The sequence below is a fragment of the Oryza glaberrima genome, chromosome 4 (genome assembly GCF_000147395.1).
Source record: "Oryza glaberrima chromosome 4, OglaRS2, whole genome shotgun sequence".
In the NCBI taxonomy this organism is placed as follows: domain Eukaryota; kingdom Viridiplantae; phylum Streptophyta; class Magnoliopsida; order Poales; family Poaceae; genus Oryza; species Oryza glaberrima.
Window position 1 is genome coordinate 13,376,305 of NC_068329.1, and position 72,089 is coordinate 13,448,393.

Below are 72,089 nucleotides of genomic sequence, written 5' to 3' on the forward strand. Positions count from 1 at the left end.
TCCCCATCAAAACAATTACAATAAAAACATGGCATGCTTAAACCATCCTTAAAAATAAGAAACTACACCCATACTGGTGCGGCTAGGGGTCCCACTTTGGTGGATCCCAGGCGCACCTTCATCTGCTTACGAAATAAGTATGTAACTCAAGGTCTGTCTCGAACTCGGCCATACTCTGTGTCTCGGGCTCATCGTAGTTCTGATAGATCATACTTTCTATAAGGAGTGGAGGGTGGAGACATCTATACTTAGTAACACTTCTTAGGGCTCCATTTTTGTCATTTTTTTGATATTTTTTCTCCTCTCTTGGAGCTACACATTGCTCTCTTTCGTACACAACTCCTCGGATAGGAATCGCTAGCCGGTTTCGCCGGTTGGACACACTCCCCTCGTGAAATTTTACAAAATAGTCCTCCGATTTACATGTAATTTGCATATGTCCTCGCACCGCCTAACATGCTAGTGTGTTTCTTACCAAAATCCCCTCATATTTTGGCCAAATAAAATGCGGAGAAGTGAAAATTCCTCTTCTAGAGGTAGTGCTGTAATCATAAAAACTATGAGGGTTTTTCTGAAAAACAACCACATATATATTCTTGTCCCAAACCTAGCAGTTTATGAAGTCGCGCGTTTGCGCGACTCTACCATCATGTGCTTTGAACATACATAGAGCATTGAAAGGTATAAGCATTTTCACTTACGTATACTTGAATTCGAAATGATGTTCATCTACATCCCTTATTTACTGCCAACGAAAAGGATATTGCTCCAAGTGAAGCTAAGGCTGACATGCCATCGTCAAGTAAAGATCAATGACTAAATCAGCCTGTACTACTTTAGGAAAAAGAAAAACAAACAATTGTTCTCTTAGTTATGAAGCTCTTCAAGCTGCCTGATCAGAAATTGTAGATTTTGATCATCCTGTCGTGGTGCTATATTATGTTCATACTATTCATTCTTGGATTATCTCTAGCAACCTGCAAAGCTTCATCAGCTTCTGTTTTGCCTGATCAAACTTAAACATTAATTGTGACATATATTAAAGTACCTAAACCTCACTAAACCTATGTTATAGCTCCGAAAACAGGCCTTCTCGGCCTTTTTCTCAATACACATACCTCCGTACACGTGACACTGGTGTAAACACCGCTAACTCTCTCTAACAACAGGACTAACCCTTTTAACAACCCGAGCAACGTGCTTTCCTTTACTCCGATAAGTACACCCTTCCCAAGGAAGTACTTATCTCACTTCCACGAAAACATTCAACATTATATTTCCTTTTCTCCGAGGAATCCTACCTTCCCCAAAGGTAGAATCCCTCTCACTTTTAAACACTAGAGTTTTGGGTACTAAAAAAACGAGTGGTTTCCGGGCTCGCCTCTTCGAGGGGCCTCCGCTCGTGGACAACCTCGCTCCGGGTCTTACCCACCCTCGAGTTCAATCTCGGGTGGGCTCCTAGGCATACCCTATTCACCAGATCCGAATCCATAAATGCATAACTGATGGCAGCTTTGATAACTGTCATTGGCATACCGCATACGTATACGTCCAGTCAAGGTTCGGGATCGAGGGAAAGACACATGTGCATAAAATGATAAAACGTGATATTTCACTGTGTTCAGTAACTCGTTCCCTCACTACAAAGAAACCTTTCATCTAGTTGACTTGAACCCCATTCAACTCAACTCGATTTCAGGTTTTGAATAAATCCCTGATGGACGGAAGGGAGCGGGAGTCAGCTCCCTTCCTTTGAAAGACTGGCATGAATAATATAGTACGTAATTGCTATTAAGACTATATGGTACACGTACAACCATCAAGCAAGACCAGTCTTTCAGTAGCAGTAGGTACCACCCATATCTATTTTATTTTGTTAATTGTAAATTTGATTTCTGCTTTCCATCAAATATGTGAAATTGGTACCAGGTAATGAGGAAACACGTTAACCATAACTACATGAAATTGGGTTGGTAATTTAGTATTGTTAAACTATAATATACAAACTATCAAGTGCTAGTGAAAATAGCACAGCACTAAAGATATTGCATAGATTATGTGGAAACTTTTAGAACAGTCTAGCAAATTTTAAATAGTACCAAGTTTGATCAGTTTGAAGGCTGCGAAGGGTAGATCGACAACCACTCTACGACAAATCGATGAGCCGTATAGCGGGATGGCGAGGACGACACATAGACTTAGCGGGGAGATCAACCCTAGTCAAATTAGTGCTTACCTCGCAACCAGTCTTCCTCCTAACGGGCCTGAAGGCATCCAAGTAGTCCCTAGAAGCTTTGGACAAACAGAGGAGAAGGTTCCTCTGGGCGGGAGGTGAAGCTTTGATGGGGGGAAGTGCAAAATCAACTTGTCAAGAACTTGCTTCCCTACTGCCTCAGGAGGTTTGGGCATCTTAAACTTGGATAAATTCACGAGAGCCTTAAGGCTGCGATGGCTATGGCATGAGTGGAGATCACCGGAAAAAGCATGGGTCGGCTCAGGAACGCCATGTAATGACATCGACAAGCTACTTTTTGTGGCCGCAACATCTATAACAGTCGGGGATGGAGCAAGAGTTAGCTTCTGGGAATCGGCCTGGCTACAGGGGAGAAGACTAAAGGATGTAGCCCCTCTAGTCTAAGCGGCCTCCAACAAAAAGACCAGCACGCTTCAGCAGGCCTCCCCCTCAGATCAATGGTTACATGATCTAGACCTGCCGGGGTTACACCGGTTGGACGACGGAGTTAATTGACCAGCTCATTGAAGTCTGAAGCGCAGTGCAGATTTTGCACCTCGTTGAGCACGGAGAGGACAAAATAACTTAGAAGCTCACCAGTCATGGATACGGCGACTTTGGCTTATAAAGCACAGCTTCTAGGCACAACAGCTACAAACTTCAACAATCTTATTCGGAAGCCGTGGGCGCCACGTAAGTGGAAAAACTTTGCCTGGTTGATCATACAAAACAGAGTCTGGACATCTGACAGACTAGCCACTAGAGATTGGCCAAATGGATCCATCTACCCCCTATGTCGGCATTGCCAAGAGACCGCCATCCACCTCGTCGCGGAGTGTAGGTACACCCTGAGAATCTGGGGGGCGCTAGCAGAGCAGGCCTCGGCGGTATATGCGGTGTGTGAATTAAGAATAGTGGGCGGTATATGCGGTGTGTGAATTAAGAATAGTGGGCATACCAAAGATAAACATGTCTAGAGTATCTTCTCCTGATCTTCTCGTTTGGTGCAGCTGAAGCTTTGCTATAAGTTGTATTTTGTTCTTGCATTCTAGTAGACCTTTTGGCTTTCAGATCCATTTGGCAATTGGCACTGAAAATGCTTAAATTATCAGTGAGTGCATAATTATGTTATTAGTTGCTACAAAATGTTCTATGCTATGATTAGAGAACAAATTAAATTAATTTAGATATTGCAAAATAAAGGTTGAACTGTTTGCACACAATCAAACTTTATAGGCCGGATTAGTAGTATCAATGATTTGTGCAGTCAGTAGAAGTCAAAGAGCCTTGTTAATCATCCGAGTGTTGAAGCAGGCAATTATTATTATTTCAACCATGAGCAATTTGATTAGATTATTAGCATATTCAGTATACATGTATAAAACTACATGTAACAGAGGTACAACGGGCAAGCAAATATGTTACTTGTTAACATTAATCTAATTGTGCAGTCTAAGATAACCAATCCAACAAATGCCAGTATATTAGGCTTAATCTGTTAAAATGTTCAGACAAATAATACCAACCATAATTTATAGCCATGATAAGAACAAAAAGAAAGGAAGTTAATTTTACATTGAAGTTAATTTACATTGTAATATGTTTGAGAAACAAAATTGCAAATCTCTCCTGAAACAAAGTTAATATTCTAGGAAAGGTTGAGCAGCATTAGTGCTTTATAAGTTCCTGGATGTTCTTTACAGCAGTATCAACGATTAACTCATCACAAAATTATAAGATACTAAAGATTCTGAAAAACTATGATATGAAAAATTGGAAATTCGAACTGTTGAAACTGCCATGAACAATCAATTTTACTAAAGGTGCTGTATATTTTATCATTGTCATGTAGTGAAATTTGGTACTTCTAGCAGATCTTAAACCGGCTGAAAATCAGATGTCAATAACGTGTAGTCTGGATAAAACTGGATGCAATTATGCAGTTCAGTCTATTCAACCTACAATTGAAATTGATTGAAAGTAACCACTTACCTTTCTCTATGAACACAAATCATATGCACTAACAAATATTAGCAAATGCACTATTTCCTCAATACGCTGCAGAACAACCATTTGGATAAGAATCCATTACCTGTAGGTAAAAAAAGGTTTTTCCCTGTGTGCCATTAAGAAAGATGGTGCCTGCCTCTGTGCCATTAAAAAGTTTGAGCCTTCCTTTATGCCATCGTCGAACTTTATCACGCCCTCCACACCATTCCACCCATTTTTAGTCGTAACGACAACGCAGCAAAATGATTTAGTTGCCCTTAGGCTTGAGAGGGCACACAGGGAAAAACTTGCTCTGTCACTCTCTCTCTCCCCTTTCTTCGTTTCTCTCCCTCGCGCCGAGCAACGGTGCGAGGGGGGTGCAGCCGGTGCAGTGGCGAGGCTAGGTACGGCGGCGCGGCCAGCGACCGGGCCGAGGCGACTGCAGCGTGAGCCGTGGCGATGGCGGCGTGGTGTCCCGGCTGGGCGGTGGTCAGCCCTGCATGGCGGCGCCCTGAAGGTGGCCTTGCAACATCGGGGAAGGAGGCTGGGACAGCGAGGAGGATGGGGTAAGGCCGGTGACCAGGCCGAGGCGACAGCGGCGCGGCACCCCAGCTGGGCGGCGGCCGGGCGCCGGTCGGCCCTGCGCGGCGGCGGCCTCTTGATATCTCTCATGGGGCCACATGGCCAGATCGTCGGAGGCGCCGTGCCGGGCCCGCTCGTCGCCTCCACCACAGTCGTCGTTGTGGCCACTGCATTCACCAGCCGCAAGTTAACAGTGCCTCCCTGTGGAAGACGACGACGCACCGGCGTCCGTCTTTGGCAGTGGCGCCGATGGTGACGAACACCGTGGCCTGAAGGTGGCCTTGCAGTGTCGGGGAAGGAGGTCGGGGCGGCAAGGAGGATGGGGGAAGGCCGGCGCAGCGGTGATCAAGGCCGTCGGAGTGGAGGAGCCAGAGCAGCGCCGGGCAAAGGAGGAGGTCGGGCGCCGGTTTCTGCTCGGCTCGGCGGAGATGGCGGCGATGAGGGAAATGGAGGCCGGCGTGGTGGTGCGGGCGTCCAGCATCCGGGAGTGAGGCGGACGTTGATGCCAGCGATTGAAAGGGCAAGAGCGATATTTTTTCGGCCCGGGCCCACATGTGTAGAGCTGCTAAACTGTTAAATCCAAACAGAATAGCGACAGAATGTGTGGACGACGCGATAAAGTTCGTGATGGCATAAAGCGACAGAATGTGTGGAGGACGTGATAAAGTTCGTGATGGCACAGAGGTAGGCTCGAACTTTTTAGTGGTAGGAAGGCAGGCACCATCTTTCTTAATGGCACACAAGGTAAAACCTCAGGTAAAAAGAATGCAGACCAGAGGAGGTGGATAGGTAGTCTGGTAGACTGACAAAGATGGAATGTCGTTCAGCAGGGGAATGGGTAGTGTGGTTGGAGAGGACGCGGAAGCGAAGGTGGAGGCCCGGTAGAGATGGGAGGTCTCGCTCGCACTGTCTCGGAGGGCGGCGCGTGGCGTCTCCTCTTGTGGTGGCAGGGATGGGAGGAAGGGACGCTAAGGCCTCGATGGGTGATGGGGAGGATGCAGCGCCGACGCTCGCATGGGAGTAGGCGGAGGCCATGGGCTGCCGTCATCTTGCCCGGATATTGGCATCCCTCGAGCTCCTCCGGCAAGGGACGCGGTGTGGCTTCGACGACGGGGACACGCCGGTGGCTTGGATGGTGTGGCGGAGGGGATGAGGAACCGGCCATGGAGGCGGTGATCGATAGGGAGAGAGGCGGCGGCTGCGATGGCGAGGGGATGCGAAGCGGCGGCGGTGGTGTAGCGTGCAGGGGAGAAGGGGCGCACAACAACGATGGAGGGGTGAGGGGCGAAAATGGAAAATGATCCATTCCAGGGGTGTGGAAGGATCTGGCTGCGATACAAGTTTAGCCAAGTACCTGACGGTTCTCGTTTGCTGATGAAAGTATCGGATGGTTTATATTTTCTTGATGATGTGGATGTGTAATCTTGCAGGAAAGTTTTCAGCTTTCACTTATTTAGAGATCCGGCCGCCTCCCACCTCCTCTCCGCTTGTGCGCCGCCGCTGCCCCCTCGCGCGACGCCATCGTCCCCCTGCGCCTCCCCTCCGCGCACCCGTTGGAGCTGCCACCGGTATCCCCTCCCTCCTTCTTCTTCCTCCCCTTGTGGTGCGCCAACGGCAGGGAGGACGATGACGTTGGGGCAGGTGGCAGCGCCGGTCTGCCCCTCCCCCTTCTTCTCTTTCCCCTTGCGGCGGCGTCGGAGCCGGCGCCCGTGTCCTCCCTCTCCCCTTATTCTCTCTCTCCCCACGACGGCATCTGGGTGGGTTGCGGTGTGGGAGCCGACTCCGTTGCTCCCCTCCCCTCTCGGCGGCATCGTGGCCGGAGCACGTAAGTCAGCAGCGGGAGTCGAAGGCGCAGGTAGGATGGCTGCGGTAGCGGCGGGCTGGGACGAGGTGGCAGTGAGGGGTTGCTGGGGTCAGCCTCAACGGCGCTCATGAAAGTGCATAAACAAATCGAATGAAACTTCAGCTTGGTGTAAATGTGAAGATGATCACATGTACTATTCCAATTGGGAAAAAAAAATCCAGATTCTCTATTTGTTTTATATTTTTTTATCACAACTTCAAATAAAAATATATAATTCTTTTCTGGTTGTTATGGTGGTTAGAGGGTACTTCATGTTCAGTTATTATATGGCCGACCAATAACTATAATCCTAATCTGTAATATGAACGTACAGGATGTATATTTACAAGCTACATCACACTGATCAAGTGATCAGTGACAGAAGCATTATTTTTTGAGATCTTTGAGTTCTGGAACCACGTTGGTTGACCATTATTTGGTTCAAACGAAAGCAAATCGCAACTCAAAGCCTGTTTATCTATAGCAGCAATACTAGAAAGGCCGAACACTCCAGGTTGCTTTTCTGGAGCTGCTGTGGGCATTCTGCTGGATCGCGCTCCTCTCACGTAAAGTCAGAGGGACGTGGGTCACTGACGTATGGGCCCACCTCCCTCTGACTTTACGCCAAAGGAGACTCATCCTCTATCAACAGATGGGGTTGCCGGAGGGATGTTAGCAAAAAAAAAAAAAAACCCAGTTACAGGTTGTTGCTGCCTATGAGGCCCATTATTGTTAGCGACTTCAGAGAAGGCTGTGAAACTTGGAGTAATGCAATCCTAGTATGCAGAGTTCTGTGGGCATTAATTATCAGATTCAAAAAAACATATCAGCTAAGCTTGATTTGTCTGATTTAAGAGATGCCGAATCTATCTGAGGCCCTGTCCAAGTGTGAAGATTCGACCAGGGGGTTTGTGGTGCACGGCATAAGAAAAGATCCAAGCAAGATCAGGTCTGCAGAGCCCAAGCTACCCGCCAAGCAAAGGACACAGGAATTATACAAGTTCAGACCACTCGGAGGTGTAATACCCTACTCCTGTGATTGTTTTGTTGTCTTCACTAGATCAGCTAAGTACAATGAAGGACTTTTCCGGCTACAAAGTGAAGTATATTGATCTAAAGATTCCAATCCTTCATCCGTAGCTTGCCCCTTTTCTTTTATTGTTCAAGGAAGGGCTCACATTATTACAAATCTACTTTTTATCTTGTCTTATCAGCCGTCGCCAGCTTGTTCCCTAATATAGTCTTTAAGAAACCCTATTGAGATATGAACATGTATTACCCCGGGTAACCGGGCTTCTGTCCAAGACAGCTGGGTCGCGTCAGCTAGCCCACCACGTGGCGAGTGGTGGGCGTGTCTTGTGTACGTCCTTTCTGCTCCAGTCTGGCGGGGGCTTCCTATAAGCCAATTTCATTTATGGCGAAGAGGACCGCTTCACAATAACCTGCGGAGCGCGCCCACCTCCTTAGCCAGTCCTGAGGTCATGCCATCGCGGTTTTTGTGATGATAGTTCATCTATTCGGCAAGCTTCTCGAATACCGCTAGCTGCTCTCGCTCGAGCCTACCTCCGCCACCAACAATAGCAGGGCCAAGCCCATCGTCGCCTGCCCAAGGTAGCCGTACCCGCAGCCGCTGCTCTCTGCCCGCTGCCGGCCAGTGAGAGGGAGGAGAGGAGAGAAGGTGTGAGAGAGAGGTGAGGAGTATAAGGAGGAGAGGTGAGAGAGATAAGAGGATAAGGATGATACTTGAAAACTTTTGAAGTTTGGGAAGGAAAAAGATGAGGTAAGTTAGACTTCTAGATAGATCCTTAATAAACCCGCATGCGGCTCCTTAAGAGGTCTACCTACGAAAATAGGCTCATTTTTCGCATGCGGCTACTCAAGAGATCTGCCTGCGAAAATTGATTTTTTGCATGCGGACCTCATAAGAAAGTATGCTAAAATACCGATCGATTTTTGCAGACGTGACCAATTATGGTGGCCTCGTCTACAAATATCATTTTTTATAGTGCGACATGGGCAAGCAAAGTAAACTAACATACATACACCCCAAAGTGTTGTCTACAAGAAAGTTCTGCAAGATCACGCTTATATTCGCGCATTAGACTTTTCGATACAACCGTAGTCCCTTTAAATATGTACTTATCATAGCTAATAACTTGTTAACTAACTGAAGATAAGACATAGCGTAATGACTCAAAGCTGCCGTGGTGCCATTATCAGCGTTAATATTGATACTTGCGCACAAAAAAGGGGGTCTGGAACACAATCAATGAACCAAATAAATCCACTCTACATTAACTGCTCCCTTGTTCACTGCAATACCGGTCGATCAATAGAGATAACCAAAACAATTCTCCAACATTCCTCAGGGCCCAGGGGATTCATATGGTGCCATTGTTTCTGAACAGTTCAATTACTAAACAACATATTTATTAATTTAACCAAATTCCGTGTACACAGGAAATTGGTATCACAGTTCTATTGGGATGTACTCCTGCTTCTCATGTGCCAACTAGCAGGCTAAAAGTTGATTAGTATTGTCTAAATAGGAACTGGCTTAACAAAGAGACTCTCAACTGTCTCCTGAAGATGTGCGGAGAATGTGTATGCGTCCTTTCTCTTCCCGTAAAAGAATGTCGCACAAATAGATAAGTTCAACACTTGTTGCACTGCTGGGAGGAGGTCACGTTGTTCACAGAGAGCCTGGTTGATCGTCCTCCATTCATCTTCTATCATCGAGTCGATCTTGGTGAAGGCGTCCTCACTTGTGACCTTGTTCTCGTTCATGTAGCACTCCACGGTGCTCGCCACATCCCCCCTGTTCTTTCTTCTGCGCTGCTTGTCATGTTTGGAACATAAGTTGGTTACCTTTCTCATAGTACAATACACATTCTATTTTCTTGAAATGTTTGTTTTCAGTATGTTTTAGAGAGTAACTAAGTAGTGCTCGTGTTAATGTTGAATTCATGAATTTTACAAAATTCAATTCAATTCTTGCATTTTACTGAAAAGTTCTTGCATTCCATGGGTACATATCCTATGCACACATGCTTCTCTTGTACACACTGTGCGCACCAACTAACAAATTTCACCAACAAATCTAAAAAAAGAAAGTACAAGTACTTCAAATATTAAATAATATTACACTTACGTGTAAAGTCTTAACATAAAATTCATTATATTTTAGCCGTACCAAAAATGATAAAATTTATGATAGTTTTGAGAGTATAAATATGTCATATTTTTATCTCTTTTGTTGCTCCCCATATATAACGGAATTGAAAATGAGACTTTACACATTGTTGTAATACTACTAAAAGTACATATACAATTTTTCTAGAATTTTCTAGGATACATTTAGTTGGTGTGCATGGTGTGTACACAAGAAGGTTTGTCTGGATAGGATACATTCCTGCATTCCATAGTACAAACCAGACCAAACTAATAATTATGTACTCCTCTTATACTTTTGTAATGTAAATGTGATAAATCAGTACTTAATACTCCTTCCATTTCAATTTCTTTGTCATTATAACTTTACCTTATGTCAAATATTTATATCTTTGACCATCAATTTCTAGAAATTTGTATAATTTAACAACATGCGAGTTATATACTATGAATGTATTGCTCATGGTGAATCTAAACACATAAATTTTATTATGCCAAACTACACAAATTTCATGGACTTGATGGTTAAAGATTGAAATGTCTTGTTTAGCACAAAACTAGATCAGCAAAAAAAAATTAAAAGGAAGGAGAAGTATTTGTATATGATGGACTTGGAAATCAATTATGAAATCTACGAATAAACAATGTGATGCAAATAATATTGTTAAAATGATACATTTACTAATTAACGACCAATCCAAGTAATTAACTTGTACCTTAAATGCCGCGATGTCATTCATGAAACGTGTTATCTTTGCGCACGCTGTTTTGGCACTAGTTTCATTTGCTGCCGACTCAAATGCTTCCTTCGTTAGTGCATCACCTCGGTCGACTGTAGTAGATACACATAGTAATGGCACGGTCGAGGTTACACTAGACTAAGCCACTTGCTCTTCAAAGCTTGGCTTGTAATACTGATATGACCATTCCGCTTCTTGAAGATAATAAGCAGATAACTTTTGGAACTACATACATGTTAAGGAAATTAACCACTAAACTAGTACAAAAAAACATGTGGTCTTCAGCAAAAAAAAAATGTTGTCTACATTTTTATGTTCTCACTGCAACATGTGTTGTTGTAATAGTTCCTATGTTCTTCTGACCAATCAACTGTAATTAGTGCGACAAAAATACTCTATAAATTGACCCATATAATTAACCAACATAAACTGAAGAATTTGAAGGCTGCGCTAAACAAAAGTTCAATATACAGAGTGACAAATGGAGTATATAACACTGACGGAGTAAACGTTACAAAACGTACTGCTTTTTTTGTGTGATCAATTCGATTTTGTCCATCGTCCTCCACATGAATCTCAAACTCCTTGAAGGTTTTTAACAGTGCACGGTAGAACTTCTTCATGTATTCTGGTAGGAATGGGGTAGCGCTCTCATCCCATCTGCAAATAAGGGAAATTTGTAATATGGATTAAAATTAGTTGCATATATCCATTATGGAAACACTCCCAAATTTGTAGAGGTTCCGTAGAAATTACTTCACATAGAGGAGGTGATATCACACAATCATGTCAGCCTTTCAGCTCAGAATCGATTCAGTTTTTTACAAATGAAATTCATAAAATACAACGGTAAATAAGAAAAAACTCATCATACTTCAATCTATTTTGTTTTGCCGCTTTTCACTCATCTATTTGTAAATTTTAATCCATCAAATGGATTGATCTAGATACTAAATCGTGACATGTTTTATACATCACCTCTTCTATTATAGGAACTTGTAGAACTTTGAAACATAGTTTACGTAGCGGTTCTCTTAATGTCACTAAATTGGTCAGTTTTACAAGATATTTCCCTTAGTTTCACATATTAAACAAACCTTTGGATGGCTTCATTCAGCTTCCTGCATTCCTGGATGGTGGCATAGGAATCATAAGTGTCATCCATAAGGATAATGAATACAATTATCTTGGTAAAGATCATTCGTGCAAGTGCTGAGCCTTCCTCATAGAACACAACATAGGACCAAACGTAGGACTCCACCACGTGATCCCTAATGTAACTTAAACCCATGTATCCATAAAGATCTTTCCACCACCTGAAATTTAAGTGATTTAGGATTTTAGGTGCATGTTAGTAGTCTGTTTAAGATAAGTTAGGAGCATGGACAATTGCGGCATGATTAATACGGAGAATATATACTTGTCAAACATATATTTCTCCTAAAATATAAAGGTATTTGACTTATATAGTGTATGTGTGTTTGTGCTGTCTCGATTGCAGTAGAAAGTAGTTTATAGCACCTCATGAGATTCTTAAAAACGAAACATTTTATAAATGACTATATGCTTGCCGCATTTTTTTCACTTTTTTTGTCAGGAAATGGTAGAGACATTTTATAGTGCCATTAAACAGTTCTACTGCATTGCAAACAATAGTGAAATGAAAAAAATAATGACAATAATCTTGTATGTAGCCTTGCTGTCGTCATGTTTGTTTTTTTATAAGTTACAGAACATGCAGAAAAAACAAGAACACAACATTATCCTGAAACAGTAAACATCTCACACTGATCCACCTAGCTCACATCTTGGATTCATGAGTTAATTTTAGTTTCTTTCCACTATGAAGATCCTAAAGATGCCTCTAGAGAGGTAAATGACATGAAAAATGTCTTTCCACATCTAGCTAAATTAGAGTGCTCCAAAAATGTCTTTACAAGATAATTTTGCACTTACATATCTCGAAACAATCCCTACTGTGTCTCTATTACACTTCGGATTTTAGAGAGAGGTTGAGAATATGCGTCGGCACAAGTTTTTATAGTATTGTTTGGACATCATAGATATAAATATCATTTGAAATATACTATATGATGATTAATTTATACCATCACATTTTAATTACTTAGTTGATACACACACACATAGAGAGAGAAACAGAGAGAGGAAACATGCTTACTCAGAAATAGCTTTAAGCTCCCTTAAGTGGACATGCTGCAGAAGGTTAAAATCCAGCTTTGCAAGTTCTAGAAGAATGGGAATGTGCCCTTCTTCTTGTCTATACTCCGACATATGGTACAAACTTTCCATTCTTCTAAACGTCCTTGGTAATGGTACATCAAAGGCACGATTGATTTGATCAATTAGATGGGGATTGAGATCAGTTCCACTACTCAATGATGCAAGATGTTGCGTTGCAAAAGTGATGGCTTCTTCAAGTTCTGGTTCATCATGTGTGAGAAGATGGGCTGCGTTGTATAAACTTAATAAGCCCCTTGGGTCATCAGTTATTCCACTAACGAACCTCCCATCATCGCCTTTGAATTTATTGAACACATCTGTAAAATATATTGCTTAATTTATAACTAATATAAGAGAGGATCTGACTATCCATTATATGAAAATTTTGTCGCAAAAGCACTTTTCATATAAAAAAATCCATTTTATATTCCTTCCATTTAACTAATTTAAGTGACTATTGAGCACGAACTTACCAAAATCATCAAAAGTGGCAACTATTTGCACATGTCGGAGCCACATGACTGCCATATACATGGTAGACGAAACCACCCTAATTTAGATTGTCGGTGTTAAACTGAATATTTTTTTTTCCAGGTTGAGTAACTTCCAGCTTCATTTCAATATACATTTCTATCTGTTTGTGTTCTGATGTTTTGTTTTGGATCAATAAAAAAATGTTGTAACTGTGCCCCAAAAAGATAAATGCAATTCTAATGAACTCCTACAAAATGATAAAAACATGTTCTGGCTATGTCCGATACAGGTAAAATGCAAGTATGATAAACTCCTAGTTCAAAGTTTGTAATAGAGATTGATACCTAGAGATACACGAAAGCCATGCTGCCTAAGCAAGCGAAACCGCAGAGCAACATCATGGAGGCTAGAGCTAATGAATTCACTTGCATTGATTTCACTTAGTGAGTATTCTATCTCTTCTTTGAAGAGATGATCTGTTCCGAGATGTTGGACTGCATCTACTAACTGCATCCTTCGCTCTGTGCTATCACTGGTCTCAAACAATCTGCGGACATCGTCCTTCAGCTTTTCAGCCCTCTCCACCATCCATTCCTCTGATCTCTGCTTATTTGCATGCATCAATTTGAATAATTACAAAACCAATATACCAGAAGGAAATATAATGGAAATTAAGAACACTAGTTTCTGCGTAATGGTTTCCTCTTTGTAAAAAAATTGTGGTTCTAGTGGAGTTGTGGTAAATAATCACAAAACTCTTGTTAGATGACCAATAGCCTGTTGAAACAAGATAAAATTAACTACAATAAAAAAAATCAAATATGACACACGATAGATCAATCTGAAACTTATAATAATAAAGAACAATTCCTTGCCTATCCAAATTAACCTCTTTTAACCTTGCATGTAAATGCATGGAAATTTCGGAGCGCCCTTCACCCGCTAAGCAACTATCTAGCAAGAAGTTTTTGGATTTTGTCAATTCTTTGTGAAATTGGTTAAATTTTTATTCAAATCCAGTCATAATTTTTTAAAATATTAAATAATTTTGAGAAAAAAAAATTAAAAATCCTGAAATTCAACCGAAATGTTGGCCTTACCGAAAGTGTAAATCCTAATTAATATACCTAGTTCTTTTTAAGATAACAACAAAATCTTTAAGATATAGCCACTACCCAGTTTTGTCATAAGATATTTAAACATATAAACATAGAAAGATATATACACATGCCTGCAGAGGTTTCGGCTCATAATTGATAAAGAAATCCCTCCACATAGACGGCTCAAAACCAGACGCCTCCTTGCCAGCAGCAGCGATTATTTCATCGTCTCCGGATGGTGTGACGAGTGCACTGACGATGCTTGCATATCCTCGCAGCACCGTTCTACTTCGCCGAAACGAGGCACATTTCGGACGGGCACGCAAAACATGCTGCACGGCGACCGGCCACCGGCCGCCCAGACGGATTGCAGCCGCCGCGGTTTCTACCGGACCATGGGAGAGGAAAGAGAGGCAATACGACGACATGGTTGATCAATTTCCCAGTAATTTAAGAACGTTTTGCTACAAGATCGATCGGAGGGATCAGCGAGAGAGGATTGGTATGGATGCGTGCGAAATGTTTGCTCTGCTGCGCCATGGGTATATATGCATCGGATGTACGAAACCAACCTGAGTAGATGCACTGGTGGAGAAACCATCTTTCGTCGGTCGGCCGAATTCCACAATAGTCCCGGATGCAATAAAAAACGGGGCTAAAGATGATCTTTAGTCCCGGTTCAAATGCTGTCAGGGCCTGTCAGGCCCCCCGGGATCTTAGTCCCGGTTGGTAACACCAACCAGGACTAAAGATCGTAACTTTAGTCTCGGTTGGTAATACCAACCGGGACTAAAGATCTCGGGGATCTTTAGCCCCAGTTGGTAACACCAACCGGGACTAAAGTCCCACCCCTATATATATGTCTTCTTCCTCCTCCAACTGCCCGAGCAAGCTTCAAAATTTATTCAAAAAAGAGGGGAGGTCATGCCAAAATTTCTAGTGAATTTATTTTGGTGATTACATACAAATCGGAGGTGCCTAAAAGGTTTGCAACTTCATCCTCCAATGTTTTTTTTGTCATATTACATTTGCAGCTATATTTTGCACACTTTTTTGTCTCCAAAATTTAGTTGTAAGTTGATGAGAGAGAAAATTTGTGTGGGGAAGAAAGAATATATAGAAATTTAGTTGATTTGTTAAAGAAGGTTTTATAAAATAGTTGAGAAGGAAAACTATAGTGAAAGTTAATCTTGAATACTAGAAAACAAACTAAAATGAAAATTAAAAGAAGTAAAACACATTAAAATTAGTTTAAAACTTTAGAAATAGTAAATAAGAATTATTTGGTGTAATATTTTATGATTTTTGTATGAATAAAGATATGTCATTATTGTATGACTGTTGAAACAGTTTGTAATTATCTTATAATTATTGTATGACTGTCATTATTGTAAGAATAATTATTTGTGTACGATTTTTTTCGATTCATGTAGATGGATCGGCAATGGATGTACACTGACCGGCGGTCCAAAGAGTTTATTGACGGCGTGCACTATTTTTTGAGAGTAGCCGAAGCTAACAGGCAAAGGGGTTTTATTTGTTGTCCATGCAATAAGTGTAAGAATCAGAAGAAGTATTCTGCATCCAGGACTATTCATTTCCACTTGTTTGAGTCGGGGTTCATGCCAAGCTATAATTTTTGGACATCCCATGGAGAGCAAGGTGTTGAAATGGAAGAAGATGAAGTGGAAGACGACAATATTCCGGACTTTGCTCAGTACGTTGGATTTAAAGGAAATCAAACGGGCGAGGAGGAAAGGGATGCTGATGGTAACGACGTTGCGGATGATCATGGTCAGATGTTGCAGGACGCCAAGGAGGACTGCGAAAGTGAAAAGGAGGCCCATAAATTGGACAAGATGTTAGAGGACCACAGAACTTCGTTGTACCCAGGTTGCGAGCAGGGGCACAAAAAGTTGGATACCACTTTGGAGTTCTTGCAATGGAAGGCAAAAAATGGGGTTAGTGACAAGGCATTTGGCAATTTATTGAAACTCGTCAAGAACATTCTTCCGGAGGGAAACAAATTGCCCGAGACAACATACGAGGCTAAGAAGATAGTCTGCCCGCTAGGACTAGAAGTTCAGAAGATTCACGCATGTCCGAATGATTGTATCCTATATCGCGGTGAGGAGTATGAGAACCTAGAAGCATGCCCTGTTTGCAAAGCACTACGATATAAGATTAGACGAGACGATCCAGGAGAAGTTGACGGGCAGCTAACAAAGAAGAGAATTACTGCTCAGGTGATGTGGTATTTCCCTATAATACCACAGCTAAGGCATTTGTTCAGGAACAAGGGGAATGCTAGAATGATGCGATGGCACGTTGAAGAGCGTCAACAGGACGGGATGCTGAGACAACCCGCCAATGGTTCGCAGTGGCGAAACATCGACAGAAAATTTAAAGAATTTGGAAAGGGCGCACGAAACATACGGTTTGGTTTGAGTACGGATGGCATGAATCCTTTTGGAGAGATGAGCAGCGGCCATAGCACTTGGCCCGTTACGATGTGTATCTACAACCTCCCCCCCTGGCTATGCATGAAGAGGAAGTACATAATGATGCCGATTATTATTCAAGGCCCCAAGCAACCTGGTAACGACATCGATGTGTACCTAAGACCACTGGTCAAAGATCTTAAACTGTTGTGGAAGAAGGAAGGTGTCCCCGTGTGGGACGAGGACAAATAGGAGGAGTTTAACCTACGAGCGCTGCTGTTCGTAACCATCAACGATTGGTCTGCACTTAGCAACCTATCCGGACAGTCCAACAAGGGGTATAAGGCTTGCACTCACTGTATGGATGAAACAGAAAGCACGTATCTTAAGCACTGTAGGAAGGTTGTATACATGGGTCATCGTCAATTCCTTGCAGCAAACCACCCGGTACGGAAGAAAGGCAAGCACTTCGAACATAAAGCTGACCACCATACGAAGCCTAAACATCGCAGCGGGAAAACGGTGTTTGCTATGGTTAAAGATCTTAAAGTAGTGTTCGGAAAGGGGCCTGGAAGCCAGCCTATAGAGAGCGAAGATGGTCACGCGGCGATGTGGAAAAAGAACTCTATATTCTGGGAGTTACCCTATTGGGAATTCTTGGACGTACGCCACGCAATCGACGTGATGCACCTCATTAAGAACCTTTGCGTAAACCTTCTTGGCTTCCTAGGTGTATATGGAAAGTCGAAAGATACATTGGAAGCACGGAATGATCTGAAGCATATGGAACAACGCGGCGACCTTCACCCGGAACCAAAGGAGAAAGGAAGCCATTACTTGAGTCCAGCCAGCTACACTCTTAGCAAGGCAGAGAAGGAAAGTACGTTTGAATGCTTGGAGAGCATAAAGGTACCGTCTGGATACTCCAAGAATATCAAGCGAATAATAGGCACGAAGGAGAAGAAATTAACAAACCTAAAGTCTCATGACTATCACGTGTTGATGACACAACTGCTACCAGTTGTAATAAGGGGTATCCTTCCAGACAATGTCCGGGCAACAATAACAAAGCCATGTGCATTCATGAACGCAATTTCACAGAAGGTCATCGATCCGGATAGATTAGAAGCCCTTCAGAATGATGTGGTGCAATGTCTCGTCAGTTTTGAGTTGATATTTCCACCTTCATTTTTCAATATAATGACGCATCTGCTTTGTCACCTTGTGAAAGAGATCAGTATTCTCGGGCCTGTGTACCTACACAACATGTTTCCTTTCGAGAGGTACATGGGCGTTCTGAAGAAGTATGTTCATAACTGTACTCGTCCAGAGGCAAGCATCGCCAAGGGTTATGGAACAGAGGAGGTCATCGAATTTTGCGTAGAATTTATCGAAGATCTTCGCCCAATCGGGGTACCTAAATCACACCATGAAGGGAGACTACGGGGAAAGGGAACTCTCGGAAGGAAAGCAATAATGACGGTAGACAACAATTTATTCCATAAAGCCCATTTGACGGTTCTGCAACAATCTTCATTGGTAGCTCCTTACATCGAGGAGCACTTGGCTCTAGTTCGCGCCAGGAACATCGGTAAGTCCGATGCATGGATTACACGGCATCACTTTGATACTTTCCCCGCGTGGCTACGACAACATCTCATGGGTAACGAGTCGATCAACCAACAACTTGCCTTCCTGGCGAGGGGACCGTCTGGGTCGATCGCGACATTGCAGGGATATGAGATCAATGGGTACACATTCTACACGAGAGCCCAAGACATGAAGAGCACGAACCAAAACAACGCTGTTCGTGTTGATGCAATGGGACACGATGGAACAACTGGCACGTATTACGGTGCCATCGAGGACATATGGGAACTTGACTATGGTCCTCTCAAGGTCCCTCTGTTCCGGTGCCAATGGGTTAGGTTGACTGGTGGAGGCGTAATGATTGATGACAGTGGGATGACAACGGTTGACCTTCACAAGGTTGGATACTCGGACGAACCTTTTGTCCTTGTCAATGATGTAACGCAAGTCTTTTTCGTGAAGGACATGTCTAGCAAAGGAAAGAAGGGCAGAGGGCCTGACGAGCCTAAGCGTCATGTGGTTCTCCCAGGCAAAAGAAAAATCGTCGGAGTTGAGGACAAGATTGATGAGGATTACGATCAGTTGGATGGGCAACCCCCTTTCACGGTGACGATTGATCCTAGCATCCTCCTATCAAATGAAGACACCCCTTACTCACGTAGCGATCACAAGGAGGGAACAATAGTGAGGAGAAAGTACGTGCGGTCAACCGTCACCGCCGATGTATTGCCGTAATTATTGTGTACACGATGTAAACTATTTTGGATGTATTGATTATCCATATAAATCAATTGATGTATGGCATATGTTAATTACGCACGATTATTAGAGGTTTTAACAAGTTTAAATCATGTATATGCTAGTTATATGCGATACTTACAATTTTTAAAAGTTTTAAATCATGCAGGTGACGGTGAGATCAGCCGCGCCATGAGATCAGCCGCCATTCGCCGCCGGCGCCAGCGAGAAGCTTGCTGGAGTGCTGCTGCCTCTGCTTCCCCAGCAGCTGTGCCACTGACCAGCGGGCCCCACATGATTAGGCCCTGAGGACTGTGTTAGTAGATGGTTTAAAAGTTCTAAGGTTCAATTAGTAAGAATGCCCTCTATGACATGTAGGACCAAAGACCTATTAGTGAAAACTGTAAAACTCGAGGACTCTTAATGAATTTGCCAATACACACGTGTGAGGACTGTGGACCCAATTATTTAAAATCTGGAAAATTTATAAAACAAATACACAAACTAATATGTTATCCACAGAAAAGCATGCAAATTTGCAAATTCTATATAAAATCAAGGCAAAATCAAATATAGCTCATTTTGAGGTGATTCCGGTTTCTATAAATTCACAAAGTTATGAGCTTTGTTTCAGAAACATAAAATTTGACACTAACTGTACAAAGATAAATCATACATAAAACATACACAAATATATAAAATACAATTAAAGTTCATCTCAACTCATTTTGAAACAAACTCAAATTCTACAAATTCATCATCATGCACTCTCTGGTTATGTGAAATAAAAGTAATTACTTACTTTGCATTAAATGCCTTTAAAACTACTGTAATTAAAATGATGAGATTTAGAAAAGCTAGACTTTAAAAATTTATCTAAAATTCATTTTAACTCATTTTTGGGTAAACTCAAGTTCTTTAAAATCACCAAAACATATACTTTCGAATTATAAAATAAAAATATATGCTTACTGTATAGCAATACCTTCTAAATATTTATATAAGGATTAAATAACTTAAGGTATACTTCAAATTGTAAAATTTATAGAAAATTTATCTTTAGTCCAACTAGAGTGAACTAAGTTTCTATAAAACTAGCAAATACCAGCAAATAACACACTTCAACATAGTAAAATAAAATTTGGCACCTTTTGTAGGGAACATAGCTAAATTTAAACACATAGTGTTGTTAAAGAAATACATAGATATGTATAAGTATATATGCACTTTAGCTCTAAATAAACCTAAATAAAACTTGTTAGACCAGTGAGGCCATAGTTCCATTCTCATTCACCAAGATTTAGAACACTTCGCTCATATAACAATATCTAGGTTAGAATGTTAAAACAATAACATAGAACACTTCTAGTTTGCAAAGTATGAAGTAAAGTAATAAAAGCTCTAAACTTGTAGACTTAAAGTGGAATAAATAGCAAATATATTCAGATTACTCAACTAAATAAAGGGGTAACATGTTCTGAACATACCACTCTAGAGTTATGCACATATAGAACACTATATACCTAAAACACATTATAACTTATTATTATAACTTATTAAGTACATAGAAAATTCATTATAACTTCAAAAATTGTGAAATCAAATGTGTTAATCTTATAAAACATATCTCTTCACCTCTTTGAAATCAAAGTTAAAAAAATCAAGTTATAGAGACATTTTAAAACACTACCTAAGTAAATACTATCTTATACCGAGTATACTTCTAAAATAAATAACTTTCAAATAAAAAGAGATAAAATAGAAATTATTTCACCTAAATTAATTTTAGATCAGTACCTACTCACAGTGTATAAATCATGCATTTTAGAGCATTTTGGATTTTTTGCCTATTTCAGTATTTAATTGCAAGCGTGTACTTTATTTAGATAATTGCATAAACGGTGAAGGAGTGGATTATGTGCTAACATTTCTCAAGATCAAGGCAAGTTTGTCCTCCCATCTTTTGATCACATTGAATCCCATGATTTGACGAATGAAAATATTTATTGTTAAAGTTGCATATGAATTTAGACTATATCGGTATTTCAAAACTTGGTTATGGTAGTTATGTCCTATTTGCTGTATATCCCTCCTTGAATAATTGTGATCCTTGCTGTTTGTAACCCTAGAACTGGTTAGAGTGCATTCCTTGTGCTCAAATGGGTTTATATATGATGTATATGCAACTACTTGCTTAGCCATGCGTAGAAATATGCAAATGCTCATTCCATCTATAATCAAAATGTGATTTTGATACATGAACCATTGCTGGAATAAAATGAATGTGATGTGTATTTGTGAACTAAAATGTGTAAAATGTGATTTTAGACCTGGGCGGCAAGTGGTATGCATATGGTGTTACTTGCATACCGATAGGGGGAGTGTTTGCCCAAGTCCGTAAGGACCGAACTTGTGTCACCAACTTAACTTACATCCACATGTGCTAGTATGGGATGGCCTTAGCTAATTAAACTATTTAGAATTAGCCTTGCATTCTGGTAGACTGGTGTGTATGAGTTTGGATAACTCAGAGGAACTTCCTATTTACCCTGACGTGGTAGTTTAGGTGATTAAGTCTGTCCAATACAACGGTATTGTGCCACGTGGTGAGTTCCCGTCGTGTCTGCCACCACGGTGTTAAGTTTAAGACGTGGGCCCACCACTTAATGGTTCTAGACATATTCCAAGTATGCCTAGAATGGAGGAACACGTATTGTGCTGGTGCAAGGCTAGGCTCTAAGTAGCGTAAAGGCTTCGTTCTGACCTCTAGTCCGCGCTCATAATGTAGAGTGTGGGGTGCTAGGCCGGCACTGAACCAACTAGAGTGTAGCCTCCGGGCTTCTGTGGGTAAAGCTGTACAAACTCTGCACTTCGGAATGTTTGTCCTAAGGCATCCTCATCTGGAGGTAGGAAAAGTAGGTTAACAATGTCTGTTGCCATGATAATAAGAAGTTATTCGTCATGCAGAGTTCTAAAAACTAATCGATTAGCCGTGCTTACGGTCTTGAGCACTTTGGTGAAGTATCATGAGTATAGACTTATGTTTTAAAATGTGTTATGAAATTTGGATTTGGAATGGATGAAATGTGTTGAGTTGTGTGAGTGTGATGATGATTATATGACTTGTTGCCAAGGAAGACAACAAGATTATGCTTACGATGATATAATGATGTTTATGATGAATTTACAAAGCATATTTTGTTAACTGAATCATCAACTCATTTATAAAAGAATTGTGAAACAAAACTTGCTTTATGCTGAAAGTGAACTACATATTGCCCTTCTTGAATATATGCCTTACATGTAATATGGTAGGATTGTCTTGTGCTTGCCATTACATTAATTTGATTAATGTACTGACTCTTGCTGTTGAATTAACCTTTTGCTTGCAGGTTTTAGATTTAGACTTTGAGTGATACGGGTTTCAATTGCTTCTTCTAGGATGAGAACTTAATGGGATGAACCCCTAGTCGGTGTGCTTGTATTTGGGTAGTCAAGCTTCCGCTATTCTCTAATATGTTTATTTGGCCGGTCGGTCTATGTAACTATTAAGTTGATGTAAGTCTTTTCAGTCCCTTTTATCTTATTTGTGTTTGCTATGTATGTCCATGCTTATGATAAAAGTGTGAATCTAATGCACATCCTGGGAACTAGATTCACATGAGTATGAGTTAAGAATATTTGAGATGTTGTAAATCTTTAGTCATTTTTGTCAAGTCTCCTGAATGTGTAACTCATCTGGTTACTGCCTTCGAGTGGTTTGACGGGCACATCTCAGGCTGAAGTTAACTGGCAGGTTAAAGGCTCAGCAATGTCTCTAATATTCTTCTCACGAGGTGTCGGATATTTCATTATGTTTGTTTGATGACTTGAATTATTCACTTCATCACTCAAATATAATGGAAGGTCCAGAGAGCCTACAACATCAATTCACGGATAAGGATAGATTGAGCACAGAAGGAACTAAACAGAATACTTTCACTAAAATAATAATCTAAGCTAAGTGGAGAAAGAATAAGAAAAGCATCATTTCTGTACTTATAGTATATAGTAGAGAAAGAATAAGAAAATATCATTTCTGTACTTATAGTATATAGTCATTTTAGTCTACACTTGCTATTGTACAATTATGCAACCAATACCTCCTAACTATGCCCTCATGGTATATCGAGAAACAACCCCTGATTGCCGAGTTCCTTACAACAATCAATCATAGCCTTCCAACCAGTAATAGATACGGAGGAGTACCCACACCCGGAAAATCTCTTAGGCCTATATACACACGTGGAGGAATACCCGTACCGAACTGTCACCGTCAGCGGCCCACCTCTACAGATCCATGGCATATAGCACCATTTAATGGTATCTAATAATCTAATCACCGCGCTTACATTACTAAATACTACTCTATACTCTATATCTCTGCGGATGACATAGAGCAATCAAATAAATGAACACCAAACCAATGCCATTGCATATATCTAGTAAGCTAGGTACATAATTATCACGGGACAAGTATGAACTAAAGTCTGTGGTCGAATAATTATATAAATAAACACTACAACATATATCACCTTCTATGATAAATTTCTCATGACACTGGAGCTATTCGTCACTATGCCATTTCGTTTTATGACGTTGAATAGGGGGTGGTGTTGATTAGTGACTAAAATGAGGTGGTCATCACTAAGACCAAATACAGATCGTCATAAACAATTCCGGTGATATTGTGACGAATATTATTTTGTCATACATCACAAGTTCATAACTTATTGGTTTATCGTAAGTTTTATTTTTATTTTTTTAAAATGATGAGTGATTGAACTCCCTTTGTAATACTCTAAAATTATTTATACATCCTAATAAATTCATTCCAAATTAAAAATCATTCTCTAAAATGAATAATATAATTTACTAAAATCTGAAAAGAAAATGACAAACATACAAGAAAAATTCAAATGTGGCCCAAAGTATTTTTCGTAAATTCACCTCGATCTAAAAAGCATCCTGGATTTTTACTTGAATTTTTAGAGCACTTGAATATTTATTTAGCAACAAAAACAATTAACAAACTTTATTAAAAAATAGTAAAAATAATCCTCCTTTGTCCTTCGGGCCGAATCGGACCCAAAGTCCGATTCTCCTCACTACCAGCCTGCTCAGCCTTTCTCCTCCCCCCCCCCCCCTTCTGTCTCCCAGTCTCCCTCTTCTCTCCCTTGGCCCACCTCGGCCCCTCATGCCTAGGCCTACTCTCCGCGTTCCTGGGCCGTGTCACCCAACCAGCCGGCCCAGCCGAGATGCGCTGCTCCCCTCTGCGCCAACACCCACGCGCGGTCGTTGTCTTCCACCCGCCCGCCCGGCCTTCTCACCCGAAAACCTATAGCTTTGTCCTTGTACTTCAAATCCGCCAACTCAAATCCCTTAATTCCAAATTAATTAGGGGGATTTATTTCCCTTTGTTTCCTCTTCAATACAACTCAATTTACCCCGCGAATCATGCTCAAAATCAACCGGAACGGCCGTGCTCCATGGCCACCGGCCATGATTCCCGGCGATGGCCTCTCCAACCGTCTCGCCGGCGTAGCTCCGGTTGGCCCTTCCTCCTCGCCCAAGTGCCAGTCGGCTGCACCATCGCCACCTCCAGCATCGCAGCAGCAAGGCTGTCCTCGGGGTCGTCTCCCCTTTGCTCAAACATCACCGGAGTGCCACCCCGCTGTGCCACCACCGTCTTCGGCCTCGCAACACCGATCTCCATCTCGGCCTCTCCGTCGGCTCTGCCATTGTCAAACTCTCGCTGCTCCAGGTCTTTGGCAAGCCGAAGTCGTCTTCCATCGTCACCACCTTGCTGTTCCAAGCTGTTCTTGGTTGTCGTCCTCGTTGTCGCCCTCCCTCTGTCAAGCCGTTCTCGTCCATTGTCCTTGTCGTCGTCGGCGACCCTTACTTCGCTATGCCGTCCCCGGTCGTCGTCCCTATTACATCAAGTGTGCTGCTGCCCTCGTCTCGTCTTCGTCCTCGGCTCTGCATCGTCAAGCCTTGTGCTGGCTTCGTCTTGCCTTCGTCCTTTGGTCACTACCGGTCTGCCCAAGTTGTCCCTGGTATCGGTAGTCGTTCGCACGGTCTTTGTGTGCACGTTTGGTGGTTGTGTTCGTTTGCCCACGTGGCGGCGACATGGTGTCCACGTGTGCAACCCGCGTGGTGTCAAGTGGGTCTGCTTGTCGGCTACTCATCTCCATTGACACGTAGGGTACACTTTCATTGGCATGTGGACTCTCTATGCACTTGATCCACCATGGTCATCGCCGAAGGTTTGGGATACCGTTTTCTGTCAGCAAGGCAAATCATATAAACCTTGATCATATTGAATCCCAGTTTATAAGATTATTTTGATTTAAATTATTTCATTACAAAATATATCTTGTACACATAACCAACATGTCATGTGTGTATTTTTCAATTGTCATGTGAGTTTATTCTAATCTCAATAGAAATGAGCTAATTCCATGTCTTCATTTGTAAGTTTATCCTCGCAGTCAATTCTGTACTTAGTACTATGTTTTTCAGTAGATCATGTTGCTTTCAAATATTTGTTTGTGTGAAAAGTTTAATTGTTAGTTTTTTCATCCAATACTATATTTTTATAGGGATTTCTTTAAATTTCAACCACATGTCGGGTGAACAAGATTCTTAAATTGTAATACATATATATGTATGCAAGAACATGCATATAGTTAGTAATGAGGTTTCATGGTATAAATATCTGTGAAAGGTTACCTTCCGATTGAATTCGGTTGAAATTGAATATCAAACAATATCTAGTTTGTTTGTGCTAAAGTTTAATTATTAGTATTTATCTAATAATATATTTCTACCTTTTTAATGGGATTAGTTTATATTCATAATACACACACGTATAAAAGAGTACATGCATATAATAATTAGTAATGAAGTTGTGTGGCATAAATATTTATGAAATTTTTTTGTTTCAATAGTAATTATTTTTGGATATCATGTATTTTTTCTTTGCAAAAAAAGAAGGGAAATTTGGAACTTCTATGCCAAGCTTTCGGCCTAGCGTGGCGGGAACCAATTCGCACCGAGCCAAAAAATTTTAACGCGAAATGACATTTTTGTCCAAAGGGTTTCATAACTCTAGCCAACCCTCGAACTCATCAACCTCATGATAAATTCAGTCTTATCTTCAACACATAGCAATCTCTGCCTCATGTCATTACATGCTTGTATGTTCCATGTGTTTGTTATATAGAGTTACTTAACGCATATATTGAACTCATAAAAAGCGCCTCTGTAGAGATTAAAATACCTTTATATATGATGTAAAACATAGAATGCCAAAAGGATTTAAGTAATGCTCCCTCTGTTTCATAATATAAGTCGGGTTAACTTTTTTCCTAGTCTATTTTTTAAAATTTAACCAAGATTGTAGTAGCATTTTCACCAAAAAACAAACATATTATCACAACATATTCAATGTTAGATTTAATTAAACTAATTTAGTGTTTTAGAAGTTGCTAAATTTGTCCATAAACTTGGTCAAACTTAAAAATGTTCGACCAGAAAAAAATTAAAACCACTTATAATATGAAACGGGGGGGGGGGGGGGAGTAGTTAGTTTTACCAGCATATGCTGAGATTGTTTCTACAATAAAGCTATTGTAGGGCAATTTTTAAAATGCCTCTAAATGTATAACACTAGACATATAGAACTCTTGACTTTTATGGTGGATGCCAAATTGCCTATAGAGAAGTGTCTCTATGTAAGTTATTTCTTGTGGTGTGAGGTAGAAAGCCATAGACGTGGCATCAAGCCATGTCTGTCCTCTGAAGTTTGCTACGCTAGGTCGTGTATCTTAGTAGTTGACCATTATTGGGGATCAAGCACTCAATCCAAAACTCTCTCATTTAGCTCTCAATTATCACTTAGGCCTGGAAAGGTTTGTTTGGTTTAGTTTTCACTTCATTTTGTCATACATATCTCTCTTGGGTAACCCCTCATTTGGAATAGATTGATAAACTATAATGGCTAGGATACTGCATACTATCTCTCAATACATGTTAACCAATACTGCATCCTTGAGGAAAATGTGAGACCTTAAAATTTCCTGGATGAAACATTATAGTGATACCTTTGTGCACTTATGGAGTTATTATAATTCCGAGGGCGTAAGAATTCCATGCCATTCGACAATGTCAACAAAATCAATTAGTCAATAGAGATCATAGAATGTACGTACAAGTGGAAGAAGAAACATGTAAATATTTTTAAGCCACGGAGCATGCATGCACCACATTTGTTGCATCATGTCCATATGGTTAAGAAAATGGATCATTCCTTATTCGTACCAAAAACACAACCTATTATTTATCCATGTTGAGTCACTGACATGTGGATGTAACACTCACATGTTACTTAAATAAAAGGATCGGGTCAACACTTAGGTGTGAATAATGACTTTAGATTTGTGGAAATTTCTGAAATAACTAGAAGATATAAATTATTATGATATGTATCCATCTTAAAGTAAAAGGAAAATATAAGATAATACAACATGGCTACATGGGAGCATGCTCGACATAGAGACTCCTGATAGTCTCCCGTAGATCTGAGCATAATGTATATACGTCCTTCCTATTATCGTAGAAGAACATTAAGGAAACAACAGCAAGGATCACAACTCGTTGTGCTGCTGGGAGAGACTTGTGTAGTTCGAAGCGGGCCTGATTTATTGTTCTATATTCATGTTCTATCAATAAAGTGAGCTTCATGAAGGCTACGTCGCTTATGACCTTGTGCTCATTCATGTAGCATTCCATGGTGCTAGTTACATCCCCTTTGTTCTTTCCATGCTGCATGTACATGAAATACAAATTATAATAATTACACTATCCATCCATAATTTAGCAAAGTACTTAAAAGTCACAAAGCAGTTCTAGCATCCTATTTAGATGAATCATGTATAGTCAGTGGTGGAGGATGAACTAACATTAGGTGTGGCCCAATGATCAAGTACAATCAATTTGCAGACATGCATGACGAAGTAAGCAAGTACAATCAATTTGCAGACATGCATGACGAAGTAAGCCATTAAAAAGTATCACAACAAATGAGAATGCACAACAAGAGGTCACCAACTCATTGAGCTTACTAATTTGTAAAATATGGATATATAAAATAGAGAAGATATAATAGCAATGTCACGTGTTTAGGGATAGATAACATTAAAAAAGTTAAAATCTAAAGGCATCTATCCCTTTTCTCTTTATATGTTTCCTCAAATCTCAAATAAAAAACAGCGATAAAAAATTAACAATTCACAACTAGAGAATGTGAGAAACCATAGATCCCCGATGGTAGCTGGCCTGCCCACAGAATTCAGCTTCCCTAACCACATTTCTCTTGCTGCGCTGGACCTGTAACAGCCCCCAGCTGCCAGTTTCTCTGCACATCATCATCGTCTACTGGCTAAGGCTGCCCAAGGTGCCTTGCACTAGTGGTGAAGCCAAAACATTTTTTTAGCCTAGGAAATAACTATGACTAGTGTATTTGATACAGAAATTCTACTTTCAATTTCTATAATAATATAAAAATTATACACTATGTTCACCGACGAGCTCGGGCCGCCAACATGGGTTACTAGGTGGTGGCTCTGCCATTGCCTTGCACCCTCGCCACCTTAGCTTGCCAGCCATGCCTCCACTGACCACCTCTCCCCGATCGCTGCACAAAGTACCTACCATAATAGTGCACCATCACCCACACCACACCCTCCCCTCGCCTGCACATGCGCACCGTCACCGCCCACATCACGCTAGCATCCCTTGTGGATGTGATTGCTAGTGTTGAAGAGTGAACACCCGCCAATTGTGGTTAGCAATCAAGAAAAACAATCCGTTGAGCCATGAGACACAACCCAACAACAGTGCCTTTGCACGAATCACTCACAAACGCGCTCACTGCATGTGGCACATGTAGCTCGCGCTCACCGCTACATGCCTATACTCATTTGTTTGATTGCTATGTTTTTCTTTCGTTTGTGTGAATATTTGCCGTTTCTCCGCAAGTTGACTTTTTTTAGGGAAACCGCAAGATGAATTTGGAAATTATGATGATCAATCTTTTATGGAACAATCTCGTATGCATTAAAAGCTTACTTTTAATAAGCTGAACACATTAGTTAATATGAGTAAATTGTACCTTAAATGCTGCAGTGTCATTCATGAAACGCATTATTTTTCCAACGGCTACAATTGCGGTACTGCTTTCAGCCCACTCCAATGCTTCCTTTGTTACTGCATCACCAAGGCCAACAGTAGTAGACACAAACATTAAATGTGCCGTCATTGTCTTGGTAGATAAATCCACCTGCTCTTAAAAGCTTGGCTTGTGATTCTGGTGTAACCATTCAACTTCCTGGAGATAATAATGGGACAGCTTCTGGAACTGCACATAAGTGAAGGAAATTAACCACAAAAGTAGCTATCCATGGCAATACTGTAACTATATATGATGTTGCACCTCCAATTTGTCCTTGATTCAATAGGACACTTGGCATCGTCATTTCTAAAGTTTGTCACTAATTATTTGAAAAACAATCTACTTCCTTTGATTGAAATTACATTCTAGCATTCAAATGTATTTGTCATTGTCACAATCCAAAGCATTTTTTGAGTTGACAATACAATCCTAAGATTGTCTAGGGGGCATCAAGGACCGCCTATGTAAGAACATTTGAACAAGCATCCAACTATACCCACCATCTGCAGAAATGCCACCATTTTCTCAAGCAGTCGGCAGAACCAACCGGCTATATGAAAGCAATTACCACAGGCGGCTTGTCAATATCGACTAGATCGATGTGAAAATGATGGCACTGAAAAATGTTTCTACAAGAGGCCACCTATGCCAACCGCATGGGAAAATGCCCAAGGTTAGAGAGTTGTTTTCCTTCTAAAGTCATTTCTCTATTTCAGATTAAGATGTAGGTCAATTTCTGGATCTAACTATGTGTGTGTGTCTGAGAGAGAGAGAGAGATAGAGAGACAGAGAGACAGAGAGAGAGAGAGATAGATAGATAGATAGATAGATAGATAGATAGATATAGGCAAACATCTAGACCGATGGCACTTTATCATGTTATTTAGGCTAACTCATATTGTTTTGTAATGTGGATTTACTTTGCCTACTTTTCATAAAAAAAAATATTGTTTGCATAGCAAACAATTTTGGTTTGTATAGTAAATATATTAAATATGTGAATTATTTAATTATTAATGAAGTACTTAGAGATTGCATTTGTAATATATATTTGCACCGTTCCTTTGAGATAGTTTTGAATTAATCGGCTTGTCTCGATTTTAAAATAAGCAGTACTTTTTATTTGTACAGTAAGGAAAGAGCGATATTTTTTATATGAATTGATAGATGCATAAATATTTCAATTGAACATACAAATAATAGTCAGGGCATGGATTTAAATATTTGTTTTGTTCAGATGCACTTGTGTTCATGGAGCAATGTACCGATTGATTAAAAATGGTAGAAGCCGGTTAAAAACTAGTCTGAAAGATAAATTTAAAATTGGTGGGAACATTCTGAAATTAGCATGAAATCTGCACAGGCGGCAGCATGCACATAATTCAGCCGCCTGCAAAATTCATGCCATACGTTTTGTCCGCCTGTGACTGTAGACAGCCGGCCACCTGCCTCTGGAAATCGATCATTTCCAAAGGCCTGACCTCTTGCAAAATTAGTCTTTAGCCACGTTGAAAAACCATTTTTTAGTAGTTTGACCTGCTATCTCTACATTTCATCAATGCAGCCATGAACAACTATTTTTTTTGAATGAAAGCCATGAACAACTATTAATAAGAGTAAATAATGCTTTGATAAACCATTAGGATGTCATTAACGAGGGTAACAACGTAATTTTTGACATCAGGTTTTGTTTGGTGCTAAATTTGCAAAAAAATAACAAATAACCTGGAACTAGGGGAGTAAGATGACAAATGTCAGTATATTTACTTTAAAAAATAAAGTAGTAAAAATTAATAGTACTCTAGTTTGAAACCTGATGAAGATCTCAAAACATAAAAAGAAAAAAACACAGAGGAAGGAGTTCCAAAATAGATGTATGGAAAACACTTAGTATACTAGAAAAATAATTTATCGCCACGAAAAAAATCGTAGCATCAAAGCTAAAATTGTGGCAATAGATACATGTTGCCACAATCTTAAAATCATTACTAGCCGTGGTAATAAATAGCGTGGTAATAGGTTATTGCAATGATTTTTATTTATTTGTAATAAAATTTGATATTGGCATAAAATGGATGTGGCAAAAAATATATATTGCAACGCTTCACATCGTTGCAATAAATAACAATTGCCACCACTCCATGTGTGGCATTAGTTCTACGTATCAAATTAAATGTTTAATATTAATTTATCATCCTAACTATTTTCTTTTGATATCTTGTCATGGCCAGGATTCGAACCCAAGATTTCTCTCTCACGCGCGCTCTCCATGACCAACTCACCTATGCATCAATTTTGTTTAAAAATGCATACAATTCCATTTGAGACTGCCTAACTGAGATTTGAATCATGAATTTAAGTATTTAAAAGATTTCAAATGAAAATTTAAGTTGTAGATCTCATCGAGAGCTATAAATTTCATATAAAATTTGTCCTAATCCGTGTCCATATGAAAAGAAAAAGTTAAATTATGAGATGATAAATTTTTTATTGCAATGAATTTGTTGATCATGGCAATAGAAAATAGTGAAAAGTACCATGTACTATGCAAATTGCCACAAAAATTAAATGTGTGGCGATAGAACATTTTTTTTGCAATAGTAATGTTTTTTGTGGCGATAGCTCATTTCCTATTACAACAAAAATACTGAATAAAACAATGATTGTAAATCGTTGCAACAAATTAAGTATAGTTATTTGCCACAGAAAAAATATCATTGTGATAGTACAATATATTGCCACGAATTATTTTTCATTGTAATAAATTGGTGGAGATAGCTCAATCATCTTGTAGTACAAGTGTACCTCTTTTTTAGCGTAAGCAACCTTATACTTCTCATTGTCCATCACCTGATCCTCAATCTCCTTGAAATTATTCAACAATTTAATGTAGAACTTTTTCAAGTACTCAGGTACGCGAGGGATAGCACTCTCATCCCATCTGCAACGTTAATTTGCATAAAAATTAATCAAGCAACCATATGTACATTAATTTAACATATACTAAGCCAACCTTTGTATGGCTTCATTTAGCTTCCGGCTTTCCTCGATGGTGGCATGGGCGTCATATGTGTCATCTATTATGACTAACAGTATAATTATCTTGGCACAAATCATCCTTGTGAGTGCTAAGCCTTCCCCAAACAACATTGTGTGTGACCATATATAGCTCTCCACCGCACGATCCCTAATGTAAGTTAGTCCTATATATTTGTAGAGGTCTTTCCACCACCTAAAATAAAAGTATTTCAGGTGCATGATTAGATATTATTTTTATGATATATTGTAAGTATCGTTATACATGATAGGATTAATACGGATTAAACATAGGTGTTATATAATATATGGATTCAAGAAACTAACACTGGTATATTCACATTGTAACAATTATTTAGTTAATTGGTGCATATATATTTTATTAATATGATAGATACACACTTACTCTGAAATGGCTTTGAGCTCCTTCAAGTGGACCCTCTGCAGAATGTTAAAATCTAGTTTTGCGAGATCCAAAAGAATTGGAATATGCCCTTCCTCCTGTCCATACTCTAAGAAATAATGCAATGTTTCTACTCTTTTGTATGTCCTTGGTAGTGGTAAGTGAAGGGCACGGCTGACTTGATCAAATAAAGGCTGTTTCAAGTCATTGTGCTGCATCATTGTTTTAAGATGGTACCTAGAAAAAGAGATGGCCTCTTCGAGTTCTGGCTAGTCGTGAACAAGGAGGTCAGCTGCATTATATAGACTTAATAAATCCCTGGGTTCATTAGCTACTTCATCGATGAATTTTCCATCATCAGCCTTGAATTTGTTAAATACATCTGCAAGGCACAGAATGTTTAATTTTAGACTAATTAATTGAATTCTGGACTTTGTGACAAATCTCGCGTGCATAAGGTGACTTGAATTTTCTTATACAGAACAAAAGTTTATTTTCTTTACCCACATATGTTTCCTTTATTATGCTGTTTGCTCTGGACTGAAATAAATAATGGTGTGCAATGTAAACAAATAAATATTCGCTTCATAAGCCAATATGTCTTGATAAAAAAAAGGTTGAAAAATATATACATTTTGCGTGGATTGCTAAAACTCTAGAATAGAAAATTAAAGTTCTATAGAATTTTGTATGCCTACAGTTGTATTGTTAAACCTCACTAAACTTTGGATTACCAAATCACTGGTCAGCGTCAACTTATACACTGATATGTACCTGGAGATACCCATAGGCCATACTCTCTAAGCAAGCGAAACCGAAGAGCAACCTCGTGGAGGCTAGAACTAGTAAATTCACTTTTGTGTATGTCACTTAGTATGCAGCTTATCTCATCTTCAAAGAGGTGACCAATTCCGAGGCGTTGGATTGCATCCACTAAGTTCATCTTTGCAACCACGTCATTGGAAGTCCAAAGCAGTTTGCGAACATTCTCTTTGAGTTTATCGGCCTTATGCCTCATCCATTCGTCTGACCTCTGCAGCATGCATATAGTTTGGATTCGTTAGAACAAACCATAAAATGTCTGTGTGTAGATATAAAATGTGTTTCCACAATCTGCTTGAATAGCAGTCATAATTTGTCAAAAGCAGTATGAAATTACAGCAACGAACATAGATCATAATTTTAACCATTATATCTCACTGAAAAGAGGAAAAAAAAACCTATGGATGACCCTCGGAAAGTATAGTGCAAAGGTACATACTCCTTCCAGCTCCAACTTTCTCTTCCTCTCCTATTTTCTAGCTAACATATCCATTTTTTGAGCTTACATTTAATATATTGAAAACAACAATTAGATGACTCAATGATCACAACTCTCTAGTTACATATCTTTTTCTCAATTAGTTTGAACTGTTATTTTATTTACAATGAAATAGTACGTAATTTAAGATACCCGTATTCTATATAAAAATTATAATACATCACTTGGATGTAGACCACATCCTTAACATACCAACCAAATATCAATGAAATAGTTTTAAAAATTGGACATGTATTATGCCTTCCCAAATCATCCAAAAAACATTCTTAGCTAAATTAGATTTTTAGTATTGAAACCAAAATATATAATTTCAACCATGAATCAATTTAAAACTATAAAAAATAATTTATCTACAGACTTCAATAAATTTAGGGACCACACTCCACACTTTGCAATTCATCCAAATTATCATACAAAATTATGAAATCAGTTAACAACATATGTTGCATCATAGATTATTACCTCGAATAATTTAATAACGATATTCTATGCAATACTACATATCTGATATTTTGTTGCATCTGAACAAACCTTTTTCAGATGCGGCTCAAACGTGCAGCCACCTGTACTAAAGCCGGGTAGTTGAGCACTTAGCCCGTAGGCTACAATTGAATCAGTTTACTCCCTTCATTATTGTGAAAAGGCTGATTTAATTACGTCCTAATTCTTTTAGAATTTTTGTACTAATTTCTGTTCATAACGTCAATTTTTGCTTTGATACATACGAGGAGATGAAGACTCAGTGAACTCACTAAACTCCTATCCTTTGTATTTTCTAAAATATTTTCAAAGCTCATGAATGAGCTTATGAAGAATGTTTCTTTTCTTTAACCTGGCCTTGTGTCAGTATTGTGTTTGACATTTTGGTTGCTCTCCTTTCAACTAAACCAATTTCTTGATTATTCCAAACTCAATATTTCCACAGATTTATTCATGTCCCACATGAATTCTAATGCCACTGGCAAAAAAAAAAGTTACTTGAGGTTTATATTTTTCTATTATTAGTTAACAAGAAGTTTCTGTCTTGGTGTGTGAAGCATGTGTTATTACCTCGAGAAGAAGTGACTTTCTAGATACAACATGGAATTTACCTTTGCTTTGCACGTTTAACATTGTTCATGCTTACAGAGTATTCCCGCTTGAGAAATATGTTTTTTCTTGTTTTGCTTACTCAAGTTCTAGAATGAACGAATGAGTTTAAGGATGAATTTAAGGGAATAATGTAATACCCCACGATTAAATTAAGTATTTTGATTTAAAAGAACAAACTCTGAAAAAAGAGGTTCTTTTCTATTTGTTGGGTGGCATTCTAGTTATGTGGATACCTAGGGTGTGTTCACTGTGGGGAATTTGTAACTAAACTCTCTGCACGGAAAACGGAACGGTCCATTAGCACATGATTAATTAAGTATTAGCTATTTTTTTTCAAAAATGGATCAATATGATTTTTTTAAGCAACTTCATATAGAAACTTTTTTTTTTAAAAACGCACCGTTTAGCAGTTTGAAAAGTGTGCGTGTGGAAAAAGAGAGGGGTGAGTTGGGAAAGGGGGATTCCCAACACACCCTTAGGGTGTTACAAGTACATTTTCTTATCATGGCATGATTAAAAGTTAAATTTCTTCCTATTAAATTTATATTTTAAGACTCATGTTATCAGCATCTAAGATTTAATTTGTACATTTATTCCGTCTTTATTGACTTGCAAGCACAAAACAGCTTGCATGCATATGAACGAATTAAAGAGAGGGGTTAATAACATGATGGTACAGATAAGATATATTCCCTCCATAAAAAAAAACTCAACCTGACCTCTCCTAGGACAACGAATTAGAACTAACCCTTCTCAGCTTGAGTTTTTTTTGGATGGAGGGAGTATTCTGTAGCAATAAAATTATGTCATGATTTCTCAAGAAAAAAGAAAGACATTGAAGATTCAATTCAAAAATGGAAAACACCTCGAACTTAAATTGTTAACCTGTTCTGCTAGCAAATTAATTATATCTTACTATAAAATTGATGTTCACTAACTCTTAAAGCTTAACATGCAAGTGTGCCACATCATCATCCACTAGCAGTTATTAGCTAGAGTATTTTAAATCACATACAAGTGTGCTACATCATCATCCACTAGCAATTATTATCTATTAGAGTATTTTAAATATCATGTAAACATGACATATGATTTGCAATTTTGTTGTATTTTTATAACTCCATATGCAAGCAATGTCAAATCATTATCTCCACATCATTTTCACATTATTTAAACATATGCATCTACCATTTTCTATAACATAGAACATGCATTAATCCACATATCCCGCAGCAAAACGCGGGGTATCAACTAGTTAACTAACACGATGCCCGTGCAAACGCGCGGGCTATTATATATACCTTCCTATTTAATTCATAGTAATAGTAATGGAATTAATATATATATGCATCCATGCCTGGAGAGGTCGCGGGTTGTGGTTGATAGAGAAGTTCACCCAGACCGAGGGCTCGAAGTAGAACAACTTTGCAGGAGCATTAGAATCACCGGAAGCAATAGACGGACTCAGGCTCTCCGCCACCCGAACCCTGCAGGCCCGAGACCTATTAGGCCTAATGGTTGATGGGCACGGAGAGATCTTCACCGTGCTAAGTACTCCTACATGGGCAGCGAAGAACATAGGTCTTGGTGCAGCTGTTTGTGTGCCCATACCCATGTTTGATGTGTTGTTTATAATTAGTTTTGTTTCGAGCTCAGTTGCTAGGGAACATGAACTGCCTGCTTTATTTATATAGGAGTACCACCGTGCATGCTTGTATGGTGATACCTTTTGATCGGAAAAAAAAAAGGGGGAAAAAAGATAAAGAGAAGTTTCTGCATTGGATGCAGATTCCTTGACTCATAGTCAATTAGTCATAGGCGTCTCACGTACGTCAATGCCTCCTCTCTCTTGCAAGACATCGACAGAAATTCCCTGTAGAATGTAAATCAATTTGGTTGGATGCGTGTACTAGTCATCCAGGATTCAAAGACGATTTCTAGTGAGGGGAAGGATTTTGTGCCGTAAAAAACCAACTTCACCAGAAGCATTCAACGCTATTGACTTCTCTAGCCGTAGCTTTGATAGTAATGGCTGGATCTATTAATACCCCATCCATTGAGTATAACAGAGCAAACGATGGTATAGCAATGAACAAAAGAATGACACTAGGAAATATAGTCCGAATAATTTCGATAGTAATTCCATGAACAATCCTTTGCGGGATTGGATTAGTTTGTTCGTTGAAATACCATAAAGCGCGAACCAACATCCGTGATACGAAAACCAAAATCAGAATGAGGAAGAAAAAGATATCGTGATGTAAGTCAATGATTCCTTGCATCATAGGTGTTGCAGCGTCTTGAGATCCTAATTGCCATGGTTTCGCAGCACCACAAAGAGTGATCGATTGTGAAGAATCGACATTCTAATGAACGAAGAATCATTGGAATTTCCATCTTTTTTTTAGCTCTGCTCTTAGAAAGGAGACTGATCTTGACGTGGACGTTAGTTTTTCCAACGGGCTCTTCGCATCAGTAGGCGGGAAATAGATTAAAAACACCTGTGTTCACACTCGATCATACTAGTTTGGAGTACTATTAGCTTGCAGAGAAGTTTTGCTGCTTGTGCTAATTTTCTCCTGGAATTCCAGGAGTCGACTTTTACTCGGATGGAGGGAGTACATGGAGAGGACAAAACATGTCCAATCCCCACCAACTTGATACTTTTCTGTATTTTGATACTCACCGGTCCAACATGTGTAGAGGTTCAACCAAGAAGAGCATAAGATGCCAAGACAGCCAAGCGAAAAATGTGATGGCAAATAGTACATCACCAAGACCGATGTGACATGAACCAACGCCTACTCCGCGCATCCCATTTTCAATGCAGTCGTGGGTTTTTTGTCCAACATTTGATCGTCCGTCTTATTTAATTTTCGTTATGATTAGTATTTTGTTTGTTATTAGATGATAAAATATAAATAATACTTTATGCGTAACTTATTTTTTTTAATTTTCTAAAATATGATAGATGGATAAACATTAGATACGGAAACCCACAACTACACTTAAAATGTGGCGGAGGGTGTATAAAATTGACCACTTGTAATAGTCCGTCCTCCGAAACCACGCAGCCCAGTACAACTAACGGTAGATCCATTTACAGATAGCACACAACTTACACTTTTTATTCTCGTTTCGTGTAAAAAGTTTAACACATGAATGATATAGTTGGAGAGAAGAGAGCTTATAAGTTGATTTCATTCGGTCTTATAAGTTGGTTCCATCCTTACTGAAGGAGTAAGGTGGTATTTAAACATGCGCACATATTTGTCATAGGCCACATAAGCTAAATCATAAGTGGGCCGAGATGTCCCACACTGATGAGTCATGGTGCCCGAATATATATCCCATGTATTCCCGATTTTTCACGCTACCAAATAACAGCAAATTATATATATCGCTGTAAATAACTCGGCTAGACAAAGAGCAAAATCAACCAGCAGTGTATATATGTGTAGTTGCATAGAACTTGAAGTCAGGCTACCAAGATTTATCCAGAGCAGAGACACGACCAAGTCCAGAGCAAACTTCAATAACCAGCAAATATATATGTAGCGTACGAGTGTCCCATGCATGTATCCAAGACCAACCCAATTAATTTATCAACACCAGTTAATTGATATAAAAAACCATTTTTTCAGATGATAACTTTTTTTCTAGGTGGGTAGGCCTCTTATAGCTAAATGGCTCCCTACGAAAATGACAACTGTGGGACGACTGAGAAAATAGATTTTTGCACGTAGATCTATTAAGAGGTCCGCCTGAAAAGGGTTAAGCATCTTAAAAACGCCACTTACGCCCAGCCAAAAATCGTTAAGTTCCTCTCCATCACCTCTCCGGCTCTCCCCTCCCAACTCTCCCTCCCCTCACCTCTCCTGCCCACCTCTCCTTCCTTATCCCCGGTGCAGATCTGGCCAGAGGGAGATAGCGACGCACCCCGGCACGGCTCGCCTCCCCTCCCTCGCAGATCCGGCCGAAGGGGGGAGGGGGGAGGGCGGTGGCGGAGGCTGCTCCTGGTGGCGGCGGCTGCTCCTCTCCCTCCCTCCCTCCCAGATCTTGCCGGGAGGGGGAGGAGGGGGGAGGTGCGCTGTGACCAGGAGGAGAGCCGATGGTGCACAGGTTGGAGACGACGGCCACTGGCGACCAGGAGGAGAGCCAGCGGCGTGGAGGGTGGAGGCGGCAGCCACTGGCAGCGTGGAGGCACGCAATGACTAGGAGAGCCGGCGGCCATCGGTAGTGTGGAGGCGCGCGACGACTAGGAGAAGAGCTAACGGCAGCCACAGTAGGCGGCTCCCCTCCCCTCCCTCCCAGACCCGGCGACGGCACGGTGGGTGGAGGCGGCGAACAACAGCAGCAGAGGGGCGGCCACAGTGGCCGGCACCGCTCCCCTCCCTGCCTCCCTCTCTCCGTCCTAGATATGGCCGGAGGAGCGTAGTCAGCTGGCAGTGGCGGATTGACGAAAGGAGGAGGGGATCCAACGAAAGCAGTGGAGGCAGCATTCCCCTCCCTCCCATCTCCTAGATCCCGCTGAAGGAGGGGAGGTGGCCGCCGGTGGCGGTAGCGGACGGAGAAGGAGGGGCCGAAGGGCAAGGAGAGCCGGTGGTTAGAGAAGGAGGACCGATGGGGGAGGCCGGCCTATGAAAGTATAGATGCCCGCCTACGGACGGAGCTAACATCCGCTTGTAAAAATCATCTAATTTTACGGGCTTTTGCTTTGAGGCAGTCCTTTCCCCTGCCTGGAAAAATGTTTTTGACCCGTTTGCAACAATATTTTCTAGTATTGTGATCACGTGGAATCTGAAAAATTCAGCAACCACGGTGATTCAGCTTACAGAATTTATAGGTACTGCAACCAACAGTAGCAGAACTCAATCCACCCGTGTCATTCACTGGAACAGATGAGGAGATCTTCAACAGATCAAGCGGCCGGCGTGCCCAGAAAACGGATCAAACGGATCTCGCCCTTCACCAAACCCTAATAGGTTGCACGATGTGCAACCGATCTTTGTTGCTCCAGGTGCATCATCCATGGGTGCGTCGTCGATGCAGTTAATCGGCGCCCTCCGCCCACTAGCTAGGATATAGGGCGATGACTGGATTGAGCGGCTTCCACCTTCCAGGTTGGATGTTGGAGTTCTCGAATTGCATGTCGTGCATATTCATGGAGATTGGATCACGATGAGATACGGTGGAAGATTATAGACTTATATAAAGTGATCCACCACATTAAACATAAACTAGAGGTATTATACTTATCTAGTCGCTAACACACGCGTTGCACGGACTATTTCTACTAATACTATAAATATCAATACTCTAATCATATGGTGAATACATCACTTTTTTTAATTATACTAACCAAAATGAAAAGGAACTCTATATTAGCTTCAACTTATTAATAATTCATCATATAACTTCAAGTGAGATTAGATTAATAAAGTTGCATAGATCGGATGGGGTTTGAATAAAGGCGCATAATATGCCATGATGCGTAATAGCTTTTACAATCCGTGCTTAAATAATACGATCCATCTAAACAATGCCTGAGAAACATGCGAGTTCAACTGAATAGGGAAACAACATATTCAATAGGAAAATAAGCAAATGATTATTTACACTGGTACATATTCTCTCAGCTGTGACGGCCTCTCAAATGCCTAGGTTTTGGGGGCCGTCACGACTTAGTCATCTCAATCGGGGCAAAATAAACACTGTCAAATATATACTCGTACAGACATAATCGAGTTGCATGTATCTAGAGCCCATCACCGATGAGACTCTTCTGTGACGGACGTACGTTTAGGACCGATTGTGATTATCTTTATAATCTTTGTCAGGCCACAAACATAAGCCCATTACGGATGATAGTTATCGGTGACGGCCGCTAAAACTAAGCTTGATTGAGATTAATTTAAGGCCTGTCACCGATGTCCGATAACGGCGACGGGCTTAGTAATATGCCCGATTGAGATAATTGAGTGCCTGTTACCTTTGTCCATTCATTGGCAGTAAACGATATGTATTGCACACACTATAAATACTCCACCCCGTTGTTCTGTGTAGTTATCCTACTGTTCACTATTTTGGTGGGAGGTTGAAGGGGATGATTTTTTTTCTCTTTTTTCCAAGAAAAACATAATTCATAAAAGTGACTCAACTGCTGGGCCAAGCCGGCCTATCCGTGACAGGCTTGTGTTTAAGGCCCGATTGAGATAAATATCATCCGTGACGGGCATAGCAGTAAACCTAATTGATTGAGATTAGTCATCCGTGACAGACGCCTAACTATTATAGTTTGACTCATCTGCTGGGTCAAACCTATCTTCGACGGGCGTTATTATTGGCCCGATTAAGATAACTGTCATCCGTGATGGTCAAATGCTCGATTGAGATATTTTCTCACATCAGTGACATTTGCTTATTGACGGGAGCCCTTGCCGACGGAGATGAGTCTTGCCGCCCGATTGAGATGACTGATCCCGTGCTAGTGTTATTTCAAACAAAATCGAGTGTGTCCTAACTAGGCCGCTAAATTAATAGTCGCAGATGCGATGATAGAGATGTGTAGCATTAATTTGTTTTCGTTTTGTGGATGCGCATCTTTTGACGCCTGAAATTTATTGGATTGGGCGATGGCCTATCCAAAGTTCTTATGAGTCTAGATTCGGTGTCGTTGTAGATGAGAAGAAAAACCAATCTTCTGAATGACTTAAAATAGCACGTGCCTTCTGGAATTCAAATTGGAGACTGTTCGTTTTAATATCAGCTGAATATTCTTTTGAGTAAACTGATGCTATATTTTTCTACAATTCTGTCAAACCTAAATAGGTTTGCCTTTCAACAAACCAAAAATAACTTGTAATATGAAATGGAGAGAGCAGTACGTAGTCATGCATGATCTGGTAGATCGAACTTGGATTGGATTTTTTTTTTACTGATCCATGATTGCATCTGTACATCAGCCCAAGTTCCTTAGAACAAAGAATACTTCTATTTTTCTGTTTATTTTATCTATTTTTTGTAGACTGCAAAATTATTATCGGACACTCCGCTACTTTGAGAAGTGATCTTTACTGGGTCGGCAGATTTTAGACTAAAGATTGTTTTTAGTCCCGGCTAAATTTTTTTTTTTTTTGATATTTCACAACCGGGACTAAAGATAATCTTTAATCTCGGTTCATCCCATGTCAGAGACCTGTCAGGGAGACGAGGATCTTTAGTCTCGGTTGATACTAACAATCGGTAATACCATCTAGGAGTAAAGATTATTTAGATCTTTAATCCCGGTTGGTATTACCATATTTAGTCCCGGTTGGAGTTAACAACCGGGAGTAAATATTTCTCTCCCGTCTTTGATAGGTTAAATCCTAGACGAGACTTTCCTCACCGAGATATTTAGATAAGATTAGATCATCCCCTCTCCTCCTACCCCTCAGATCCCCTTCCTCCTCCCCTCCCCTCCCTCTCCTTCTCCCCCTCCTCCCCTTCCTCCCCTCCCCTACCGTCCCCCTCCTCTCCTCCCATCCAGCGGCCGGCGTCGGTGGGTAGGCGGGTAGTGGCGCGCGGCGGCGGCGGTGGGCAAGCGGCCAGCGGCCGGTGGGGCCGCGCGCGGCTGCGGCCGACACGCAAGCAAGGAGGCGGCCGGACGCCCTCTCGTCTGCCGGCTTCTTTTTTTTATAATTTTTGATTCACTGACATGTATAATTTCTATTTTTAGAATTTGTGATTCATTGCATGGATATGAGATGTATAATCTATGATGTATTTGATTTGTGTGTAATTTTTTTAGATTTGTGATCTATTTGATTTGTTTGTATAAGTAACTTAGGATTTGTGATGTTACTCTGATTTGAGAATTTGGAGTTTGATTTGAGGATATGCCTACCACTCGATTTGGGAGAAAATACAGGGATTAACCCTGGCTGGCAAGTAGTAAAGAAACAATGAAAAAAAAAAGAAAAAGGACCAACCGGAACAAAAGATGACGCAGCCATGAATCTTTACTCCGGGTATTTAAAACAGGACTAATGACCGCCATATTTAATCCCACATTCTCTCTCCCAGCTAGCTACCCGGGTGTCAAGGGATTACGAACTGGGAGGAACTGGGAGAGAAAAGTTCTACATTCCCCCTCCCGGTTAGCTACCCGGGTGTAAAGGGGTTACGAACTGGGAGAGAAAAGGACTTCTCCAGTAGTGCTCGGAACCTCAGGAGGCATGCATTGTTTAGGTGTTGAGCATCTATTCAGAATTGAACATTGTTTTTATTACATGCATATAATTAAGATAGATTAAGGTCATGAGACAGCCAAAATAGATTGAAGTCTGGCCAGCTCCGGGTACATGCTTGTAGAAACGTCAAACTATAGTACTGACCACGTGAATCTTCTTGATTTTTTTTTCCATGGCGCATAGCACAGCACAATGTAACGATGTCTACCTACCCATTGACAACAACTCCCACCATCTCAAAATATAACAATTTTTGTCCATTAAGATTTATCACAAAATATAACAACTTCTTTATCAATATTTTCTTCCCAACCAACTACAACCTTTTTTCAGAGATCACAGCAGGGAAGCCCCCGCTGTTAAAAAAAATATTAATATAAAAATAAAATAAAAATTACAACAAACTAATCCAGTTCAGAATTGCATCATTATCTCTCTCCTTAATTCTACACAACACAGGAGGAGATCACGCTTCAAGAGCTGCCTCCAAGAATTCAAAGAATGAATTTTCTGCTAAAAAAAAACCATTCCTCTACTTCTAGATATTCCAAGCCCCATATAAAACTTTTTCCATGAAGCACTGACCCTGGTAAAGTGATTTTGCATTGACCATCATACTTTCCATACTCATAGAAGTATCCCAAGAAATACCAAGAACATTCCAACAACTCTGGGCAAACGAACGTTGAAAAAAGAGATGAATCTAATCTTCCATAGGATTAACTAAGCAGAGCATGCAACTTAGATCACAATCAGGAGGAGCACAGTGCTTGTGATCCAACATATACTTTGTATTCAGTCTATTCATCAATAACAGCCACCCAAAGACTTTGACTTTCGAAGTTGCCTTACACTTCCATAACCAGAGAATGAGGATGCGGCTGCATTGCTCTAAAATTCAGAGCATACAATTTCTGAGAAGAATACTTCAAATTACCCCAAATATATGCCCAGATATGCTTATCATGAGACAGGTTCACATCATTTAAAATGACTAACAGAGCATCCAGCTCTTGAAAGGCTTGTTGAGAGAGGGGTAAATGAAAATTATAAGGAAGTTGTTGAGAGATGGGTAAATGAAAATTACAACCCTTCACCATTCAATTTTGACATGTACCTCCACGTTCCAATCAATCACAATCTTCTTCCATTAAATTTTATCTATTTTCTTAATACTCGTGTTAAACCCTACAAATCCTTATATTCTGGGACGGAGCTAGTAGCTCTATAAACTTATATCACAGTCACCTTTTGTCTATCTTGGAAGATACATTCCCACATTCATACATACTTTCCACTTTACTTCTAACATGAATCTTTTTATTACTTACACCAATATATATTTATATATAGTGACAATTTTTAAAGTTTACTCGTTTATGAAAAAAGTATGTGAAGAAATTACATAAAAATAGGTGTAGAAGTTGCTATGTTCACTACTTAAGCATCTAGGCCCCCGTTGTTAATTTTAGTAATTAATGACAAATACTAATTGTGGATTAACTGTTGTTTTTGAGATATTTATTTGAGTTAGGTTCACTTATTGTGTGCACATGGATGATCACCGAACGATTAAAATTGATGACGCAAAGCGAAGGAAAAGAAGATGGTAAACTAGTGCTTTAAATGTTAAATTGATCGAGGCGTAGGGCGATCAAATTTCCTAGTTTAATTTTAGCTTCGCCGTACTATCAAGAGGGGTAGTGACCTAGCAAAAGAGATGATTTTAATTGCCACATTGGGTCATTATGCATTTAGACTTGTGCTAACATTTCTTCACACACACACTCATGCATTCACTGAGTTCGGCCAGACCAGGGCTGGTCTGACCAAGTGGCCCAAGCCGGTCTGACCGCAGGTCACAGGCCGGTCTGACCGGCCACCTAGTGGCGGTCTAAGTGGCATGTTTGCCCGGTCTGACTAGCGGCACTCGTGCGGTCTGACCGGCCGGCCATATGGCCGGGATGGTGTTGTCTCGGTGTGGCGATCCCGAGCTGCCGGAGCCGTATTCGGTCAGACCGAGCTGAGGGCGGTCTGACCGAGCCTAGGCTGGTCTGACCAGCCACCCCATGTCGGTCTGACCGGCTAGGGCTGTGGGGCCCAATGACAGCCCTACAACGGCTAGAAACTAGCCGTTGTAGAGTAGCATGGTCTGACCGGCCACATCTTCGTCTTCGTCTTCAGGACTTTTAAACACCACCATATTGATTCTATCTTATTACAACCTTATTACAACCTTGTTTTGCGTAATTACACGTTATTACAACCTTGTTTTGCGTAAAACACTTAATCTTCATCTTCGTCTTTGTCTTCAGGACTTTTAAACACCACCATATTGATTCTATCTTATTTCATCCCTAAAGTATAAATTTATTATAAGTACGAAGATATTACAGGTAGATATTTTTTTAAAAAAATCACAATTAATTTGTTCACATGTTCTAAACAGTCCTAACATGCGGATAATTCATATTTATTTATAGTAAAGCATGATATTAGTCAATCATGCATTAAATGTCACGAAATTATATAGTTCCATTTAGCTGGTCGTTCCTATCAAACCACATGTCCACATGTTTTCAGATGCACATCCACTAGCTCTGGCGTTAGAAATGTGTAAGGAGTCGATGAGATGGACGGCAAACCTAAGGACCTGAAGATGCCATGCCAAAAAGTACTACTTGCTTGGTCTTAAAATATAGCCGTGCCAAAACATAAGAAATTTTCGATGGATAAGCTTTTCATCCTAAATTTTTTATATTTTATTTTAGAGACATAGGGAGTACCGTCCTAGAATTATATCTATAGTACAATAACTAATTAGCAGGTGGATACGATACAGTAGAAGAAATGTAACTAGGTAAGTGTGTTATAGCGTAGGAACATGATAATTTAATATTTTAGTGCAACAACTTGGCCAAGTATGCTTTGTTTTGATTATTAAGTGCTAGCGAGTTTTTTTATGATATTAACATGCCATCATATAGCAATCCTATGATACTACTTTATAATCTTGAATTTAATGTAGGGGCTGTCTATATATCTTGTGACAAAAAATCACACCTCCTATCATTCAAATTTTGGACCATTGAATATGCTTTAAAGATTCGTGCAGAGCCAACGTAACTCCTCTCCTCCTCCCCCCATTCAGATCGCGCCGCCACTATCCTCCTCCCGTCCCTCGTGCGATTCCAACCGCCGCAGCCGCCACCGCCCCACCGCGCCGTCGCCCGCCTCGCCAGCTGGCCGGAAAGAGTCAATGGCGCTAGCGAGGCCCCCACGGCGGAGCCCCCTCCCACTTCCCTCTCTCCTCTCCCCCTTCCCCCTCTCTTTCTCCTCAAGGCGGCGACGGCGAGGTGCCCACGCCACGCCGTCTTCCCCGTCTCTGGCAGCTCCCCGCCGCCGGATCCGTAACCACCGCCTGCCGCTTCCTAACCGCAAGGTTGCTTTGTCCTTGCCGCTGACGCCGGCCTACCGCCCTCCTCCCTCCACGCGGCTTTGGCGGCGCCGGCGCTGCCTCGCTGCCCGCCGAAGTCCACCGCCCACCGCCGGTCCTCCTCCGCCAACAACCACCCCTCTAAGCCTCGAGGAAACCCTCCCCCCTCTTACCCCTCCCCCAACCCCCCTCCTACCCTGACCCCAACCCCAAACCCTAACCCATAGCTCCCTACCGGAGTTGGGGGTGTCGCCGGTGCCGAAGAAGAATAAGGAGAGCCCGCCGGAATTAGAGGAGAGAAGCCGATGCGTGAATCTTGACATGGATCCAATGGTCCAAAATCCGTAAGATTTCATTCCCAAATTTCACTCGAATGACGTATAGCAATTGTGCTATATATATATAGCTCCCCACCACATGTCTCAGCTACGCCCAGAGATCACGCGTCAAGCACCTAGTCTGTGCTCGGCCTTGCTTGGTTCAGCGCAACACACCACAGCACGCCACCGCCATCGCTGCAGCTCCACCTAATCAGGATCGCAACACCGGAAGGCCACGCCTTATCCAGAGACAAGGAGGGCGTACAGCGCGAGTTGCCACTACGACGCCGGAAAATATGCATGTCGAGCACCTGGTGTGCGCTCGACCCATCTCATCAGCTCTGCGCCACCACACTACAGCCGCAATGCCGCCTTCGCTTGACGAGCCCTGCTGACTCAGGTGTGGGACGAGGACAATCCACGCATGAAGGACGATGCTGCAGCCGTGAACGAAACTCTAACCACGAGCTTGGCCGTGTTAAAATTTTATTTTACTGATGCATGATTTTTTTTTTTTTTGCCCAACATCATCACCCAGATTGCAGAATTTGGTGACGACCGACTGTTTTGAGATGCCATGCCGATGCCTTCTTGTCTGCTACTCGTTTTCTTCCTTGACTGCCGCCTTGAACTAGGTAGGCTTGATTATGGTTTGGCACTTCGAACCCCTTCCAGTACCCTAAGATCGATCGATCAACCAAAGAATTAGTGTCCCTCTCCTCCCATTGCCTTTTCTCTTATATATGATACGCTGGTGAGTTTAATTTGGTGACCAATATAACCCGATAAGGATTGCGTTAGATTGTTACCGGTCACAAATAAATTCCTTATTACCAATTTATGTTATAGAGGATAGATGAAAAAATTAACACTAAAACGATCAACCAACATACCATTCCAAGCCTGCACATACGTCGCCACCCAATGCAGTGCCGCTTCTTGGCTTCCTCAAGGTGAGCAAGTATACCTGCCATTATTCCTTTCCGCCCTCTAGTTGTAGCATCGTTGCCGCTAGGCCAGAGGATCGCTAGGGCCTAGGGCCATCATGCTTGACGTGCTGCCATATGCTGTGTATGCACCACCACGGCTCGGTACGTCTTGACGACGGAGCGGCGCTTGCCGTCGTCGGAGCAAGCCAGGTAGGTCGAGCCCCCTCGCCGGTATGTGTCCCTAGGACTCTGGTAGTCGCGCTGGAACTTGCCTTCCCCATTGGTGCTGCTGCACTTAACCTCGAGGTGTGCTCACGGTGACACCCCGCTCCGCTCACTCGCGACCATAACCCCGAACGGCCTTTCTTCGTGACCAGGCCATTCCACACCAAGCAGCTTTGTCTCAACCTTTTTCACCCTTCCAGGAAGCAGGGTTTTAAATCTCCAGCTATAGTTGTCGCTATCTTTGGCTATATATAGCTGTTTAAAAAGAGTTCTAGCTAGTTGCTCTCATGTATAATCAACTGCTATACGTCCATTTAACCCAATATAGCTGTCGCTATAGTTACATGAGAAGACTAACCTCTAAATGTCTTAGCCCGTTATTTTGAAACACTGCGAAGCAGGGACCCCAGCCAATTTTGGCAGATCCACACCACCGACCGCCCTCGCTACACACGTAACCAGCCGCGATAGCATGCTACACTAGGCCAAGCTGTTGCCAAGAAAGGCTAAATTCAGGATCTCCTTGACTTCTAGAGCCATAGTTCATCAGCTCCCTTCCCTCCCTAACCACCTCACCACACCCGGCTATGCACCCCTGAGCGCCGGTCGCAGCCACTCTGCCATCACCTGTAGATAAGCGACTTCCAGGCGACCAGGCCGACCTCCCCTCATTGTCTTCCCTGCATTCGAGCTCCGCCGTCCTGCTTGAGGATGCGAGAGAGCTAGGAGCCACGGGAGGAAGAATAGAAACATGGACAAAAAGAGACAACGGAGATTAACACCTGGGCCCCATCTGTCATTAGAAACTAATGCTAACAAAGAAGTTCAATCCAAGATTAGTTGTTAGAACGATAAGTGGGTCCTGATTGTTATAGAAACTAATTAAAACCCACATTAAACTCCATGTCAGAGCCACGTGGGCCATGTACCTCTATTGTAGTCAAGCTTGACCTGGTTAGCTTTGACCATGCATGGACCCACCTGTCAGCAACCGAAACATTCTTCGGACAAAATTAAATCAGAAGAATACGAGTATATGACGGCCGAACTCACCGGGCCTATGTCGGTTTTTCTAATCCTCTAACCAAACTAATGACCGACTGAACACCGCACTCTAAAAGACAAGGTCCTTGTCTTTTTAAGTGTGGTGTTCAGTTTTTACGTTAATTCCTAGCCGATCAAACTACCAAACTGCATTGGGGTTGACAGATGTTTGTCGTGAACGTCGAGGGAGCTGCTATATACACAATCTTCTATGTGCGTCGTGGGAACCAATTGACATAGGATTTGGATCTTCTGTGTGTGTCAAGGGAACCAATGGAGTAGGGATTTGGGGACGTTGACCGTGTTGACCAAGGGGTAAAATGGTCTTTTCTTATCACTTAGCATATGGCTGCAGTAGAAAACTAACGGTGATGGCATTTATTAGACTAAATCACTTGTACGATGGAATTTCTTGCAATTTGCACTCGTTGTTGGCAAAATATGGAACCAGCCACACATCGATGGAATTTCTTACAATTTCTATGTTTGATGGTTGGCAGCGCACAAGGTGTAGGACGGTTGAAAGACTTACCCTTGCCTCACCCAAATCACTGCCCTTTATGTGACCAGGAGCAGGAGACAACCCAATACATTTTTGCAAGCACTGTCTTCTATCGCTTTATTGTTGCCAGATTTCTCACCAAGGGTGAAGGATATTGTGTTATGTGGTTGGTGGCTGATGATTGACTTGGTGATCCCGACCAGCTAGAAGCGTGGCATAAATACGCTAATCACATTGGCGCATAAATGTTCTAGAAGCTAAGTATGAGAATGACTGTACGTTTAATGGTGTTTTACCTAATAGCCATACAGTTTTAGTGCAGATTGCTAAAGAAGGAAACATTTGGTATCTAGCTGGCCATTTGTTTTTGGTGGTTTGATGAACCGTTGCAAGGGAAGGAAGTGAGGGTGTGCGTGTATGCAATGATATGCAGTTCTGTATATTCGAGAAAAAAAAATCACCTACAAACAGAACCACTAGGAATATAGCAATAGTTTCTTAGGTTGGCATTCACAAAAACAAAAAATCCCGGATCCTGCACTGCCCAGGCCCCAGGGTGCACAGATGTAGCAGTTCATTGCAACGAAAAAGTGTCCCAGTCCATTCATCAAATGGAATCAAAACCCCCGAAAAGTAACCCATATTAAGTTCAAAATCACTTTGATGTACCCAAAAGTAACTCATTCCAACATCAAAATACATAAGAGCAATTGTGCTCCACAAACCAATGCCCCCTTATCGATATCGATGATTACCAAAAAATGTGCTTTTCATAGACATCTGACGAGAAAAGGCCACCAGTCCACACCGTGATATTTTCATGCCACCATGCAAAATGCTATACCCTTAACAAAAATTGGCCTCGTCTCCTTCAAGTATTTTATCAAATACATCGTGTGCGTGGTTCAAATCTCCCATTTCATCTCCACGTGTCAAACATATTAATCAGAGCTGCAAGCTATTGGAGCCAAAAACAAATCGATATGGCGAACCGCAAAATCAAGATCCCATGTAAACTCAGCAAATCCACATGGGTGCTCAAACCAGAATTCCAGCCCATAGACTCTCCTAGTAGAAAGCTCAAGTGTCGTACAATCAGTGAGAGGAAAAAAGGAAGTGGGCAAAAGCATATACTAACACAGCTTAACGGGCCATGGCAATGTAGCCCGTCACCGAATCGCATAAGGCCTACGCTGGTTTTTCACACGGATAGTGAAGTAATATAACATGAATCTATTACTAAACCCTATCTTCCTATATATTTGGTATCCACTAAGGAGCATTTATTTCTATAAAGTAAGGCATGCAAGAAGCCACATTATCAATAATTCTAAGCCATCGGATCGTATTAGTACATAGTTATCAGCCATTGGATACGCTACTCATTCAGTCACCTTTCTTTAGATCATAATCACGCGTGACATTATTATCCATTTTGCACATAATACAATCTTTTCTCCTCCCACCAAGATAATGCAAACTTATCTCCTTTATTTAATACAACTCAAATTATTGTATGAGATGTGAATTTTGTTTTGCTATAAACAATTGGAGAACATATTTTTGAAACAATAATTAGGCATCATTAACCCAAACCTATTTTTGAAACAAGCTTGAGATAAAGCAAAGAGGTGCAAACTACCCTAATTATGACGATATCTAGATTGTACATGAAAATAACTTTCATATATCATAACAATACACAATGATGTTTTAAAATAATAAAACATGAATTCTATTATAATAGCGGAGGCTATATATGAAGCTACATTATCATTTATTTGGTATATATACATAGTTACATCTAATTATTTAAAACATTGATTTTATTTGACGATAAAACTAGCAAATCCTGCGGCAAGGCGTGGGGTGCCAACTAGTAGTATGAATAACAGAAGCCGAAAGTATATTCAATACAAGTATACATGTAGATGGATTGCCACATTGGCTAGAAATTTAACCATTAATGTCTAGATGGGAGCAGGCCTCACGAAGAGCGACTTGATAATCTCCCTGAGAATTGTGCCAAATGTGTAGGCATCCTTCCTGTCATCATAGAAGAGTACCATAGAAACGGTATGGTTCACAACACGCTGCACTATGGGCAGCAGTGTACGATGCTCAAGGCGTGTCTGGTTTGTGGTTCTCCATTCGTCTTCGACCAGTGAATCAATCTTTGCAAAGGCGACATCGCTTGTGACCCCATTCTCATTCATGTAACACTCTACAGAGCTCGCAGCATCTCCCTTGTTCTTTCCACGCTGCATGTATATAATGCATATGAAAATGTGAAAAAGAATTATATTTAACTACTTCGTGAAAAGAGTTTCTTTTACTTATTCCGGTCTTATATAGATAATGTTTTTAATATATTAGACAAGTCACAAAATCATGACACACTAATACTTACACAGTTATTAAGACTTGTCAAGCGAAAATGACATTAGTAGGCTTATTGTAAAAATAATTTCATATTGTTACTTTTTATAATGACAAAAATGTCTATTAATCACAGTCTACTCGCTCCATTAATATAAAGATATATTTTTGCTATGTATATTATGAGAGAAAGGGAGTATTGATTTCAGAATCGACAAATAGATTAGAACAGTGAGAGTAATACTACCTTAAATCCAGCAATATCATTCATAAAACGTCCAATCTTAGCGCATGCTATGACCGCGTCATTACCACAAGCTGTCCACTCGAATGCTTCTGTCACCATTGCATTACCCCAACCAACCATACTAGCCACACACATTAAATGCACAGCTGAGGATTTGGTTGACATAGCTACCTGATCTTTAAAGCTTGGCTTGTGTTTCTGGTTGGACCATTCAGCTTCTTGAAGATAATAAGTGGACTGTTTTTGAAACTATCAGCAAATAAAACAAAATTAATAACTACAGGATAATACAACAAGAACATATATCTGCGACAATTAGTTTTATGTTGACACTCGAAAAGTATGTAATTTCGCTTTTCTCAACCAAAATCAAGTTTCTTTCTTTTTTTTTGTTTGTAACGCTTAAAATGTACATCGCTAACGCTAAATAAAACTATAAACTTAGAGTGGTAATAACAAAAATTTTCCCATGGTGATATATAAAATTGTTTCTACCTCTTGTTTGGTGTAAGAAACCTGGTATTTTTCATTGACCGTCACTTGATCCTCAAACTCCTCAAAGTTGGTCAACAATTTATTATAGTATTTTTTCAGGTACTCTGGCAGAATAGAAGTAGCGCTCTTGTCCCATCTGCACTAATTTTGAGAGAGAATTAGCCATGCTAGGATACACTATTTGTCAGTATGCTCCCTCCATTCTTTCCTTCTTATGAATTAAAACATTGACACAAACTTCAGAGAATACATTTAATCATTATCCTTTCTAATCATATGCCATTCATACATAAAGGAATATAAAATATAACTACCTGAAAGTATTTTTCATGACAAATTTAATAGTACTCCTCCCAATCCCAAATATAAGTCATTTTAACATTCCCAACTCTTTGCCAAAATATGAGTTGTTTCAGGACTTCTTGGAGCTTTTTCATACTTTCTTACCTTGTCAATTCTCTCTTAAATAAATAACTCTCCAATGGGGATTACATGAAGTGCAAAAAAAAAGGGGTTTGAACTATTTTCTTTGTTCTTGTTCTCATGTCTAAAACCACAATATATATTTATGGTCAGTGGGATTAATGTCAATTTGATATGCTGAGTGTCCAATTTGGATTTCTTGTTTTCAAATATTTATAAGTTAAGATGTTACTGTTTGTCTTAACTTATTAGGATGCTTATCTATTTTAGAATGGATGGACTGTGTATTAAATAAGTACCCATACACAATAAAGCAAACATAACTAATCCAACCTTTGTATGGCTGTGTTTAGCAGCCGGCTTTCCTCTATGGTGGCATGGGTATCATATGTATCATCCATCACAGTAGTCAGCGCAATTATTTTGGCAAGAAACATTCTGGTCCATGCAAAGCTTTCCTCATAGAACGACATGTAGGACCAAGTGTACGCCTCTATCACACGATCCCTAACATAACTTAGCTCCATGTACCCACAAAGATCTTTCCACCATCTGAAAAATAGTTGATTCAAGAGTGTGATACGACCATTAATTATATCCGCAGTTAAGGGGCTAAGTTTTCTTTTAACGGGCTAGCTTAGCTCTTTTGGGTCTTGGGTACTCCCTTTGTTATAGTTTCTCAAAATATATACTATATTAGTGTAGTATTTCATGCCACACAAGACCATTGTGTTCTGCTCCAAAATAACGGATGAGTATTTACTCCAAATAAAATTGAACGCTAAAATGACATATATTCTACAAAGGCAGACAATATATGAGATAACATGCATTACTACGTACAGACAATTCTTGCTATCAAGTATATATGTGAAAGGCATGGACTGTTGATTTCACATAATAATTTAGATATCTAGTTCATTGCATTATTCTTTAAAAAACTATTAATTTATTTTTTGGATGCATAAATCCGCTTATAATTTATCACTGAACAGTATCAAAGAGATTGATAGATAGGCATACCCAGAAATTGCTTTGAGTTCCTCCAAGTGGATATGTTGCAGGAGGTTAAAATCTAGCTTCGCGAGTTCAAGAAGAATTGGGATATTTCCTGATTCTCGTTGGTACTCCAACATGTAGCAAATAGTCTCTACTCTCTTGAAAGTCCTTGGCAGTGGTAGGCTAAGTGCACGCTTGACTTGCTCAGCTAAAGGAGGGTTGAGAACACTGTCTTGAGTCATCAATTCAAGGTGTTTTCGTGCAAATGAGATTGCTTCTTCAAGTTCTGGCTCGCCATGAATGAGGAGGTGAGCAGCGTTGTATAAACTTAGTAGCCCCTTTGGGTCATACGCTATCTCATTTCGAAACCTGCCATCATCTCCCTTAAATTTATTGAATGCATCTGCGTGACAAAAATATTTGTCATTGATCACAATAAGGCTGGATTATTCGATCCATAACATGGCTAGTCCCCCCCCCCCCCCAACACACGCACACATAATCCAAATTTAAGTTGCTTTTTGATGTAGATCAACTTAGAACATTTTCCGTGTGTTTGAACGTGTTCTCAGCTTTGCTAATTTGTATATGCTGTTTGTTTTAGTCTAGCAAATAAGTACTATTATACTGTGAACAAATAAAAGTATGTTTCAGCAAATTTTGAATACATAAATTCCTAATCTCGGAATAATAAACTATTGATCCATATAGATGGATGGTTCATTTGCAAACCTGGAGATACCCAAAACCCATGCTCTCTAAGCAAGCGAAACCGAAGAGCAACCTCATAGAGATTAAAACTTTTGAATTCACTGCCATGGATGCTCGCTAGAGCATCATCAATCTCCTCTTGGAAGAGGTGATCGATTCCGAGATGTTGGACAGAATCCACTAAGTTCATCTTCACCGACACGTCATTGCAGGTACCAAACAGTGTCCGGATGTCCCATGTCAGCTTCTCCGCCCTCTCATGCATCCATCTCTCCGATCTCTGCTTGAAAGTAAGCATGGGTCCATCAAATAAGCTAGCTAGTTAGAATGGCATTAAACAAAATGTTGAAGGATATGGGTACATATAGGAATGGACAGTTGTGATGCCTGCAATGGTTGTTGTTCGTAGTTGATAAAGAAGTCACCCCACACCGACGGCTCAAAGACGAGTTCATCCTCATGAGTAGTAGTATCACTCGACGACATAATATGGAGTATTCTTGTTTACGTATTTATGTAGCGACAGTGTGTACCAGTAAATCTCAGCAATTGGTTTGATGTTTATGAATGCAAATGCATAGCAGGATGCCTTTATATATAGACAAGCCATCACAATCACTTCCTCCAAGTTGACAATAATTGTTGTTCTGCACAAGGACATAGTTTTTTTTTTAAATAACTTATACCACTTTTTCTATTACAATATATACAATTGAAGTTTTTCTTAAGACTAATTAATATATATGGTCTCTATATTTCTAAGATAAATATTTTGGAAATTATTCATAGTTAAAGATTTTGGAGTTTGACATTAGTTTTATCCAAAACGACAAGCATTATCAACCTAGATAGAGAGAGAGTAGTTGCATATCCCTCATTTTCAAAGTTATGTACCCCTCCATCTATAAATAGTTGTTCAGTTTTGAAATGATAGTTGACCATTCGTCTTACTAGTGTACTTTTAGAGAAACTACAAAATTTAATGTAAATATGCAACAATATAAGTTATGCTGAGAGCATGTTCTTTGATAAAATAAGCCACAACAAGATAAACGATTGTATGACGAATAGTAAAACATTGTGTAAAGAATTAAGCATGTTTATCTTGAAAGTTATTAACCGAATGAATGATATCTAAAATTTATTCTATATGTTTTGATATATTCAAAGTAGTATTGCAAGAAGAAACCTTTGAAGAAAATCTTTCACATTTTCTTATCTCTGGAGTTCGATGATTTAGAGGCTCCACCTGGATGGTTCTGAGATAGTGAAAAGTATACAGTGGAGAGGCTTTTAGACCATGAAATTCTAATTTTCCAGATTTCTATAGAGACATTTTTATATGTTACTAGAAGCAGTTTTACTCTAATGATGTGTCGAGCAAGCATATATCCAGATTCATAATTCTATTAATACATTTTAAATTTGGTTATAGTTTGCTCTATTTTGAAATGGAGGGAGTGATATGACCAATAGGAGCTTCAAGCTAGATCGGTTGATTAGTCAGAGGATAAGTTGTCAGGACAGAAGAGGAACCAACGTTGATGGTACACCCACACCGACATGAATCAACAGCTTATCCAATTAATGGACCACGTACCATGCATGTCTTTCACGGAGGCAGTACACTGTTTTGGACCGGCCGGTATCAGATTGTTTACGAAACTGACAAAGACTTCAATTCATTAGTTTGGTCATTTCTTATCCCCAAGATCTGCAAGATCCAATAAGATTATCTGCCGCCGAGAAGAAACGGCCAAAATTAAAATCAGCAAGATCCAATAGAACATTTACGTCCACTTATTAGAAAAGAGATATAAGAACTGAACTCAGGCTAGCTAAAGCTTAAATTTATCAATTAAAATTTAAGAGGAAAAATCCTATTATTTATTTTCTAAAAAAAGTAAGAAAAGCACCTAAACTAGATCAGTATTTTTTTTAAATCAGTAAATTTGCAATGTTATGGATCTAATTAACTCAATAGGAAAACATGAGTTCGGAGCCTCCCAACGGTTCTGAATTTATCTTCTTTTTAACTCTCGCATATCACCGATTTATCTGCAGGTTTAAATGCCCTACATGGTCCAATTAGTCAACTGAAGGTATAATTATAGATAAAGATAGAAAACGCTGGATTTTTCACATTTTGGTTCTTTTGAAAAACTTATTTCGCAAATAGACCTCTGGAAAAACTTATCCCAGAAATGGTCCTTTTTGGGGCGCCAGAGTGGCTGGCGCCGTCGTCCAATGGGACGGCGCCAGCCTCTTTGGCGTTGTGCCCTCGCCGACGTGGCGGGGCGATGCTGAGGTGGCTGGGGGGAGCGCGTCAGAGTTTTCTCCATATGAACACGTGGAAACACCACTACAGAAAACTAAATAGCTGCCGGTCAAGAACCACGAATATGTGCTGGTTTTTCCAACCAGCACCTAGCAGGCATAAGAAAAATAAAAGGTGCCTATTTTACAACGCGCACCTTTAAGATCCCAAAATCCAAAACAAAGCAGCTTGATGTATTGGCTCGATTTCTAGCCGATGCTTTGAGCCAAGTATCTCATTCAAAAGTTGAGTAAAAAAAATTAGAAATCCAACGACAATGAATCAAATCATCTCGCAACATTCATCACAAAAGTAAATCACAAATCAATTCATTACAACTCAAACATTCCTCCACTACCCAGGCCGAGGCCACGGCCAACGACACAGCTCACCGGCGACTGAATCTGGACGCCTGAAGCTCGCGACAGCCAGATCTGGCTGCCCCGTGATTGGAGAAGGGACCATCCGCCGATTGGGAGGATGCCGCTGCCGACGGGAAGGCGTGTCACTACCACCGTGCGCGGTGAGGAGAAGGTTGCCGCCAACTGGAGGGCGCGATGCAGCTGTCATGTGTCATGAGGAGAAAGGCTGCTACCGATGGGAGGGTGCCGCCGCCGTGGCACCATGAGGAGGGTGCCGATGCCGTGGTGTCGTGAGGATGGGGGGCAACGCCGCCCTGTTCATTCCCTCCCCATGGTTGCCGTTGACATAGAGCCTCCCCTTGCCATTCCTCCCCTATACCATCATGTGCATGAGAGAGAGAGAGAGGGAGAGGGGATGATGAGGGTGCCGCCACCATGGTCACCCCCTCCCCACTATCGCCGTGGGAGAGAGAGGAGGGGGAGGAGAAGAAGATAGGTTGGAAGGACGAGAGACAGAGGGAGGAAGGATGGGAGGAGATAGGAACGGCTAAAAATATTTCTCCCTTGGTTAAAACTGGAACCTTCGGTATTTTAATTAACCGACACCTATAATATATAAGTTATTGGTGTTGGTTTTGTTTAACATAATGGTATCAATAATACTGATGTCGGTTTTTCTCTAAAACCGACATCTATAGTTGTCCACACGTGCTAGTTATTTATTTTTTCAATTTGCGGAGGTGAAAAAAGCATTATAGGTGTCGGTTTAAACTATTTTGGAACCAATAGTACGCCGAAAACAATAGTACCGACTGCTTTGTGTCTTTTTTAATTAGTAGTGATACCTTCGGATCCAAGGAAAAAAGATAAGGAAAAGCAACAGCAATGGGACTTCCACGAGACTAGTCGCTCATGTCACTGCCGCTGGTCGATCGACCACTTGCGAGACTTCGAGAGACACATTGAGAAGGACCCCAACCAGCCGGAAGAATTAAAGGTAGCAGGGTTGACAAGTCCTCCGATTTCCGACATAGGTCAAAATGGATTACATCTCCTATTAGGAAAAACAAATGGTTTCAGGAATGCTTACGCCGGTCAGAAACATCGCATCCGTGCATAACAAGTCCAAATCAAACCTAGGCAACTTGTGTCGTGTGTTGATATATGCAGTTCGATTCGATATATATATATATATACACGAACTTTTTTTCTGAAGTACAATCACTACTACAGAAAATATCTTTGGTGTTGGTTATGAACTGGTCATAGGTGCCAAATTTGCTAACCAAGTCCAAATCAAACCTAGGCTACTTGTGTCGTGTGTTGATATATGCAGTTCGATTCGATATATATATATATACATACATATATATACTTACATATATATATATATACATATACAAATATATATACATATACATATATATATACATATACATATACATATATATATATATATAGATGTTGCATAATATGAACCAAGGTGCATATGCACCTACATGGATAGTTTGACACATGTACCTACCTGATTGGTTCCCTTCATGGTGGCTGTAAGGGATGGTACATGTTACAATTTTTGTGGTCCAAAATGCTCCTCAAGTAGTACTACAGTAGTTCGCATGAATAATTTATTTTGTGGTTTTCCTTTTTTTCAAAGTAATGTCCTACGTTTATTTAATATGTTGATAAAAAAACATGACATTATATTTCTGAAAAATATATGATGTAGATTCACTAAAAAATATTGTGAGATAGTTTTGTAATTATTTTACAATTTTAGATTTGTAATTGAGATTTTATTCAAGAATAATGTATTTCCATTTTTCCCCTCAACGGTTGTATTATCTTTCTATGGGTGGATTTTGTGTTCTGTTTGGTTTGCATTTGCATTTTCAGGAAAAAAATTTCTAATTGTTTTCTAGTCAATGTAAGTTATGGGTTTAGGTATAAATTATTTTCTAAATGCTATTTAGAGATGTGTCATTTGCAAGTTTAATTTTCAGAGGAATGTCATTAGTATGAACATTAAGAGACCATTTTCCTTTTTTTTTTCAAAGTAATGTCCTACTTTTATTTAATATGTTGATAAAAAAATATGACATTATATTTCTGAAAAATATATGATATAGATTCATTACAACATATTGTGAGATAATTTTGCAAATTTTTTTTAAAACTTTAGATATGTAAATGATATTTTTTCAAGAATATAATGCATTTCCATTTCCCCCCTCAACGATTGTATTATCTTTCTACGGGTGGATTTTGTGTGTTCCCTTTGGTTTGCATTTGCAGGAATTTTTTTCTCATGGTTTTCTAGTCAAAGCAAGTTATGGGTTTAGATATAAATTATTTTCTAAATACTATTTAGAGATGTGTCATTTGCAAGTTTCATTTTCAGAGAAATGTCATTAGTATGAACATTAGGAGACCATTTGCACATTTTATTTAGAGATATAAAATCATTTTCTAAATGCTATTTATTAGAGAAATGCCATTAAGAGATCATCTGCAAATTTTTTATTTCATACAAACGAAGATATATGATATATCAGTACGAACGTGTTCAACAAATATTAATATATATCACTTAGCTACAAAGTCAAGAGAGATAAAAAATACTAATGTTTATATGTACGAGTACAAGATAGAAATTTGCTTTGAATCAATGAATGTCTCATGTTGTGACATACTAGTACAAAAGGGCAATTTGGGACAAACTCAAAATGTGACAGTGGCATTGTGTACCATCCCCTTCTCTTCCCTATATAGTAATAGCACAAATCTTAACACCCATCAATGGTGTAGATTGTTGGTGCATATGAACCTAGGTTCACATTTGCTTTTCCATATATATATATATATATATATATATATATATATATATATATATATATATGAGAATTTTTTTTCTGAAGTACGATCACTACTACAGAAAAGATCTTTGGTGTTGGTTGTGAACCAATCATAGGTGCCGAATTTCCTAACCAACACCCAGAAGGTGGCATGTTTCAGTCTCCTCAAAGGTCCCAGTTTAAGGTTCCCGGCATGCAAAAAAAAGAAAAAACGGCTCGATGCACCGGCTCGAATCAAGCTGATGCACCAAGCGCATTCCCCCCGCTTCGCCCCCAAAATCAGTCCACAACGAACAAAAATCAATCCACGGGTCATTATTACAACAACACAACAACAACAACATCATCACAAAAATCAAAACAACAATCAAGCCCTATCCACCCACTGGAGTCGCTGACATCGCCGCCGCCGCCGGATCCACCGCGGGAGAACCTGCCGCTACTGGATCCGTCCTAGGAGAAGCTTGGGGCGTAGGGGGAGGCTGAGAGAATAGAGGACCACTGGATCCGCCCACTGGAAATGCCGCTGCAGCCACCTCCGCCGGATCCACCCGTGGGAGCGCCGATGCCACCACCGCTGCCGCGGGGTAAGCTTGGGGCGGCGGGGTGTAGGAGATGGAGGGGGAGGGGGTAGACCGCCGCCGGATCTGGCCCACGGGAGGTGCCGAAGACATTGCCTCCACTGGATCCACTGTCGGCGAGAGGTAGATGGGGCAGGGACAAGAGACGGAGCCGACGGAGAGGAGAGGATAGCTCGAGAGCTGGAGAGAAAGAGAGAGATCTGGGCGAGAGGAGGGGGTGAGACTGCCATTGGATATGGGGAGGGGAAGAGGTGGCATCGATGGAGAATCCCTCCACCCTCCACGGCCCTCGTGCTAAAAAGAGATTCTGACTCCGCTCGGTTTTTTATGTGTTGGTTTTAAATTAACCGACACCTCGAGTATATTGAAGGTTTCTTTTTTTAAAAAAAAGGCACCTATAGTATGTGTGTCGGTTTTTCTCAAGAACCAGCACCTATAGTCATTTAAAGGTGTCGGTTTTTGTATTTTCAGTCAGTGGAGGTTGGAAAAATACCATTGGTGTCAGTTTTAGTTGTTCCGACACCTACAGTGCCGACATGTTTGTGTCTTTTTAGTATTGGATGTATATCCGAAATTCCAAATACGTGTGGTGAACACAAAAGATTGTGATGGTAGTTGTCTGTGCTGCAAGTGTGAGACAAGGATCCAAATCTCAACAGTTGCCGACCCGGTTAGCTTTCATGCATCATCCACACTAGTGGTGGGAACCGATATGTATATGCTCGAAGAAATCTACCTATCTATTATATACTAAAAATACATTAAATTTCCAATAAACACTCCTAACCCACCATGTGGCACTCTAATTCTCAGACATAACAAAACATTTAACCGTTGAATGATGGATCTGTTATTTACAACCACTAGATTTAAGATTAAAGAAATTATCCACCTCCTAAGCCTGGCCCACCCAGGCCTACTTATATGTACCTAACCTACGTACTTTCCCTCCTCCCTATTTCTTCCTCTACTCTTCTCTATAATTCCTTCTCATATTTTATGTTTTATTATTTAGAAAACAAAATTTGATTTAACAAATTAAGTAACTATAACATCTAAAATATATAATTGACCTTGTGTCTTCAGATTGTTTGTGACTAATTTTACAAACAAAGACCAAGTTTTACCTAATTCAAATTTCGTCTTATAGTTTTCGACTTTTGCAAGCATTTGAAATAATTGTAAAAATACAAAATAATAATATAGAATTAATCATCAAACTTAACTTCACAATAATAAAATTAGATCTATAATCATAAAAGTTAAATGGTCCTAACTATAAGTACTGTTCCCAGATATATTATTTAGACAGCAAATTTTGTGCTAAAACAATTAAGAAACTTTGACATCTAAATCATACAAATTATTTTTATACGCTTATGTTTTTGTATTATTTTACAAAAAAACATATTCACTATAATTAAACTTTTAAAATAAGTATGCCACTTTTGGGTTATATTTACTGCCTTTTTGCATCCCATTCAAAAATACAAAATTATTATAGAAATGAAAAAAGTAAAATGAACCGAACTTCCAAATAATATATAATACGCTCCACGTTCTAACATTATATAATAAGTGAAAAAAAACATTATTAGATTTTTAGTGTTCATATTTTATTTCTAGAATGAATATATTGTACGAAATGAGGAGTAAAACAGTACAAGATCTTAATCAATCAATAAAGCTTTTATTTTAGTTTTAGTTAATAAGTAATAGCAACTAAAACACATTAAATGTTGTAAAAATTATTATAATTACTAGGTGATCCCCGCGCTTTGCTACGGAAATTTCTAAGTAAATTTTAATATGTTTTCAATAATTGAGCTAAAAGTAAAAATTATATTAGTTATTAATAACAAATAAAACTGGTTTGTCAATCTATGTTCAGATAAAAACAAATTTAGTAGACTTCTGTATCAGATTGTAGATGAAATTTAATATCCCGCACTTTGAATATATGGGATGAATATATGTTATGTAGTTATAAAAACGATGGATATATATATATACATACACACACACACACATATATATATTTATATATATATATATACATATACATATATATATATACATATATACATATATATATATATACATATATATATACATATATATATTGTGAAAAATAATGTGAAGGAAGATAATTGGATGTTGATTTTTGTAGAATTCAATAAATTATAGATGATGTTGCATGTTTGCATAAGTTTTATATGTAATTATTGCAAGTGGATAATAAGGTGGCATGCTTGCATGTTTGTTAGTGGGTTATGACTTTATAGTAAGATAGGATATGATGCATATTCTCTTCCCTTCAACTTTCCCTCCTCTCCTCTCTCATTCAATTCCTACCTCTTCTTACTTTTAACTAATTAACAACTTAATATGAAAATAATCGCTAGATAGAAAGCTAAATGATTAAAATTCTTAAAATATATGATGTTTTTAGTTTGCTTGAGCTGTTGTATTATTTATAATTAAATAAATAATTGAAGATACATATTACCATATTTCTTTGTATAAAAATAAAATATGTCATTTAAACTTAGAAACCTATGCATGTTAACCAAATAGCAAAAAACAATTGAACATTATAAAAAAATGAGAAGAAGTATTATATCACCTTAAATCATTTCAGTCACGGAAGCGCACTTACGATGTCACGTATTACATCTTAAAATTAAAATTTAAGTATTAGACATTGTAATACAAAAGTATGTTGTCATCTGTTTTGACATAAATCGGTGGTCCATTATTTTCCTCCCCTCATGGCTCGAGCTCCCCACTCTCCCCTCCATCAATCCCTATTTTTTATTGCAATCAAACTAAAAGAGAAATAATTAACAACAATAAAACATGCATAAGTTTTATGCTACACATCTTATTTCGAATCTAACTATATAATTCTCCTTTAATAACTAAACCAACAATTTAAAGATCTATAATACTGATATTTTGAACTTGAAATAAGAGAGGTATAACAAATTGAACCTTGTGGAAAAAAATAACAAATTTGTAAAAAAAATATCGGTTCTTACATTTTCACTAGAATTGGAACAAACCATTGCATGTTCCATTACCATAATATTTTTTAAAAATGTTTAGATATTAATATGTTCCATTTATCATAATGGGTGGTGTTGTGAATTGCTCGGCATATTGCATATAAGCCATATTTTGGTAGTTAGTCAAAAAAGCTATATTTGTTACTATCAAATTTAAATTGTAGGACTCATGTTGATTATGTAATTTTCTTTTCAAAGATACTATTTGCTCAGAAAGATCTTGGGAGCGTATGAAATCTATTTGCTCTGCTTTTGTCCCTGCATGCATGCATGGGAGACTAGTCGCTCATGTCGCTGCCGTTTATCATCCACTTGCGAGATATCGAGAGAAACGTTGGGAAGGACTCCAACCAGCCGGAAGGATTAATGGTAGTAGGGATGACATAGTCCTTGAACTTCCGACATGGATTCAAAACAGACACGTCCGATTTACATCTCCCTATTTGGAAAAATATGGTTCCAGGAACGATTGCGCCGGCCAGAAACATCGCCATCCGTGCATAACAAGTCCAAATCAAACCTAGGCTACCTGTGTCATGTATTAATATATGCAGTTCGACTTGATATGCATATGGTAATTTTTTTCTGAAGTACGATATATTATCTGAAATTCCGAATACGTGTGGTGAACACAAAAGATTGTTACAGTTCTTGTCCGTGCTGCAAGTGTGAGACTAGGATCCAAATCTCAGCTCTTTCCGACCTGGTTAGCCTTCGTATGCGTCATCCACCATGGCGTGAACCGATATGTATCTACTCCAAGAAATCAACATCCGTCGCCATCCCGAGAGTCCACATAGAGGGCATGTCAAAATCAACAATGTCACACATAGATGAACACACAGAGAACGGCACCATCTCGGCCGTTGCCAACACCGAGCAGGCTGCCACCATGGTCGCCGTGGCGGATCTGGCCGCCCTAAGCGCGTGCCGGCGGATCCACCCACCCTCGAGATCGTGGCAGCGGAACCGCCCATCCCCATGCTCGTGGCGGCTAGATCTAGCCAATCATGAGTGAAGAGGAGGCGATGTGGGCAAGGAGGGCCATCAGTGGCCGCGGCGGATAGGAGACGCCGTGAGTGAAGAAGATCATCGGTGGCTGTGGCTGCATCGGTGAAGAGGAGGAGGCGCCATGGGTGAAGAGGACCGGTGGCACCTGCGGCGGATGAGAGGAAGATGAGTGATGGCGGAGAATAGTGAGGATGATGGTCAACTGTCACGCCCAAAAATTTAGCCGAAATTTCCAGGCTATTTTGTGTATTAAATCCCTTTCCAGGAATCAGCCAGGGTACACAAAACGACAAGTAATAAACAGATCGAAACGTAAATAAAACGTAAATACTTACAGAAGAGGCACTTAGTCCTTACACCGAAACGAAAGCAGCAGCAGCAGAAAAAGGCGATCCTAGCGGGGCTTCAGCTCCACACCACAGGCAACACTCAACTAGGGTCTGAGCCTTGGTACTCTAACTCCGTCTTCAGCTAAGAAGCACTACACTTCTGAAAAGGGGGAATAATAGCAAGGCTGAGTACAACCACCGTACTCAGCAAGCCACACCAACGATGCAGACGTGCAAGGGGATTCAAGTATGGCTTGAGGCTATTTGCATAAAGGGATCCCTTGAATCCCTTGAATCCCCTTAAGGCTAATCTCTGCAAATAGCCTTTATGCAAATAGCCTCAAGCCATTCTTGAATCCCCTTGCATGTCTGCATCGTTGGTGTGGCTTGCTGAGTACGGTGGTTGTACTCAGCCTTGCTATTATTCCCCCTTTTCAGAAGTGTAGTGCTTCTGAGCTGAAGACGGAGTTAGAGGACCAAGGCTCAGACCCTAGTTGAGTGTTGCCTGTGGTGTGGAGCTGAAGCCCCGCTAGGATCGCCTTTTTCCGCTGCTGCTGCTTTCGTTTCGGTGTGAGGACTAAGTGCCTCTTCTGTAAGTATTTATGTTTTATTTACGTTTGGGTCTGTTTATTACTTGTCGTTTTGTGTACCCTGGCTGATTACTGGACAGGGATTTAATACACAAAATAGCCTGGAAATTTGGGCTAAATTTCTGGACGTGACATCAACGATGATGACGAACTAGGTCCTAATCCTCCATTAGATATTGATAACTCTTGATTTGGTGGAAAAGTGACACACATGATCCGAACCTTGCAATCACAGCACAACATGTCCTCTGGTTATCAATCATGCATTGCCTAGTTGAACTTGTCGAGAAGGCTAATCTCTGCATGCTAACAACAAGGTATATTGCAACTAAATTTGTAGATTGGGTTCTACAAACCGAACTAGCGGCAAAACTGTACTGACAGAAATAATCTAAGTAAAATCTGACTCTAAACTATAACGGCTACTGAATAAATAAGATCAGTGACATTCTAGGGTCAGCCCTAGCACACACACCCCCTTGGGCTTAACCTACGACACAATTACAAGACCTAAGGCCAGGATGGGTTCGGCCTTACCAGGGGTTCGGTCAAACCACTCTGGTGCCCAATCGCTCTGCAATTTCCTGCGGAGTTCAGTACTTCCCAGGTGTTCAGAAATTCAGGAATTTTCAGAGTATGTGCACGTCAGAAGCTAGGATATCTCCCCCACACTGTTTTGAAACCTAAACTTTATTAAAACATAAAAAAACATTAGGGTTAACACCAATGAGCCAAATTATTGATAGCAATTGCTTACATGTTTGGAAAATAAATGACCAAGCACCTACTACTACTTTATTCATGAGAAAGGAGACATCTAATTAGCATAATACTTATTCTCTTTTCCCATCTCTATGAATGCACGCATGATCTTAGCGCACGAACCACGACTAAGAGTATCGAAATTGTTTCTAAGCTCAGCGAGCTCTACTCCTAGCTCCACGTTACGGTCCCTAAGCTCAATATTCTCGTTTTGGAGTTTCTTCACTTGTGCCGCTAGCTTGTGGACCGAGGGCTCCAGCAATTTAACTTCGTCTTCTTGGAATTGGCTGGGCGCCCTTATAATTGGAGGGGGCGTTAAATAACACTTCACCTTCATAGGTGGAGGGCTACGGGACTCTGCTGCCCCCTCCTTCTCCGATGCCGTCAAAGGCCGGCGCAATCCTTTTCCATACCCACCGCTAGGAGTTCGCACTCCCCGGATGCAAAAGCGATCCCCCTTAGGGGTTGATGGAGTGGCAGTGGGTGTGGTGTACTTGTGGAGCACCTCATCCCCAGCCTTTCTATAAAGGGTGCCCACATAACACTCGGCGGGAGGTGGAGCAGCCTTCTCATCGTCTTGGAAGAGACGCCTCACCTTTAATAGCCCGAGCTCGCTCGTTGTCGGCCGTCGCGCAGACGAATCCCCACGGGCTTTTGTCTTTGTGACATGGCGAGGGGAGAGGGATCGCGCTGCCGAACGAGGGGCCGATCGGGGCCGAGAGGGGTTTGGGCGAACCCCTGGTTTGACCGAACTAGGGAGCTTGTCGATTGGCTCCAAAATTGCAGGGGACCCTGGCATGGCTGTGAGGGGTTGAGCCCACACATCATTCACCCCTTCCATTGTGTATTCTTCCACCGGAATGAGTTGGTTTACCGGCGTAGGTTCTCCTTCAAGATTGTAGGTGTTGTTTGAGGAAGAGCAAATGTATGGCATCAAAGATTTGTCAGCCATTGGTGAGTTGAGGGTGGAAATCAAGGAATTGAGCTAGGATGGAGAGGAGAGTTGCAAAGATGGAGAACAGGAGGAAGAAGGGTGCACTGAGCTCTGATCCGATCGATCTCCGAATGCGCATCACAACGGATTACAAATGAGCTGGGGAGACCACTATTTGAAAATGGGGTCTATCAGGCATCCCCTTGGTTCGGCTGAACCGTGGTGGGTCCAGCTGGCCTCCACTTTTCTTCCTAGGCCCACACAATCCTATACTAAGCACAAAAATGACAACTTTACTGGAATTCAAGCATGCTTTAGTTGAGATCATTATGGTTCATAATCGATTAATTCAATAATATCCACTTCTTCATCTAAAGTTTCATTTGGCTCAAGGAAAATCTTTAAACATTGGCCGTTTACCTTAAATATGTTTCCTGAATCATAGCGGAGTGTGATTGCCCCATGCGAAGAGGTGTCGATGACGTCAAACGGTCCTTCCCATTTACTGCGAAATTTTCCATGGCCGAAAAGCTTAACCTTGGAGTTGAACATCAACACTTTGTCTCTAGGCTTGAATTTCTTGATTTTTATCCTTTTATCATGCCGCGCTTCATTCTTTCTTTGTATATCTTAGCATTGTGATACGCCTTCTCTTTCCATTCTTCAAGTTCAGCAATCTGCATTTTCCTCCATTCTCATGAGTCTCGTCTTCAGCAAGCTTGTCACTTATGATGACGGATATACCAATGTAGCACTTCCCCTACGGAGTATTCCAAAGGGTATCGAATCCAAGGGAACGTGTGTGGTCAGATCTTCCTTCGGTTCATCCAAGGACACCAAGCAAAGGATAGGCTAGGATAGAGAGGATTTACTAGTGAGAAAGCTTAAGTTTAATCCTAACGCAATACTTCTGGCACTGGTAACCCGCTGTTCCCAGATGTCGCTCTACCACATACCCGGACAGGGAGGACTTAAGTAATCTCGAGGGCTGTCACCACCTCTACACCTACCTCAAACGTACTGTGGGATATGCAGCAATTACTGGATAACAATTACCTAAACACCACGTCTAAGCAATTAATATCTACTCTAGTGTTTATAACTCACCAAAAGCAATCACTATATTTTAGTTGATTATAGTGAACAATAATCTCGTATGCTATTTAGGAACTAACCAAGAGATAATTCTCACAAGATAATTCTAAATTACTCAGGAAGATAATTCTATTAATATCAGAGTAATAAACAAAATAAAAGAAATGAGAGAAGATTACCGACAACTCCGGAATTCTTCCAACTTCTTCTACTCTACTCTCTTCCTATTCTAGTATACAATGTAGTACAATAGAGCCTCTTATAATTCAGCTCAAGCTTGGAAGTGTGTGTGTAAAGTGAGGGAGTGAGGTCCTTAAATAGGACAGTTAATGACGGTTAGCGAAGGGGAAATGTCTGAACTGCCCTCTAACCGTTATCAGGGATACATCCGGGACGTCCATGCCAAACCCCAGCCTGGATGGCTGTGATTGTGGTTTGGACGAACCCTGGCTGGCCCCCTGGCCTGGCCTTCGACCCATCTCTCCTTCTAGGCTTGCCTTATCCAATTCTCGAAGTTTTGGGCTAATTCTTCAGTGTTTTGATGGAGTTCAAAGCCCCTCCTTGTATGGATATGCATCCTCCTTCACTTTTAGTCTGCTTTTGCTCCCAACTTTGGGGTTTATCATCTGCATACAAATATACACCAACACTTGTGGAATATGTCAGATTTAACACCTATCACTATGTTGGATGTTTTATTATCTGGACTTTATGCAGATGTTGGCGGTATAGAATTGGCATTTAATAACCACCAACACCTGTCGGCTGGCGAATGAACGGAATGTTCATGGTGATCCCTGCCCCCATGATGAGATCTTGATCCCGCTATGCTAAGACTTGGTTGGTGATAATCTTGAGATCGGAGAGGTGGAACCCGACTGCCTGTAGGTGTCCGAGTACTCCCCGAGCTGACTGGTACAGTTGTGGCGATCATTGTCTTCGTCTAATTGAGTATGTTGGCGACATTATTCGGTGGTGTTGCCGCCAGAAGGATGTCCAGAAGTGTAATCGCCGCGACTGCATTCTGTTGTGGGGTGCGAAAAACTTGTGTTCCATCTACGTCGTGTAGGCCGATCAACTCGCGTGCTCGATGCCCAGATGCCAGGGCACGCTGTCTTCGCTCCTCTGCTTCCCGAGCCAGTTGGTCACGCTCTTGCTGCTCATGCAGCAGTCTTGCTTGCTCCTGAGCTCGTCGTTCCTGCTCCAGTCTAAGTCGCTTGGCTTCTTGATGTGTCCGCTGCTCGTTAGCCTCGCGAGCGAGGCGTTGTTCCTCGGTCTCGTTGTCGGCCATGAAAATGCTGAAAAAGAGTGGAGTGTAGTCATCTTCACAGTCTTCACCAAGATCGCCAAAATCGTCGAAGTTGTTGAAGTCGTACTCATAGTTAAAGTCGCCATAGTCGATAATTTCGGTTGGTTGACAGGAGTCGACGCCAGGGGAGCTAAGGTAGCCATCTAATTCGTCAGTGGAGACAGATCCAAGTCGTTGAAGTATCACGCCGACTTCCATGGAGCCAGATCGAACCGAGGCCGAGTCCGGGTTTAATCTGGACCTACAGGGAGAAGAAGCCCTTGTAGTGAAAACATCGGCTAGATCGTCGGGAAGTCGCATCAAGATTGATGGATAAGCCGCTCCGTCTTGGTCTGGCTGCGAAGAAGTTGAAGAAACCTCATCCGAGTGGTTTGAAGCCAACTCAGATGGGAGGGTCTTAGAATAGATCTCCACCGAGTCCGAGAGACCAAACTGGGCGGAGATGCTATCTCCTCCCGACTGGTTTGGATCCGAGTCGAGAAGAGAGATCTTGCTGAAGCTGTCGGTAATGAAGTCGAGGCTGCCGAATCGGTACGCCTGCCCGAGAAAGAAGGCGAAGTCATCGATGCCCGAAGTGAATCCCATCGCACTAGTTGGCGAAAAACTTGACGCAACCCCTACCTGGCATGCCAATTGTCGAAACAATATTTCGGCAATACAAAAAGGGGGTGGCTATCAAGCTGCAAAGTGGATGGGTTAGGAGACACGAGATTTATACAGGTTCAGGTCTTCTCGATGATAAGTAATACCCTACTCCTGTCCAAGGATTGATCCGCCGAGTGTATTATTGATCGTGTGATCAGGGGGAAAAGTTATGCTCCTAGAGGCACCCGGACCCCTCCTTATATAGGGGGAGTAGCCTGACTTACAAGATACAGTCCATGTTCCTTACGGACTAGACATGTAAAGGTAAATTACAATCGTAACCGACTAGGACTACAGGGTACTTCCTTGGTACACAAGTTAACATAACAACCGAGTCCTTCACTAAATATATTCTATCCGTATATGGTACCCCTATATCCAGTCGGATATCCATGCCATGTGGGTATGGGGTATCTATAATCTCCATAGATTAGGAAACTCTAATCGAAATCTGATGATCATAGAAAATTATCCAAGAGCTACAATGGAGTTCAGTAAAACCGTGATGACTGGACTATCACTTACTGAGCCGTGAAAAATAAATTGGAATGTGATAGTCCAGACATTACGTCTTTACTTTATTATTAATACTTCCTCCATTTCACAATGTAAGACTTTCTAGCATTGCCCACATTCATTTAGATGTCAGTGAATCTAGACATATGTATGTGTTTAGATTCATTAACATCTATATGTATATGGGCAATGCTAGAAAGTCTTACATTATGAAATGGAGGGAGTAGTAAATACTTTACCGAACTTCATAATAGTCTAATTTATTTTTGCACGGGTCGATGAGCTTTATGCCTCCATGGCGTTTGATGGCCCATGGGAGCAGTTGTTTAAAATTCAGGTTTTCTCGTCTTTTTTCTACTAGTTATTGTTGAAGCACGAGATATTACAAAGTATACGTCGCGACATAGATAAACAGAAGGAATAACAACGCAAAACATAACAGATTTTGTTTTTTGGGCCACCCTCAAGAAATAAATTTAATTGTCAATAGTTTCTGGTAGCTAA

General features: G+C 40.6%; 1 protein-coding gene and 2 pseudogenes across 1 annotated transcript; all 3 read right to left on the bottom strand.

The window, feature by feature from the left end:
* Nucleotides 1–9,188: 9,188 nt before the first annotated feature.
* LOC127772260 (tau-cadinol synthase-like) lies at nucleotides 9,189–14,570 on the bottom strand (annotated as a pseudogene).
* A 13,143-nt stretch (nucleotides 14,571–27,713) lies between these two features.
* LOC127772086 (tau-cadinol synthase-like) lies at nucleotides 27,714–37,069 on the bottom strand (annotated as a pseudogene).
* Nucleotides 37,070–51,713: 14,644 nt separating this feature from the next.
* On the bottom strand, nucleotides 51,714–55,774 carry LOC127769614 (tau-cadinol synthase-like). Its single transcript, XM_052295213.1, has 7 exons — nucleotides 55,599–55,774; nucleotides 55,233–55,491; nucleotides 54,525–54,903; nucleotides 53,835–54,053; nucleotides 53,079–53,214; nucleotides 52,584–52,832; nucleotides 51,714–52,218 (listed from the first exon to the last, which is right to left on the bottom strand). Exons 1-7 carry the CDS (start codon nucleotides 55,695–55,697, stop codon nucleotides 51,928–51,930), a joined length of 1,632 nt encoding a protein of 543 aa, XP_052151173.1. The 5' UTR covers nucleotides 55,698–55,774; the 3' UTR covers nucleotides 51,714–51,927.
* Nucleotides 55,775–72,089: the final 16,315 nt, after the last annotated feature.

Coding starts and splice junctions, on each gene's coding strand:
- LOC127769614 (XM_052295213.1), bottom strand. CDS start 55,697: ATGTCGTCGAGTGATACTACTACTCATGAGGATGAACTCGTCTTTGAG. Junction 54,904..55,232: donor TGGGTTTTGGGTATCTCCAG/GTTTGCAAATGA, acceptor TTTGTCACGCAG/ATGCATTCAATAAATTTAAG. Junction 52,833..53,078: donor TTTCTTACACCAAACAAGAG/GTAGAAACAATT, acceptor ATTTGCTGATAG/TTTCAAAAACAGTCCACTTA.